The 56,605-nt window shown below is 31.9% G+C and overlaps 2 protein-coding genes across 2 annotated transcripts; one reads left to right on the plus strand and one right to left on the minus strand.

Moving 5' to 3' along the window:
• Nucleotides 1–1,484: 1,484 nt before the first annotated feature.
• Nucleotides 1,485–12,051, minus strand: LOC143067504 (EF-hand calcium-binding domain-containing protein 11-like). The gene is made up of 6 exons (XM_076240822.1): nucleotides 11,884–12,051; nucleotides 9,855–9,950; nucleotides 6,915–6,969; nucleotides 3,256–3,357; nucleotides 2,653–2,743; nucleotides 1,485–1,916 (listed from the first exon to the last, which is right to left on the minus strand). The coding sequence occupies exons 1-6, from the start codon at nucleotides 11,974–11,976 to the stop codon at nucleotides 1,832–1,834; spliced, it is 522 nt and encodes a 173-aa protein (XP_076096937.1). The 5' UTR covers nucleotides 11,977–12,051; the 3' UTR covers nucleotides 1,485–1,831.
• A 39-nt stretch (nucleotides 12,052–12,090) lies between these two features.
• On the plus strand, nucleotides 12,091–42,169 carry LOC143067503 (F-box only protein 11-like). Its single transcript, XM_076240821.1, has 19 exons — nucleotides 12,091–12,299; nucleotides 17,099–17,290; nucleotides 18,748–18,895; nucleotides 21,714–21,846; nucleotides 26,176–26,256; nucleotides 26,570–26,705; nucleotides 27,585–27,691; nucleotides 27,988–28,099; nucleotides 29,781–29,887; nucleotides 30,528–30,665; nucleotides 31,174–31,391; nucleotides 32,493–32,578; nucleotides 33,090–33,184; nucleotides 34,421–34,543; nucleotides 35,298–35,383; nucleotides 35,988–36,208; nucleotides 36,773–36,991; nucleotides 38,039–38,147; nucleotides 38,593–42,169. The coding sequence occupies exons 1-19, from the start codon at nucleotides 12,203–12,205 to the stop codon at nucleotides 38,819–38,821; spliced, it is 2,637 nt and encodes an 878-aa protein (XP_076096936.1). The 5' UTR covers nucleotides 12,091–12,202; the 3' UTR covers nucleotides 38,822–42,169.
• The last annotated feature ends 14,436 nt before the right edge of the window (nucleotides 42,170–56,605 follow it).

Consider the following 56,605-nt stretch of genomic DNA (forward strand, 5'->3'; position numbering starts at 1 on the left):
ACATACGCTAAATGGAGACTGCAGGGTCTTCATTTCTATTAACATTGACTGCAAAATCACCTAGAACGGCTGTGCAATAACTTCTGATACTTTTTCATTAATATTTACAATTTTATTGCTCATGCTTCGTTTTTCCCGATTTTTTATTTTCCATGCAAAGTTTTTGTGATTTTTATTTCACATGTTTCTGTGTTCATAGCCCCCCTTTACCAGCCTCTTATAAGCATATCATATATCCAAATAAGTTGACCTATTGCACATATAGTATACGAGAACAGACTAAACCATGCAAATTTAATATTGACTAATGAACCATGAAAATGAGATCAGTTAGAGATGAACCCTGCAAGAAAGGCATGTACACCTTACAATCATTTCATACACTAAGTATAGTTGATCGATTGCTTATTATGTGAGAATAACACCAAAATCCAAAAAAATCACCTTTCATCAATGAACCATGAAAATGAGGTCAAGGTCGCAAGACAGACATGTACATATAACAATTATTCCATACACTTAATATAGTTGACCTATTGGTTCTTGTATTAAAATAAATGCCAAAACATAAGACTTTACACTGACCTATGAACTGTGAAAAAGAGGTCAAGGGCAATTGGATACCTACAATACAAGACATGTATCCCTTACAATCATTCCAGAAACCAAATATGGATCATGTAACTTTGACCTTGATCCATGATCCATTACATGATGTCGAGGTCAGCTAAACCTGTCTGATTAAACTTTGCAAAGAACCCATATACCAAATACAGTTATCCAATTACTCATAAGTGAGATATTTGCAGGACAAACGAACTAATTTTTTTTCAAGTAGGCGATGAACCATGACAAGAATACATACACTGAAATAACACCTGTTTTACAAACCATGATTTATTTTAATGTTGATAGCCCTAAAGAAGAGTATCACATTAACTCAACATTATCAATGATCCATGAAAATGCAGTCAAGGTCAGATGAACCAAGCTAGACTGACATGAACACCTTACAATCATTTCATACACCACATATAGTTGACCTACTGCTTATAGTATTTGAGAAACTGACCTAATCACATAACTTTAATCTTGATCAATGATCCATCATATGAGTCGAAGTCAGATGAACCCTGTCTAATGGACATGAAGATGTTGCAAGAAATTATGTATAACAAAAATAGTTATCCAACTACTAATTATAAATTTATGAGGAATTCACATGACAACCACTGAATCATAAAAATTAACTCAAGGACATTAGACATATCAGTACCAGTATGAACAAGGAAACATGTTAGAATAAGGTTTAAGCATAAAGCTATGTACCATAGAGGTCTTCTGTTTTTTAAAATATATAGCTTTATACAAATAGTAAATGTCAGATTGAATTCCCTATGCCTTGCATGCAGCAGGCGAGACAAAAAATGCAGAAGTTTATATGTCCTTTTACAATCATATCAATCTTAGGAATAAATCAAACGACTGTTTTGTGAAATATATTCTAATACCATTAAATTTATTCTTACAAAAATATCACAGACAACATGAGATAATAGTCAACAATGTTAGCAATTAGTCAAGTATATTATTTAACAATATAAATATCACGGATACTCCATTATCTTCAAAAGATGAGACACATGTGTTGATAATGTGTGGAGTATCGATCCCACATTGAGTCTACGTTTACCTCTGGTTGGAACATTACACAAGCCATACACAGAAACTTTAAATTCACTTTTTGCTGTGACATAATCTTAACATCACAAGCATGTTCATCAATGCTGTAAAAATGATGAGTTTGTTTGCATTTACATATTCTCCTAAGTTAAATATGTTCTGCTAGGTTGTACTTCATCATGAACTCAAAGTCTTTATAACTAACACGGCCATCGCCATCTCTATCTAGCTCCCTGTATAGTAGAAAACATGAACAGGACACTTTAGAAAATGCAAAAGTAAATAAATTGGTTAGTTATTCTACACAAACTTCCAATTCTATTTTTTGTATCCATGGATCTGATTGTAATACTACTTGCATCAAATTCTTTATCGACCTGTTTGTAACTAATAAAAAGGAACCATTTTGAATTCTGTTTGGTTTTTTTTTGGTATGCCATTTCTTCAATAAAAAAAATAGTCACATTTTTCAATAGAAAAACTGCTTTTTTGTAAATTTTATTCCATTCTGAAGTGTATACCAACCCTATTAACTCTTGGTGATCATCCTGGAAGCTTTCAATGATAAACACTTTAGTGTCAAAGACAAGAAAAATTGATGGCTTAAATAGAATGTTTTTGTTTATTTTTGAGATGTATCTGTACATTTGTACTATATTTACTAAGCTTTAAATACAATATAGTTTACTCATAATTCTATGTACATTTGCATATATATACAAGTGTCGTCATTTGATTTTAATGAATGGTATGCTCTTAGTGGCTGTTGTGTTCATTAAGTTTACCTACCTTTATAGGTTATAAGGTGACATATACAGGGTCTATGAAGATCTTTTCAATAATTAACAAAACAATCTAGCAAAAAGTGTTTTGAGTTAATTTATCAATAAGATACAAAATCAATTGATGAAATTTGAAATTTGAATTTTTAATAATATTTTTTTTTAATTTATAGAATGTAAAGTTTACCTGAATGACAAATCAACAGCATGCATAGGTAGATGTGGTGCTACATGTCCTACTGCTTTCTTAAAGTCTTCTACTGTCAAAAATCCTCTACCTAAATATAAATATACATGTTCAATAATTTGCTCCTTCACCAATGCCCTTACTATAGGCAACATTATAATTTACTGCCTATAATGCAAGATAATATAACTGGGTTATCTCCCATGAAAAAATGCTCTGTAATCTAAGCTATACATTTTTATAAGTGATTTATTTAAACAAAGAAGTGTTTTTCCCATGTACATTTCAGTAGAAACTGAGATGCTTATAGACATAAGTAAAATATGTCTTTTTATCAAAATTTTATTTAAAAATTCAACGAGATATCTTTTCTGTATCCCTTAAAGCTTGCATTGCATGATAAGAAAGTAGTGGTCTTTTATATTATTGAAAATAGTAATATATGGCTAATTGCTTGAGGAATCATATTATATAGCAATATAATTACAAGTTCATTTTCATTGTTTACATTACTCAGAATTCTAATTTTCTTAAAATGTAATTTGCATTCAGTAAAATATAAGTTTACAATAAAATATATTTTAATCATGCTTATTATCTTACACTGTGAGTCAAATGCCATAAAAGTATGCCTAATATCTTGGTCTTCATCTGATTTTATCAACTTTTCTGACATTGCATTCATAAATTTAGCCAATTTCATGCCTAAAGGAAACAAAAACAACAAAAGTAATTAATTTACTAAGTTCAAAGTAGAACAGATTGATATTTTACAGTCTTTTTGTATGCGCTACAAACAGGTAACAAAATTGAAAACAAGATGGTTAGGACCTCAGAAAACATAAGAACTACATCTATGATTAAGATTTTGTTGTGTTACAGGATGTTTATATAGTCATGAAATTACTTTTTGACACACACATGATAAAAAATACACGATTGCTGCATCATAGTGAAATGTGTCTCACAGAACACAGGTACTTGTCTCTGAATGTATTTTTTTTTTAAATATCCATTAATATAACTTGTTATATTAAAGTTTAAATGCAAAAAAAAAAACCAAACAAGTGCTTGTGTTTCAGCCTTTCAACTTATTGACAAACAATATCACATACTAAGCATGCAAGTTTCAAGACATGTAGTTGCTTACTTTTGTGTCCTCTGATCTCAAGTGGATTGTTTTCTCATTACAATCATACCACATTATCTTATTGTCTCCCTTACTTACAGTAACTTGTGGATGTCTGACTAAGGTGTGGATTGTTTTCTCATTACAATCATACCTCATTATCTTATTGTCTCCCTTACTTACAGTAAGTTGTGGATGTCTGACTGAGGTGTGGATTGTTTTCTCATTACAATCATACCTCATTATCTTATTGTCTCCCTTACTTACAGTAACTTGTGGATGTCTGACTAAGGTGTGGATTGTTTTCTCATTACAATCATACCTCATTATCTTATTGTCTCCCTTACTTACAGTAACTTGTGGATGTCTGAATGAGGTGTGGATTGTTTTCTCATTACAATCATACCTCATTATCTTATTGTCTCCCTTACTTACAGTAACTTGTGGATGTCTGACTAAAGTGTGGATTGTTTTCTCATTACAATCATACCACATTATCTTATTGTCTCCCTTACTTACAGTAACTTGTGGATGTCTGACTAAGGTGAGGATTGTTTTCTCATTACAATCATACCTCATTATCTTATTGTCTCCCTTACTTACAGTAAGTTGTGGATGTCTGACTAAGGTGTGTTGTTACCTAGGTATTGCTAGCAAAAATGTGATTAAAAGGACACTTTGAGGGGAATTATGGATTGGAAGGTCATTGCTATTTGGTATACAACTGTATTAGCATTGTCACATTTAATTTTAATGGAGATTATTTGACATTGCCCCCTAAGTCTGATGATGTTCTAACAACTTTAAAACTTTTGCAACATTTACATGATTAGGTTTGTTTAAGATGAATCACTAATGTTAAGTCAATGATATATGGTATGTACATGTAAGTGTATTACTATTAGCATTTGGAGGTGTCATATTACACCTGAATTCAATTAAAACAAGCAAATTGTTTATAGGTTTCCAGTAACAGGAAAATATAGCACATGCATTGATGATAAAGCGTAGCGAGGCGAATAAAATTTTGGAACCTTTTTGGGCTAAAAAACATAAAATAAGTGTAACATGCAATTCTTAAACGGTTCCTGTCGTGGGGCATGTTTATTTTGTAGTTGCTGTAAAGCGTATTGGTAAGGGTTGGACATTTTCGATCCTGTAATCTCCCTATTAATTGTCTTTCATAAAATGATAGTATGGATCCAAAGCTATGTACTGATAAATTTGATGTGGAACTTGTCAGTAAAAAATAGACAAGGAAAATTCTCGCCGGTTTGTACATGTTGTAAGTTAAGTTATCATAACCTCACATATATCTTGTTAAAAACAAGATATACGCCTGTTTATTCGACGGAATTTACAATACGATCGACAAGAGTTAAGAAAGACAAACAAGCAATTTTTTTACCAATGTTTGGTTGATTTGTTTCACCCAACAAAATTGGGGAGTGAGGGGTTCCAAATCAACCATAGTCTACGAATGAGTCTTATGACAAAGAATTTATGAATGACGGTCGACAAATGGAGACAGAAAGGCCACACTTAGCAGTCGGGTTGCAGTCTGGTCTTGAAAAAAGTATTCAATATATCAGTTTGGCGAACAGACATTCCGGTCAGACAGGCAAACCCTGGCCACAAAAAAAATACGCCCGTTTTTATTTATCATGTTCATTTAATGCGAAATAGTTCTGTTGTAATTTTTTGTTTCTAATAGCAAAAAAGTGGACAAGATTATTGTTTTCAATCCAGGTCCGGCCAGAACTTGTTTAAGGCAAAAATCAAATCATTTTTTTCTCTCAAATATCTAAAACTGCCTCCTCCAATCAAATGGTTTGTACCTTAGACTTTAAATCTACTAGTATCTAGAGCTTATACAGACTTGGGATCATTATTCAGCTATGTTATTTTAAAATAGGCTGGGCGTTTGGGGTTAAACATGTTTTTCGTAGGTTAATAATATTGCTGTGGAACCTTATTTTTCATGAGTGTAATAGTCTATAGAGTATTACTTTCTGTTTGGTGGAATAGTGGAATAGAAGTCAATACGTTCTTGCTCAATCCTTTGTCGCTTTGAAAGTGTTATGATTGTCATCCCCAGCCTAAGCAATGTATTACTGTTATTTGAATTCAAAATAACTGAGTGACGTTTGTTCGACACACTGGTCAACTCCACCATAGTGAAATCACATGACTTTGACAATCAGTAAATTCCAGCGAAAAATATCTTTTTAAGTAAAGAATTGTTGCAAAAAAAAACAAATAATAGATTAATAATTATAGTCCTTTTGATTTCTATAAATCTTCAGAAATTAATTCTTAAAAATTCATTGTTACTAATACATATTTTTTTCTTCATGTGTGTAAATGTATGATATATACGAATTCTGACTATGAGTATCATAATTTTGAACTAATAATCAAAAAAGTTACTCATTGGCTCTCTATGTTACTTCTAATTTTTTTAATATAAAATACTCAATGGAGTAAGTATGAGTAGTGTAATAGCCTTCCATTCATAACAAAAACATAAGACATGTGCTTTAAACCTGCTTTATTGTACCATGTGACTTTACTCATTTAAATAACTCTGGTCATGTGATTACTGAGCTTTTTGTATGCAATGAGAAATACAAAAGCATGCAAACAGAAAACTCAGTAATCACATGACCAAAGTTATTTAAATGAGTAAAGTCACATGGTACAATAAAACAGGTTTAAAGCACATGTCTAATGTTTTTGTTTTGAATGGAAGGCTGTTACAATAGTCATACATACTCCAATGAGTATTTAATATTAAAAAAAATAGAAATAACATAGAGTCCTAATGAGTATTTTTTTTTATTATTGGTTCAAAATTATGATATTCATAGTCAGAGTTCGTATATATCATACATTAACACACATGAAGAAAAAAAAAATATTTTTCTTTAAAATGAATTTTTAAGAATTATTTTCTGAAGATTTATAGAAGTCAAACGGACTATATCACAAAAGATTAAATTGAAAACAGACACAGAATTTATTAGTGTTAGTGTTGCTCACGGCTGTATTTGAAGGGGATGATTCTTTCTGATATAGCTTAAACTCTACTTTATCAATCTTTACACTTGGTATGTGGTATGCAAACACTTACATCTTGAACCATAGATGTCTTCTCCAAACTTTAGAATAAGCTGATCTGTTTCTAACTGAAATATAATGTGGAAATAAACAACAAGTATTAAAGACACTTTCCAAATCAATCTGTATGTATAACCAATAAGCATTCTATGGTAAGAACAATAACTTAAGATTAAATTTTAAAATCTTCATAAATATATGTAATATAAACCAAGCAGTCTGAATAGCTCATCCGGACCTCTAATCAATGCACTCAGGTCAAGATTAGTTTATGCTGAATAAGGATTTTAAAGGAAAATTAAATTGAAAGTTATTAATAATATCAAGATTTACCACTAGTTCAATGAAGACATCTATGTCATTTAAAGATCACAAGGATGTACATTTTGTCATGCTACATGTAATAACTCATCACTGCTGGTAAACTATAAAGTCATTCTGTTCTGTAGTACTGGAGAAATCTTTTATGATTTTTTGTTAGGTTCATTCATAATAGAAAAAAAAGAGATTCAGCAGTCAAGAAGTTGGTGTCTGACAGATCTGTTATAACTGTGGAGCTGATGACTAAATATGAAGTCATTCTAATTACCTGAGGATAATGGGATGGATTAACACACAAACAAGATGAAAGTATTTTCAATACAGCGTCACTCCTAGAGTGAGGTATAAAATGGTAATCTATACACAGGCAAAGTTTACATGAAATTAACCCTAAACATGCTTGATATGCGGGAAACTCATTTGAACCTTAAAACAAAACAAAAAATTTTAATCCAAATTTTAAAAAATTTAAATGAATTTGAATAACTTTATTATGAAAAAAAGTTATTGCGAGTTTCAAATATGTTTGAGATGAAATTTTGTGAGTGAAATTTGCCTGTGATTTATGCCACTTAATCAACATACAGAGTGGAATCATTTGTAAATAGTCTTCTGATCATTATTCTGATAAAGCTTGGAAATGGTTGGGCCTTGTTACGCAGTGGCGGATTCAGAGGGGGGCGTAGAGGGCATTCAATGAACATGATGAATAAAAACGGGAATATTTTATTTTGTGGCAAGAGTTTGCATGTCTGGCCGGCATATCTGTTTCGCCGAACTGATATATTGAATACTTTTTTCAAGACCAGACTGCAATTAACCTGCCTGCTGGGTGTGGCTTTTATGTCTCAATTTGTCGGCCGTCAATCATAACTTCGTTGTCATTTCAGACTTATTATTAGCCTTTGGTTGATTTGAAAAGCCTCACTACCTTTAATTTTGTTGGGTGAAATATATCAATCAAACATTTGGATAAAAATTGCTTGTTTGTCTTTTTTAACTCGTGACTGTCGTATTTTGAATTTAATCAAATAGCCCGGCGTATATCTTGTTTACAACACAAAATTTGTTAGGTTATGAAAAACTTATTACTTGCAACAAACCGGTGAGAATTTACATGTCTATTTTTTTACTGATAAGTCCCATGCACATCAAATTTATCAGAACATAGCTTTGGATCCATACAACAAGTATCATTTAATGATAGAAAATAATAAGGAGAATACAGCATCAAAAATATCCAACCCTTACACTTTACAGCAACTACAAAATATACATGCCTCGCTCCGCTCGGCGAAAGTTAAAAACTTCGCCCCCCCTTTCCCAAATCCTGGATCCGCCCCTGTTACTAAAGTTATTATTTCATAGAATTTCAAAGTTGATCAATAGAAATCAAGAATTAATTTTTGTTTACATGTATATTTCATTCTACATTCCTGCCGAGTTGAGTATATTTCGGTTCTAAGGAGATGTTAAAAATGTTATTTCTTATAGCGCTTGTTTGTTAACATTGCCACTATCTGCATGTACATGTATATAAGCTAAAAAAAAATCATTTAAACTGAAAATTTAAGTTAAAATGAACTGGCTGATATTCTACACTTCTGACAAAGCCATTCACTAGTATGATGACCAAAATTATATTTTTCAAAAGTTTAGATATGACAGATATATGATCATATATTACAGAAATTATTAGCTAATTGGTTTGTAATAATTAAAGAGAGCAAAAATACTTTGTATGCTTCAAGCACCTTGTCTATTCATTCCAATCCAAAGTTAACTTTTGAATCTTTAATCACAAGGCGATAAAAGTAACATAAAAGAAAATGGAAGGGAAAAAAAGATTATATTATATAGAAGAAGAAGAAGAAGAAGATGCTTTATTTCCATAAAATGGGCTCACAAGGAGCATAATATAATATCATTATAGATATATAATACTATTCTTTTACAAATATAATAAACAATACAGTACACATAGTTACAAACACAAATAAGAAACAACAGTTTTCATATAATTTTTAGTAGTATATATAAAACCTTCGTCTCAGACACACCTCTAGAAAGTAACAAAAAAGTAAAAATACTGTGAGTAGGCTAAATATATCTAGCTGAACTGCAGGAGGCACCAAGGGACGGTGCTATATGGCATGGTGGGTGCATATTAAAATGTGTATCAGGACATTAATGATATGGTAAGATATTGTAAGAAGTTGCACATAACTGGTATGTCATCCTCTTGCCTGGTGCAGAGGAGTCAGTACTATTTAAAGTGACACAACTGCAAGAGGCACCAAGAGACAATGCTAATTGACATGCCAAAGTGCACATATTACGAAAAAGATAAAATATTACCAGTTTAATCAAAAATATCACAAACAGAAAGGTAATAGAACTTATACGATGTGTCCTGTACCCCACGATGCCAACCTCGTGCCTAGTGCAGAAAGCCTGATTTAAATATTTATCTTTCAAGTTATATTTTGTCTTCATCAACTAACTCACAGACAGATATCAAGATTCTCTACATTAAGAGGCCATATCAGTTTTTGGCTAGGAATCAAATGCGTAAAGTTTGGGCATAGTGAGTTAATAGTGGAATTTATGTATGAGTAGGTTGACATTTAACCTTTGATGGTTTATATCCAAATATTTCAGCCACTGCCATTTTGACATCCTCTCGAGTAAGAAATCCCTTGTTTCCATCATCAGATTCATGAAAAACCTACAAAGAACATCAACAATTCTTTAACAATGCTCATTAAATTTAGTATGTAAAGAAAAAGTTGCTTTCCTCCAAAGGAAGTGGAAATAAACCAAAAGAAACAATGTGATACAATAATAATGAACTTCCTGAAGGCTTTATCATATATTGTGGAACTTGAAAATTATGTATTGCCTAACTTTTTTTAGTAATCTGCCTAGTCTTTCCTATTTTATTTCAGAATATTTAATCATAAAAAGTTCAGCCGTTCTAACAGGGGGTGGGTGGTACATGTATTTAGTCATAAAACTATACTATTCAAATATCAAAAGGAGGGGTCATATTCTCTCGTTTAATCTGTTGGATAATACAGAATAGGGGTGTTGTCCAATTTAAATAAGAAAGTACTAGTATACATAATTCCCTTGTGAAAATTAGAAAGACTAGGCAGACAACTAAAAAAAGAGTGATATACTGTGGATTCACTTATTTTCGTGGGTACCAATTTTCGTGGATTAAGGAAAACTGACATGTTCGTGGATATTTAATTTTGTGGTTATGCCAAAGTTTGCATACAAGCCTATAGAAAATTTGTCATTCGTTGAACATTTGATTTCGTGGTTCACCTTTACCCACGAAATCCACGAAAATTGATAACCAACGAATAATGATGAATCCACAGTAAATTTTTTTGCCCCCCCCCCTTTTTATGGGAAAAATTTTGTTGATTATATAGGGAATCACTGAAGCATGACTGGAGCGGGCACCCCCTTAGGTCAGTCAGCTGCCCCCCCCCCCCCTTTTATAAAAAGTTCTGGATCTGCCACTGGAAGAGAGAGAGTTAGCCAAGTTCTGTCTTTGATAGAAATAGATATTTTCTGTACAGGTATATCAGTGTTGTAGCTTTACTTTTTGCTGAGTTTTTGGTCTCTTGTGGACAGTTGTCTCATTGGCAATCATACCATATCTTATTTTTTATATTTACATTAAAAAAACTTGTGCTTTGCAGTCACTAAAGTCAAGTGTACCCTAGAATAGAGTTGTAACGATCACAAGTGGTAACTATCAACAGTGGTTATTGATATCTTGAAATTGATAGTAAATAGCAAATACAAGTTATTTTTTGTATATTCATGTTCTTGCAATACAGAAAAAAAAAGTGAAAATAATTGAAATTGACAGAAAAAAAACAAAAAAGGATTTTGGTAAAAAAGCGGGAGGACCAAAAATAATTATCCTGGCCACAAGTACCTGTTAAACGCAAACACCTTATCGCCATTTGTCCGCCATTACTGGATATCATACAGGTTCCCGTAAAATTTTGACGTCATAAAACAAAATATCTGACGCCACAATGGAAAAGTGATTGTTATATGCGTCAAAAGTTCAAGCGGCGGGGTCAGCCGGGATTAGCGATAAGGTGTATTGTAGTCATAAGGTGTATTGTAGTCGTAGGGAACCATTAGGCCTTCAAAAATATAGTCAAACCAAAACCCATTCTTAATAAAGTTAAGACAGCTTTAACATTTTAAAAGGCCTGAACATGACAAATAAACAAATATACAGTCAATACTAGCACCACCAAAAAGAGAAACCTACGAAGCAACATCGCAAATTATAGGGGAATATATTACAAAATCAGGGAGATTCCAAGAACTTGCAATCCCTGATTCCCGATCCTGCGCCTAAACAAGTATACCAAAGTACCGCGAGATATTACCTCGAGCAACGGTGTACCATAAGAGGAGGAAGATAGCACACAGAGAACAGTAGTGTCAATTATTGACCTTAGGATCAGGATCAGGAAACCAACATGCTTGTAGACAATGGTTAGTTTTCTAGCATTGATATTTTGCTCTGTCTTATGCCTGTATTTCAATTAATTATTTAGACTGCAACTTTTTAAAAGTGTTTGTTTTACAAATTTACACATTTTTAAGTCATTAGACATTACTGAAGACAAAAGTTGTTTATCTTGCTTCGTCAGCGATCTTGGGAAATTATGATACCCATATTCCTTCAGATTAAAATCAAGACTACAGGACATTTTTTGGTAAATATTGTAGCAGTGCTGTCATGTTCAGTCGTGCCAAGCAAAAGTGCACCTGGGGTTGTTTACCCGGAAGTAGAACAATTATTGGCGAGAAATTGTCACGTGATGCGACAAAATTAACAGCCACTCAAATGGGAATAATTTTCAAGATGGCTACCTAATGTAACCCGGAGTGTTTATTCATGAAAAAATCAGGGAAAGGCATGTTATTTCTGTAAATATGTCTAGTCAAAACTCACGAACGACTAGATATAGTACTAGGAATACAAAAAATCGTTCCAACGTGAAACAGTCATCAACAAGAAGGAATAACGAAGGTGAGTTTGCGAGGGGTCATTGTCTGTTTTATAAAAAATGTATTTTTAGTCGTTCTTTGCAGTCAGCAAGTCTGCATAATAAATTAACTTTATTTCAAATTATATTATAGTTCAAATAAAATGAGAGATTTTGTGAGGTGCTTGCATAAAATAGCTACACACATAAAGCTATCTACAACTATCAATTATATGTTTTTTGTCATGTATAGTTGTGATTATGTTGATTATCTATTTTCATAAAACTTTTGGTCTTTATAGTTTGATAACTTTTTTATGTTCATGTTCAATATTACCAAATGGTACATGTCAAATTTGAAACCCAATTAATAAATTGATAGACATTGAAGCTGAAATCTTACTGTTTACATATGATTAAGGGTGATGTGATTTTAATGTAGGGCATGTACATCAATTTGACAGCAAGCCAAGAACTCAAAATAGTAAAGAGGATGTCTAGAAATAGTATATAGCATATGTAATTCAAAAATTGATAGGCGTTCATACACCATTTCTTTCAGTAAATAAAGAGCATGATTTTACTAATATACAAAAGTTACAACTCTACCAGCAAGGGTTATAAGCAATATGTATGTACTTCGAGATTCCGCCAGTGTAGACGCACCCCTTGATTGACTGCAAGGGTACAGTGGATCCATGTTCACTCCCTAAGGATTAATGGAGATGTGTCATTTACAATATTAACCCACCACCAGAACAATCCCCACCCCCATCACCGCTCAAGAGAGCGTGTAGGACACCGGGAAGTCTTTTATTATTGTGGAGGAAGCCGAAGTACTCAGAGGGAACCACTGGGCTTCCCAGCGGGAACAGACAACCCGAAGAGATTTCAGAGGATTGATCTCCAGGTCAAGCTGGGAACAACTTTGACCTACCAAGGCCCCCGAAGTGACACATGGCAAGAAACACTGTACCATTCTCATCACAATCATTGTGATCAATCCTTTTATATTGCATCCTCAGTACCAAGAGAACATCATAACAGTTCTATTTTTTTAATGTCTGTAGCAGGGCTTCCAAAACGGTCATATATTCCGGTCATTTGTATAATGTCCGGTAAAAGTCCGACTGGGCAAAGCATGAAACGGTCATATACTTTTTAGTTTTCAAGGCTTTTTCGGTCATTTTAACATAATTCACGATCTTTTTGACCCAACCTTTTGCCTTTAACATCAACACATTTCCGGTCATAAAAGTGACATGATGATTAATTACTATCAAAACAACCTCCACTTCAATACTTTCTAATTTTAATCAAGGCTAATTAGTAGTTGGACAGCTGAAATCTACCTATTCAGGTGACAGGTGAACTATTTTCAGTACCGGACATCGTATAAATTGATCAGTCTATTCACAATTATTTTCTTACATTTCAGCGGTTTGTATCTAATTGATTTAGTCCAAAAGATTAAAATTATAAGAAATTAGTTTATCAACATGATTTGATGAAAAATGAAAAAAGTTTTAAATGAAAAACCGTCAGAACTACGTTGTATGAACTAGAACACGTGTGCGCATGTGCACAGGTGGGAAATTTAATTATGCATCCTACATTTCTTCAAAAATGCTAAAATTATCATTGATACCTGTATATAACGTTCATTTCAAGTATTTTGTTGAAATAATAACGTGGAAAGAGCTTCTTCACTCAGTTGTGCTTTGTAAACGTACACGGATTTTCCGTATCCGTTTATGGTCCATGTTTTACAATTGTCAAGTCAACATCCGGTTAGAAAAATGTGATTTTAAAACGAAAGTAAAGTTTAAATGTCATTTTGCACAAATAAAGAGTCTAAGGCAGATATGAGCACGCTGATGTGCACACTTTGAATGATGCACTGCCAATTTAACAGTTTACATCCGAACATCAAATTCATATCAAAGTAAAGTTTAAAATCGTTATTTTAATGTAATGTCAATCATTGGAATGGCCATCTGATTACCATAATTGCCTTTTGTGACTAAGTCTTAAGGGATTAAAATCGGGATCAGATATAAAATGTCCTGCTGGCTCAAATATTTTTTGGAAGCCCTGGTCTGTAGCAGAGTTTTTATACGACCGCAAAATTTGAAAAAATTTTTCGTCGTATATTGCTATCACGTTGGCGTCGTCGTCTGCGCACTCTAACTTTAGTAAAAGTGAATGGAAATCTATGAAATTTTAACAAAAGTTTATGACCACAAAAGGAAGGTTGGTATTGATTTTGGGAGTTTTGGTCCCAACATTTTAGGAATTGGGGGCCAAAAAGGGCCCAAATAAGCATTTTCTTGGTTTTCGCACTATAACTTTAGTTTAAGTTAATAGAAATCTATGAAATTTTGACACAAGGTTTATGACCACAAAAGAACGGTTGGGATTGATTTTGGGAGTTTTGGTTTCAACAGTTTAGGAATTAGGGGCCAAAAAAGGGCCCAAATAAGCATTATTCTTGGTTTTCGCACAATAACTTTAGTTTAAGTAAATAGAAATCAATGAAATTTAAACACAATGTTAATGACTACAAAAGGAAGGTTGGTATTGATTTTGGGAGTTTAGGTCCCAACAGTTTAGGAATTAGGGGCCAAAAAGGGACCCAAATAAGCATTTTTCTTGGTTTTCGCACCATAACGTTAGTATAAGAAAATAGAAATCTATGAAATTTAAACACAAGGTTTATGACCATAAAAGGAAGGTTGGTATTGATTTTTGGAGTTTTGGTCCCAACAGAATAAGGGGCCCAAAGGGTCCAAAATTAAACTTTGTTTGATTTCATCAAAATTGAATAATTGGGGTTCTTTGATATGCCGAATCTAACTGTCATGACTGTGTATGTAGATTCTTAACTTTTGGTCCCGTTTTCAAATTGGTCTACATTAAGGTCCAAAGGGTCCAAAATTAAACTTAGTTTGATTTTGACAAAAAATGAATCAGTTAGGTTCTTTGATATGCTGAATCTAAAAATGTACTTAGATTCTTGATTATTGGCCCAGTTTTCAAGTTGGTCCAAATCGGGGTCCAAAATTAAACTTTGTTTGATTTCATCAAAAATTGAATAAATGGGGTTCTTTGATATACCAAATCTAACTGTGTATGTAGATTCTTCATTTTTGGTCCTGTTTTCAAATTGGTCTACACTAAAGTCCAAAGGGTCCAAAATTAAACTTAGTCTGATTTTAACAAAAAATGAAATCTTGGGGTTCTTTGATATGCTGAATCCAAAAATGTACTTGGATTTTTGATTATGGGCCCAGTTTTCAAGTTGGTCCAAATCAGGATCTAAAGTTATTATATTAAGTATTGTGCAATAGCAAGTCTTTTCAATTGCACAGTATTGCACAATGGTAAGAAATATCTAATTGCACAATTTTGTGAAATAGCAAATTTTTTTTTAATTAGAGTTATCTTTCTTTGTCCAGAATAGTAAGCAAGAAATATCTAATTGCAAAATATTGTGCAATAGCAAGATTTTTTTTTAATTGGAGTTATCTTTCTTTGTCCAGAATCAACTTAAATCTTTGTTATATACAATATACAATGTATATTCACTTTTTACTACCAACTGATAAATTAAAATAATCTTTACCATTCAGTGATAACAAGCAGTTTTTTTACATCTTAATATTTTATGATGTATTTAAATGAGTAGTTATTGTTGCAAACTCCTTTAGAAATTTTAATTGAGATTAGTTTTGGAATAAGGGAAAGGGGGATGTGATTAAAAAAATTGGGTTCAATTTTTCTCATTTGAAATTTCATAAATAAAAAAGAAAATTTCTTCAAACATTTTTTTGAGAGGATTAATATTCAACAGCATAGTGAATTGCTCTAAGAGAAAACAAAAATTTTAAGTTCATTAGAACACATTCATTCTGTGTCAGAAACCTATGCTGTGTCAACTATTTAATCACAATCCAAATTTAGAGCTGAATCCAGCTTGAATGTTGTGTCCATACTTGCCCCAACCGTTCAGGGTTCAACCTCTGCGGTCGTATAAAGCTACGCCCTGCGGAGCATCTGGTTTGCAACTTCAACACATGTTCTGATTGTTAAGCTTTCTGGTTGTTAGTCTTAAGCTTAATTATGATGATGGTGAAAGATTTATTGCTATTTAGTCTCCAGCACTAATTCTGTTGTGCAGCTAAAAAGCTCTCGGCCTTGTAAGTTCTGACACTTTCACATCAAAACAACACCTAAATCCTGAAGTGGTCATGCTTGCATGAATATATGGCAATGAAAAGGCATTCATATGCTTATAGATTTTTCAGACCTTCATAAATTAGGGAAGAGTTGTATCATAATTATTTAATCATGTTATTGAATAGTCAGGAGTAACTGAGTTAATTTAATATTCAAAACAAACTTTTTTTTTAAAAACTATTTTCTTGTTATTTCAACATTTATTAGATGTAGTTGTTATTGTCATTAAATTGATTAATTGGCACCTGTCAGCTGTAGGGAATCTTGATATTAAATCTACTTGTCTGTTATCCGATAGATAAAAATATTTCCCCCATCATTGCATCATTCAATTTTTAACTAGAATTGATAGTATTGACCGGGGCAGTAAACTTTATGTGATCATACGTACATGGTTTTTTTAGCATTATATATGATATAATATTAGTATAAAATGACATATTCATTAGATTACTTAATTACAGTCTGATTAAAACCAGCCCCACTATCCACTTACAAACGCAAGTGGATAGTGGGGGTTGGTTTTAATAAGACTGACTTACTAATAAACTGAATTTCATTTCTTTGAAAAATATTTAGGGTATTTATGATTTCTTTTTTCCAGAAGGAGGCAGAGACAGATCTAACAGTAATAGCAGTGGCGAGGAAAATGACATTAAACCTGGAAGAATCAGATATAACCTCAGAAAAAGAAGTTTGGACTCATCAGAAAATGGTGAAGCAGGAGACCAGAAAGATGCACAGATGTCTAAACGAAGAAAATCATCTTCTCGTTCTGTAGCTCCATATTTGAAAGGTAGTTTATACAAAAGAATTTATATGCATTCATTCTGTGTATTATGAATATAAACTTGAAATTTGAAAATGCACTTACAGCAGACTTTTCTGTTAAAACATAGAATTTTGTAGTCACTATTTCAGATTCATATCACACCATACTCATCACCAACATTTGATAGACTTTTACAGATTATTGAAATTTTAGGATTGCAATATTGAATTTTCAATTACACATAATCTGCAGGTGTCTACATGTATGTGATCAACAATAATCCAGCAAACATTCTTCCATGTTCATTACATATCAGAGAAGTTGACTTGTTGAAGATGAATAAAATTAACATTCAGCTGAGCAACTATGTTTGATACCATGATATGTGTCTTAGTTTTATTCATTATCTATACTATTAAACGAGAAGACCTCATTTTTGGTGTCGCTTCTCTTCTTTCCACAATAAATTAATCAACACGTCTCTGTGTCCTATAGGTACAGTGCATAGTCGCATTTGTCATCCATTCATATGATTATTCAGATTGAGTTATTTTGGGAGAAAAACGAGAAAAAAGGCATCCGGATATTGTCCCGTCATTGGACGAAATTTTAAGTCTGATTAGACTTCCGGTTTGCGTTTTTCTGTATACTGTATTTTAAGAATTCTATCTGCTATCATTTTCAAGTTTACTATCCACGGCGGTCACATAGTTTATTAAATAGAGAGGGTCTGTATACTATATCAATGACCACCATGGATCGATTAGTAAACTTAAAATTGAAAGTAAATACACTATATTTATATAGTAATGAATGTCATTATAAATATAAGCGCTAAAATTATTCATGTGAACTTTTGATACCTTTTCTGAAATTCTCCAGTTTTAAATCTTTTACAAAATTCATTGATTACAAAAAAAGAAGATGTGGTATGATAGCCATGTTGAGACAACTCTCCACAAGAGACCACAATGATACAGAAATTAACAACTATAGTTCACCGTACGACCTTCAATTCCCCACTAAATGTATTATGTTCGTATTGAAATTGATAGAAAACCAAAATTGGGAATTTTGGAAATAAAGGAGGAGGGATAAAAAAAAAAACACATTTTCCTGTCCCCAATAACCTTTGACTTATGATACTTTTGCTGAAATTCTCCAGTCATTCAATATTTTACATAATTCTTCCAACAACACTTTACATACTATAAACTACGCTCTGAATGCCCGCGATTTCGCGGGTGTGTTCTAGTATCATTTTTAAATTTGCACAATTGCAAAAAAGATTTCATTATAAAATATAAATGTATGCTGGGTATTATATATTTGGCATATTAATTTGAGTTACATCTATTTTTATACAAATTATCAATCTCATAAATACTTTGTACATTAGTGAATGTTAGGCAAGTAGAGATTAGATTCATTAAAATATTAGCCTCTAATTATTTATTAATCTTTATATTTTCCATGTTCAGGAAATGCAGTTGGAGCTCGATACATTCAAGAGGAATTACCCGATGAAGTTCTTTTGAAGATTTTGAGTTATCTGTTAGAGTTTGACCTTTGTCGAGTAGCTTGTGTTTGTAAGAGATTTAGAACTATTGCTAATGATACAGAATTATGGTAAGAAACGGTGATGACATTCGTTAAAACATTAACATTTTTAAAGTCATAAGTCAAACATGTCATTAATGAAATAGGGTTTTAACTTGCCGAATTCCTCTGAAACTCGCTAATTCTCACCAAGTCTTGATTTAAGTTTCATTCATTGTACATTTTCTTGTACATTTTTAGCTCACCTGGCCTAAAAGGCCAAGTGAGCTTTTCTCATCACTTGGCGTCCGTCGTCGTCCGTCGTCGTCGTTAACTTTTACAAAAATCTTCTCCTCTGAAACTACTGGGCCAAATTAAACCAAACTTGGCCACAATCATCATTGGGGTATCTAGTTTAAAAATTGTGTCCGGTGACCCGGCCAACCATCCAAGATGGCCGCCATGGCTAAAAATAGAACATAGGGGTAAAATGCAGTTTTTGGCTTATAACTCAAAAACCAAAGCATTTAGAGCAAATCTGACGGGGGTAGAATTGTTAAACAGGTGAAGATCTATCTGCCCTGAAATTTTCAGATGAATCGGATAACCCGTTGTTGGGTTGCTGCCCCTGAATTAGTAATTTTAAGGAAATTTTGCTGTTTTTGGTTATTATCTTGAATATTATTATAGATAGAGATAAACAGTAAACAGCAATAATGTTCAGTAAAGTAAGATTTACAAATAAGTCAACATGACCGAAATGGCCAGTTGACCCCTTTAGGAGTTATTGCCCTTAATAGTCAATTTTTAACCATTTTTCGTAAATCTTAGTAATATTTTACAAAAATCTTCTCCTCTGAAACTACTGGGCCAAATTAATCCAAACTTGGCCACAATCATCTTTTGGGTTAGTAGTTTGAAAAATGTGTCCAGTGACCTGGCCATCAAACCAAGATGGCCGCCATGGCTAAAAATAGAACATGGGGTAAAATGCAGTTTTTGGCTTATAACTCAAAACCCAAAGCATTTAGAGAAAATCTGACATGGGGTAAAATTGTTTATCAGTTCAAGATCTATCTGCCCTGAAATTTTCAGATGAATCGGACAACCCGTTGTTGGGTTGCTGGCCCTGAATTAGTAATTTTAAGGAAATTTTGCTCTTTTTGGTTATTATCTTGAAATTATTATAGATATAGATAAACTATAAACAGCAATAATGTTCAGCAAAGTAAGATTTACAAATAAGTCAACATGACTGAAATGGTCAGTTGACCCCTTTAGGAGTTATTGCCCTTTATAGTCAATTTTTAACAATTTTCATAAAATTTATAAATTTTTACTAACATTTTCCACGGAAACTAATGGGCCAAGTTCATTATAGATAGAGATAATTTTAAGCAGCAAGAATGTTCAGTAAAGTAAGATGTACAAACACATCACCATCACCAAAACACAATTTTGTCATGAATCCATCTGCTTCCTTTGATATTCACATAGACCAAGGTGAGCGACACAGGCTCTTTAGAGCCTCTAGTTTATGTTATGTTACATATATCATGTATATTATGAATCAATATTTTTTGTTTGAATGCTCTTAATATAATCCCATACAGTGTTCCAGCTTGAATCTCAGGGCAGAAGGGTGCTACTTGTCTGAAAGGGCACTTTAGCGCAATAACCCAAATTGTAAGGGCACTGTTTGGCAGTGTATTAATAACCTTGAATATATGTATTATATATTGCTAGGCTCAGCTGCAGAACATTACTTGTATTTTAACCTTATTCAGAAATTAATGTGTTCCAAGTGTTGGTTCCAGTAAGATTTTTTTATTATCAAATTATCATACCATGACACAAAGCATATCATTTTAATTGATGTAAATTTATGCAAACTGTCCATTTTGATCAGGAAAAAAATCCTTAAAAAAATCTTTTTTTTTATTTTATAATTTATATAACTTAATTATACAAGTCTATAATAATAAACAAGTAGTTCTGAAAGATGGAGCTAAACAAAATTGAATTTGTTATGTAATTAAATTATTTACATTAAAACTACTTGTTTAGACATATAGTATTTGTGTTATTGAAAGTTACCTAACTTGTAAATTGTTACAAAAAAGTATTAAGAAGTGCACACCAAAGTGCTCCTAAGTAGGGAGTTTTATAAATATAACAGGATTATATTATAATGATGCAATAATACATTGCATATATTACAGAAGGTATAAACTCCATTATGATTAAAAAATAAAAGCATTTGTTAAGTGCTCCTATGTAAGGAGGATTATAATACAAGAAATAAAACAGGAAGTGGTGCAATCTTGTTATGTTCAAATACAAATTTCTTTGGTTCTTCTTTTAATTTCATACTCGTGGTTATAAAAACAAAACGTTTTTACCAATCTACCAATTTACTCAAAACTTAGTCTGCCTTTAAATTGTTTTAAATTTTCTTTAAAAATATTTTTTTTTTATGTGTACATATGCTATGATACGTAAACATTACAAATGGCTAACATGTCAGCATTTTCATTCTGTATTAAATATCTAGTATTTGTTCAATTATCTTAAATCCACTAATTAGCAGTGAACAATCATTAGCAGAGGTGATAAAACTGCCAAAGGCATTAGGTATTTAACTTAATCCTATTGTCAGTTAATTAGTGTTACACAATCACTCAGGTAACAATTTTACCGGAAACGCCAGAAGGCATGAAATTTGTAAAATGTATCTTTTGAAAAGGCAGAGGGGGCATTCTTTGGCTTTGGAGGGCAGAAGGGCGGGGGTAAGGGCACCAAGGGCGGGGCGCCCTTCTATTTAGGGCAGGCGGGAACACTGCCATATTTGTTCTCCTTTTATTCTTATTGAGGTATCTGCATGTACATAGATCCCATCTTATTGCAGGAAGAAATTGTATCAAGAAGTATTTGAGTATGACTTCCCTCTGCTTCACCCAGAACCAAGGGTATTTAAGTTTCTACACCCACAAGTTTACTGTGACTATGATAATCCATGGAAAGAAAGCTTCAGACAGTTGGTAAGTCCGCAATATAATCATGATAATAATGAGCGTCGAGTGACCGGTGAAAAATAATGTTATTCCAATTCTTGAACCAATGCATACAAACATCATAAACTTAGTCTTCTGTACAAGATTTTATCATTTTTTTCGCATAAATTTCGTATAATCGTCAATTTTTTTTCAATCGGTCAGTGTTGTGAAAATATGGCAGGTAATTAAAGTTTGTGTTTTGAAGCCGAAATTTAACGATTGTCACCTGTTTGTCAACAATCAACAAAAAAAGCGTGGATATTGAGCACGTGTTTAACATGTACAATCAGATAATAGTTTATTTTGGACATCCATGTGTATTGCGACCACCAGATTTTTAGGAGATGGATCACACTGAGGCCACTTTGCATATGGAAAATATGTTGGGGAATTGCTTTCTGGAAGGAAGCAATTAAAATAAAGTATATTTCTTCTAAATATGAACAAATTAAAGAATTTTCTTCAGAAAAAAGTATATGTACATAAGTTTTATAATGAAAACTATCCATTGAGTTATAAAAAAACATATGAATTATTTTTTTTAATTTGAGGTTTCTTATGACTAAGTGAATACAGGAACTATATACTATTTGTAACCCTTGCTCCAGATATGGGTATACATGTACAGGTTAACTCCTGTTTCCATTTATATGTATCCATAAAAGATTTTTGTGTTTTTATACGACCGCAAAAATTGAAAATTTTTTCGTCGTATATTGCTATCACGTTGGCGTCGTCGTCGTCCGAATACTTTTAGTTTTCGCACTCTAACTTTAGTTAAAGTGAATAGAAATCTATGAAATTTTAACACAAGGTTTATGACCACAAAAGTAAGGTTGGGATTGATTTTGGGAGTTTTGATCCCAACATTTTAGGAATTAGGGGCCAAAAAGGACCCAAATAAGCATTTTCTTGGTTTTCGCACAATAACTTTAGATTAAGTAAATAGAAATCAATGAAATTTAAACACAAGGTTTATGACCACAAAAGGAAGGTTGGTATTGATTTTGGGAGTTGAGGTCCCAACAGTTTAGGAATTAGGGGCCAAAAAGGGGCCCAAATAAGCATTTTTCTTGGTTTTCGCACCATAACTTTAGTATAAGTAAATGGAAATCTATGAAATTTAAACACAAGGTTTATGACCATAAAAGGAAGGTTGGTATTGATTTTGGGAGTTTTGGTCCCAACAGTTTAGGAATAAGGGGACCAAAGGGTCCAAAATTAAACTTTGTTTGATTTCATCAAAAATTGAATAATTGGGGTTCTTTGATATGCCGAATCTTACTGTGTATGTAGATTCTTAATTTTTGGTCCCGTTTTCAAATTGGTCTACATTAAGGTCCAAAGGGTCCAAAATTAAACTTAGTTTGATTTTGACAAAAATTGAATCCTTGGGGTTCTTTGATATGCTGAATCTAAAAATGTACTTAGATTTTTGATTATTGGTCCAGTTTTCAAGTTGGTCCAAATCGGGGTCCAAAATTAAACTTTGTTTGATTTCATCAGAAATTGAATAATTGGGGTTCTTTGATATGCCAAATCTAAGGCCACGGTTTTTTAATTTGTTGGTTTACGGATTTTCTCCATGAAAAAGTCGGGTCGGTCAGTCGGAAAAAAAAAGAAAAAAAAAAGATCTTTCAAGACATAAAACTGATATGCAAAATAAATATATATATATTTCACCTTTCTTATAATATGTTTGTCATACTATTTTGTCATCATTCTTAAATTTTAGTTCGATGAAATAGTATTTCTCAGCTGTAATAAACATCGCATGACATTGTCTAATAATTTCCCGTAAAAAAGGGGTGCATGGACATAGACGAAATTAAATCGTCATTTCACAAACAAGAAAAAGATTCATGTCGGTAGCTCTTAATTAAAACTTGGTGAATAGTAATTAGCACGAAAACTGATAAAGATAAAAATGTAAAAACGTTGTACGAAAATAAGTTTCAACACGAGTGTCAAAAACGTAATAGACTCGTCCACTGGAAAAACGAGAATATCGGGTTAAATAATAGTTGTCATGCATTCCCGTTTTTTTATCCAAATGGAACATATTTTTTTATTATCTATGAAAACAAGAAAATTTCAAATGATTTGTTAAAATTCAGAACTTTTACTCGGTGTCTTGAACTTCCACCTGTCCACATTTGGACAAGTCTATTTCTATGAGAACAGGCATCTTACGGACTGGTGACAAATAAAGGAAACGAACTTATTGTGTAACTAGTTTTAAACACAGATTTCGTTCCGCAAAATTATTTGCGCAAACAATATTTCAAGGTCATTAATAATTGATTTGTCTATTTTTAGAAATGTAAACTGAAAGTTTCATTTTTTCACAACAGAAAGTGTCATCACTTCTGTATTAAGTGATTTATGCATTTCCTTTCATAAAAAAAGGACATTTTAATTATTTTTCAGGGATAATGCATTTGTTAGGGTCGGCGGGAATAAAAAAGCATGAAAAGTCAATTTTATTTTTATTCTGGAAATCAACAAAATCGGGTCGGCGGATCCGTAAACCAACAAATTAAAAAATCCTGGCCTAACTGTGTATGTAGATTCTTAATTTTTGGTCCTGTTTTCAAATTGGTATACATTAAAGTCCAAAGGGTCCAAAATTAAACTTAGTTTGATTTTAACAAAAATTGAATTCTTGGGGTTCTTTGATATGCTGAATCCAAACATGTACCTAGATTTTTAATTATGGGCCCAGTTTTCAAGTTGGTCCAAATCAGGATCCAAAATTATTATATTAAGTATTGTGCAATAACAAGAAATCTTCAATTGCACAGTATTGTGCAATAGCAAGAAATTTTCAATTGCACAGTATTGCGCAATAGCAAGAAATCTTCAATTGCACAGTATTGTGCAATAGCAAGTATTTTCAATTGCACAGTATTGCGCAATAGCAAGAAATATCTAATCGCACAATTTCAATTGGAGTTATCTTTCTTTGTCCAGAATGGTAGTTGAATCAACTTAAATCATTGCTTTATACAATTTACAATGTATATTCACTTTTACTACCAACTGATAAATTAAAACAATCTTGACCATTCAGTGATAACAAGCACTTTTTTTACATTTTAATATTTTATGATGTATTTAAATGAGTAATTATTGTTGCAAACTCCATTAGAAATTTGAATTGAGATCGGTTTTGGAATAAAGGAAAAGGGGATGTGAAAAAAAAATTGGCGGGGGGGGGGTCAATTTTTCTCATTTGAAATTTCATAAATAAAAAGAAAATTTCTTCAAACATTTTTTTGAGAGGATTAATATTCAACAGCATAGTGCTCAAAGGCAAAACAAAAATTTTAAGTTATTAGACCTCATTCATTCTGTGTCAGAAACCTATGCTGTGTCAACTATTTAATCACAATCCAAATTTAGAGCTGAATCCTGCTTGAATGTTGTGTCCGTACTTGCCCCAACCGTTCAGGGTTCAACCTCTGCGGTCGTATAAAGCTGCGCCCTGCGGAGCATCTGGTTTTTCTCAGTATCTACAATTCACAGTTTCTTGATATATGGCACAAAACCTCATCTAGAAATTCTAGTTATGCTTTACCCTGTAACGTGTTTCCACTTCATTCAATGTTTTATTTGTTTATCTCAAACATATCTTAAAGTCATAAGAAACGAGTGACTGGTGAAAAATTATGTTCATCCGATTCTTGAACCAATGCATGTATATATCATAAACTTAGTCCTCTGTGCACGATTTTATAATTTTTTACGCAAATATATCGTATAATCGTCAATTTTTTTTCTATCTGTCTGTTATGAGTTAACAAATATGGCTACTCATTAAATGCCGTGTTTTGAAGCCGAAGTTTACCGATTGTCACCTTATAGTAAATAATCAACAAAAAGCATGGGTATTTAGCACGTGTTTAACATATACAATCAGGTAATAGTTTGTTTTAATGAAAGATTCATGCGTATTGCTATCACCGGATTTTTACGAAGAGGGTCACGTTTAGGTCATTATCCATACGGAAAATATGTCGGCGAATTGCTTCCTGGCAGCAAGCAATTAAAATAAGTAAACTTCTTCTAAATGTGGACAAATTAAAGAATTTTCCTCAGAAAAAAGTATATGTACATAAGTTGTATAATGAAAACTATCCATTTAATTTTAAAAAACATATTGCATATTTTTTTTTAATTTGAGGTTTCATATGACTTTAAATAGAAAAGTATCTCAATTATTTTCCTTGATTAGTTCAATGTAGAGATTTGTGTTTGATGTAAATGATACATAAGATTACAAAATTAACTAATCTGGGTTTTTTTCTTCAGTGTAAAGGTATACATGTGAGACCTGGGTTCAGAGATCTGTATCACAGAAAGTACAGAAAGTTAAAAGGCAGAGATATGAAGGTAAGTGTCAAAAACTAGTTCAGATTTTATAATCCAATATATTTCTTGTGATAAATTTATAAAGGAATAATGGAAACTCAAATTAGACTTCCAACAATCATTATTTTAGATGCACAGAAATGTCTTTTTTTTTAAGTTATCCTCCACATAGCTTTACATGCTACTTTGATGTTAAACACTGACAGTTCATTGTTTTCAACTCCCAGTCATTACACATATGTAGAATGTGTTTAAAATAAAACACAGATACTGAGCTCCAAAGTAAAGTCATTATATATATGAATTTTTTATAAAACTTTTTTTTCAATTTTAGTGCTTTGAAACAATTGAATTTGCATATGACTGGGTTGTAACAGAAGAGTTGGAAAACCAGATAATCTTCGTCCATTCAGGAATATATCATAGAGAATATCTCTTTATTGACACCAATGTGGCTATAATAGGTGCTGGTAAGTATACTAAACATGTAAAACATTTGTTATCTCTTTATTGACACCAATGTGGCTATAATAGGTGCTGGTAAGTATACTCAACATGTAAAACCTTTGTTATCTCTTTATTGACACCAATGTGGCTATAATAGGTGCTGGTAAGTATACTAAACATGTAAAACCTTTGTTATCTCTTTATTGACACCAATGTGGCTATAATAGGTGCTGGTAAGTATACTCAACATGTAAAACATTTGTTATCTCTTTATTGACACCAATGTGGCTATAATAGGTGCTGGTAAGTATACTAAACATGTAAAACCTTTGTTATCTCTTTATTGACACCAATGTGGCTATAATAGGTGCTGGTAAGTATACTCAACATGTAAAACATTTGTTATCTCTTTATTGACACCAATGTGGCTATAATAGGTGCTGGTAAGTATACTAAACATGTAAAACCTTTGTTATCTCTTTATTGACACCAATGTGGCTATAATAGGTGCTGGTAAGTATACTCAACATGTAAAACATTTGTTATCTCTTTATTGACACCAATGTGGCTATAATAGGTGCTGGTAAGTATACTAAACATGTAAAACATTTGTTATTTTTGTCTTCAAAGGAAAAACTCAGGTGTGCTGTTTCCAGTGGCTGCATGAACAATTTGTCACAAATAGGGTTTATGTCAATTCAAATGGAACCACTAATGGTTTGTCAATCATAAAATTATTCAAAAGTTTATTTATTATTTACATTGTTCATGGTCTTTATTTTGGGCATTTTTCAAAGTTTTTGTCAAAATGTCCAGCTTAGCCAAATAACCAGATTGTTGTGACAAACTTAGTGATTACATATTGATTTGTAGTATGTTACAATGTTCTGTTTTATTTTTAGCTTCTGGTAATGTGATTGATCATGTGATCATTGAAAGAGAAAGTGAATCTACAGTAATGTTTGTAGAAGGTGCTAAAGATGCTTACTTAGGCTATGTTACATTAAGAGTAAGTATTTAATGTTAATTCTAAAAAAAAATTGTGCAATTATGATTTTTCAAGAAAAGGAAAAAATACAAGATTAATCATTTTTACAATGATAAAAACATAACAACAATTTCAGAATTAACTGAGTGAGATCATTATAACACTATTTTATAGAAAATATAGGAACGCTAATGGTATGTGATAAAGATTATTAGATGCATATTCATGGCTGGTTTATATACAAATTATCTTCCATCAGTTAAAAAAGAAAAATAAGACAACTAACTGAAACTACTATTTTGTATTATTTGTTTCAGTTTTCACCTGATATTACATCATCTGTACCACATCACAAACATTATGCTTTAGAAGTAACAGACCATTGTTCTCCAGTTATAGACAGCTGTAGGATTAAAAGTACTTCTGTTGGTAGGTTGTTATAAACTAATGTAGGTTATTATATCAACCATATTTACTGATCATGTGAATACAGCATGTGATATTGTTATCATGAGGTCATACTCTGTTTGTTCTTTATTGCTGCGTGCCTGACATGAGATTATGGGTTAGATCAAAACTAAAGCTTTAAATCAAATTTTGCTTGATGGCACTTAACATGTAGGATTAGATTTGGTTGCCACAAAGTCAGAATAGTGTTTGTGATAAGGATGACATGTTTTCCAACAAAGCTTCCTTACGAGCTGGCATATGGAAATTGCTTAGAATGACAATCTTCTATAAGGTCTGTTTCATATTCATATCATAATAAGTATTAATAACATGTTTTGTGCAGCTTCCTCTTATAAGGCTTAAATTAAGATATTGTTTGTTTGCCCTTTACCAACCAACCCTATAAATTCGTTCCACCTGAAAATCTTTTATTTGTATTTACCAGCAAGATTTTATTTTATTTTTTCGTTCCTACCAAAAATCTTATATTTGTATTTCGTGCTCAAAACTTTTTTACCGGAATCCTCGGGTTTTATCTTTCCCGTATAAGGTCTAGTCTGTTTGGTTTTGACATGAACACTTACCTTTAGAGTTTCAAAGCATTTGTTTGAAATCAATGTTGAAAGCTTTGATATGACTTTACTATGTGTCTGTATACTTGAAGAGCAGGGTTCATTCAAAAAAAGTTCGTCCAATACAAAATTATCAACGTGTGTACAAAATATTTTGTAAACGGACGTTGTACGTGTATCCTATGTAGGAATGGCCTTTGGTGATCCGTAGATCAGGATGATTATGTTAACGATGCCTTCGACCAGCATTGATATATTATTTATATCTGACATGAACCAAAGGTCTGTAAAGTGGAGAATATTTGGCAGTAAAATCGCCAAGTTTTTCCATACAGATCATTTATAAATGCGATGTAAAATACGTGACAGTTGAGTGTCAAGTCCTGTAGCACTTTTATTGGAAACACAGGCACACACAAAAATTTAAACACTCTAGGGACTTTTTCTACTAGTAATGTATGTCTGCCTCGACATATCTTACCAGGACAAAGTTATCTCTTACAGAAAACCTTTAGGTCGAGGTAAGTGTACAAGGTACGAAGTACAGAATATTAGTGCAAGTTAAAACTCTAAAAAGTTTCAGGCAAATTAACATTGAAAATATGCCGCACAGCCCTATATTTTGATATTTGAAAACAAAATAAACTCTCTGATGGCCATTTCTTCTCTTCCTAAATCTATTGGTAATGGTCCACTAAGTACTTCTATAAATGCCTCCAGAGATGAGTGAGATGGTAATTTTTTTTTCAAAACTTCCTGGGACTATTATACTAATAGTCCCAGAAACTTATTAGCAAAAAAATACTTAAACAAAAGCAATACAAACAAAAATGACATCATGCTGATTTTGTATCTATAAAATAAAATATTATACCTACCTGCTTACCCATTACAAAAAATGTACCGAGTCATGTTATTTTTTGGGAAAGAAAAAGAAAATATTTTACCTACCTACCTACCCTGTTTGAAAAGATAGGGTCGGAAAAGAGCAAACAAACAATATTTTAATTTAGGCCTAATTTAAAACTGAACTGTTTCAGGAATAGATTTTTATAAAGATTGATTATTATATGTTTTCATCATTTTAGTGGGTGCTGCTGTATGTGTATCTGGAACAGGTGCTGACCCCTTTATAAAACATTGTAAGATAAAAGACTGTGAAAATGTGGGACTTTATGTGACAGATTACGCACAGGCAAGTTATTATAGAATATTATAGATATGATGATGGGAGTTTTTAACGACCTTGACTGGCTATACAACCCTTGCCGGGTTGGTTATAAATATATGAATTATTTATGGTGCTATGAAATAATTATCAGATGATAGATGTAGGATATATCAATGAAACAGCAACCTTATTGGGGTATTAGCATATACTTGTAGATGCTTCATAACCTTGATTACATTAAAATCTGAATGAACTTATTTGAGCTAAAAATATGTGTGTTTAGGGTTTCTCTACTGGCCCTTATTTTTTAGTGCCTACCATAATGCTTAATACTCATTTCTTCAAACATTTTTTACCACAGACACATCCGTTGTTTTACCAACAAACATATCTCATCTTAACATTGTCAGTTATGATCATTGTAAAATTGCAAAAGGCAGCAGTTCTGTTAAAGAAGTGGATATGAAATCACAACAGTGCATGATGAAAACATGATAATTTCCATATTGTGACTTTAAAAACAAACAAAAAAAACCCACATATTTTCAAAGGAGACTTTAATTTATGAAATTAAGCTTTACACATGTATACAGGGAAACATACAGCAAGTTAAACTTTTCATACATGTGATATTTTCTGTCTAATGATGATTGGTGTTTTATAGGGTACATACGAGGACAATGAAATCAGTGGGAATGCCTTGGCCGGTATATGGGTAAAGAACCATGCTAACCCTATTATGAGACGCAATCACATCCATCATGGTAGAGATGTAGGAATATTTACCTTTGACAATGGCTTGGTGAGTAATCGGGTCACAAGTATTTAATTTAAACATCACTTGAATTTCATTTCAAATTTGTATTCATTAATAAATAATGCAACTTGACCTAGATCCATGTTTTCTACACAGTTTGACTAAAATTTACATGTTAATGGAGATCATGTCAAATTATGTGAGTAGAAGACATCTTGATTCTAGAATATAATTTTAAGTAAATGTTTATAACGATAAAAACTAGACATCAAAGTATTCAGCTGACTGATTTGATCCTTTGCAAATGTAGGAGAAGACCACATTGCGTTTTTTTATAAAGAGAATTTTGGAATAAATAGATTTAAAATCTGCTTTTTTATACAATTGATTTTAATTTGCAATTTGTAATCTTAATTTCTCCTGTTTCGTAAATTTCTACCTACTTTTGATATATTTCTCTATCTTGCATGAAAACTACACTTTGATAACTCTTTTACCATAGTTTATCAAGGTATTAAGTATTAAGTTTGATAATTTTCTGTCTACTTTTCAGGGATATTTTGAATCAAATGATATCCACAATAACAGAATAGCAGGATTTGAAGTAAAAGCTGGTGCTAATCCTACTGTTGTTAGGTGTGAGATACACCACGGTCAGACAGGGGGTGTTTATGTCCATGAAAATGGACGTGGGCAGTTCATAGAAAACAAAATCCACTCTAATAACTTTGCTGGTGTGTGGATAACATCAAACAGTGATCCCACTATCAGGTAGGTGGAGTAGCTAATTAAGTAATCATATGAGTATTGTATACTATGATTTGTTCTTACAATTACCATTATAGTTAAACATATCTGAAATAATTATAACTTGATATTACTATTTAATTTAAATTCAGAAATAAGAATTAAAAAAACCAATGCATACCAGTTTGACCCCCCAGATATACATGTTTTTACATATAAAATTGCTCTGTAGGTTAAAAGTTAGTTTTTGGAATATAAATAGTGGGTTGCCATAAACTGTTGTGATATATAATGATTTTCAATTAGCTATGAGTCAAATCCCACAAAATTTTGATTCAACTTATTGTTAAAAGCCTTGTGTATAAAAGGTGCCTTAACACAGTGTTCTAGGATTCCCATTACCCGTTACCCGGGGTAAGTGGATTAGGACAACGGGTAAGTCCTTTTTTAGCCTTTGTCTCCCGGTGGTAAGTCAATTTTCAAGTTCGGGGAAGCCGAAAAACTCTTGAAATTTCCCGGTCCTCTTCAATTTTCCCATATCTGCTTTTTATTTTTATTAAATCACGAGAAAAAACTTTGATAAAAGATCGAAGATTTTGTCGATGTCTATCGGCGCTTTTATTCAAGCACTCGTTTACTAGGTGTAATCAAGCGCAAAAGAGACCACATTCTTCTTCTATCATTCTAAAAGTCGGTCACGGTGTCGATAAAATCGGAAAATCCGGATTGATAACTGGTGCTTAAATCGGGACATAAACAATTTTTTTTCTTGTCATCGGAGGAAAATAAACTTACAGTTGCATTTATTATAGCTCTTAATAAATGACATAGTAATAACTATAACATATTTGTCAAATTTAGTAAGAAATCGTTTTTTTTGCGCCGTCCGCATTGGTTGGCGGATTTAACTTTTAGATGTGGGTAAGTAATTTTTTTATTGATCTTACCCGTGGTAAGTCAAGGTGCCAAAAAAATCCTAGAACACTGCTTAACAGATACCAAAATTTCAGATACAGTCATTCTAGCTGTATAATAATGTAGGTATGAAAAGATTACTAGGTTCAGAGGGTTGATTCCTTAGAAACAGTGTTATTATTTGAAATGAATTTTTTAATTGTTTTGTAGGAAAAATGATATTTATAATGGCCATCAAGGAGGAGTGTATATATTTGGAGAAGGAAGAGGGCTGATAGAACACAATAACATTTATGGTAAGGAATTGGGGAAACCACCTATATAATGAGGGTTAGAGATGAGGTTCACATAAAGATGGGAAAAAAAAAAATATTTCTGACAGATTTAGAATAGAGTGAAAATTAAGTTTGGTGACAGTTGGGTGGTCATAAACATGTTTTACCCCTCAACATTCTCCTTGTGCCTTTGATAACCTATTAATATCTGTCTGTAGGGCTAGACTACTTCAAAAGGAGGGTAGTATACCTAACCTTATCATGACTTGACAGTTGAGCTAACAAGCAAGGTAACCTAAGATTCGACCTTTACCTACACACTCCATGCATTCTGCTGTAGTTTTCTAGTCAAGTAAGCTTTAGAAATACTTAGAAAAAGATAGTTTTTTAATACTACACATGCTGTTATATGTGTCAAATTGCAGTTTTAATTTTGCTACAAAGCTGGCAAGATATGCCTTATTGCGAACAGTTTTATAAGCTTCTTGCCTTGAGCTCTACTTTTTATTTGAACAAATTTATTTGTTTACAGGTAATGCATTAGCAGGGATCCAGATCAGAACAAACAGTCATCCTATTGTCAGACATAATAAAATACATCATGGTCAACATGGCGGTATATATGTTGTAAGTATTTTGATAAATTATAGTCAGGCATATTGAATATTTAGTACACAGAAAGAACTTGCATGATTACATTGATTAGATGGTCGATTAAAGTTTGACAACATACCAACCAAAATCCTGTTTAAAACAATTATTATACATGTATGAAATATTCTAGTAAAAATGGGAATATATACATTTGTTTAATGTAGGGTTTAGAAGTTGGACCCAAGAAATAGAATTGTAATACATTTAAACTTCAATGAACAAATAAATACATTTTACTCAGGTTAGTTAGTGGAGGAAATTTTCACCATACACCAAGCTACTGTTAAACCCTTCCTTATTGCTACAAGTTACAATCATTAATTTAAAAGTGATAAGTTTAAAACATTTTTCTGATAACTAGTCTAGATCTCATAGTTAATCTTAAAATGAATTGGTATCCAAGACCCATATACATGTTAAAAGATTTAAATGAGATTATAAAGAATTGAGGAGGCTGCGGGGTATAAAAATTTCAGAAAAAAATTAAACATTTATTTTTCATTACAAATTTTATTTGTTACTTTAAGTAAATGTTACTTTATCATATTGTACAAAAATTATTCAAAAAAATCAATTTGTGTTGGCCACAGATGAATTTTAAAATGTAGATATCATTGAAAAAGCTCCAAATTATCTCCCTTTGGTGCAAAAAATGCCATTTTTTGGCATTAGAATTGAAATATCTTTTTTAAACTCATCGGTGACCTATAATTTTTATTATTATTTTCAAATAAGCTGTACTTAAACTAACTATTGTAAAATTTGAGCGATTTCTGTAATTAAGTTCTACTTTTATTTCGATATTACCTCTATTTCTCCTATTAGTTCAACAGAAAAAGGTACTTTTACAAAAATTTATGCTTTTTTCAAAGGCAGATTGTGAGCGTAAATGAACGGTGACCCCATTATTTTATTTTATTTTTCTATTCATTATAAGATAAGGTTCTTTTATAGAAAAATATAGCGAAATCCTATATTAAATAAAAAAATTCGATTTAGACCCGCGAGCCCCCTTAAGTAATGAAAAACAAAAAACTTTAAAAGCGTTCAAAACATTTTAATTTTTTCTATTGATATATTCATAAATTTCAGCAGAAGATAAACTATTAATAAAAAGTTACAGATTAGAATAAGATCAGTTTTAATTATTCAATTTATATGTGTATACCAGGTTTTAATAAAAAATAATGAATTTATATTTTTGAATAGCATGAAAAGGGACAAGGTCTAATTGAAGAGAATGAAGTATATGCCAATACTTTAGCAGGAGTATGGATTACAACAGGCAGTACTCCAGTACTACGCAGAAATAGAATACATAGTGGAAAACAGGTAATTATGGATTAAATATAACAGCTTATTCATTAAAATAATGTTTATTTTGATGTTGGTAATCATTCTCCCACTTCTTAGTCTTTCTAAACAAGTGAAAAGGACCTTTGTTTTACTTAATAGTTCCTACATTTTAACTAAAAAACCCAATATATAGATCAACAGTTTGTTTTCAACAGTAGTCAAGTGTCCATACAAAATGTTGAGACCTAAATATTCCCAATCTTGAAAAGTTTGAAAAACAAATGTATCATCTGTCAACAGGACCAATTTCTTTGAAGGACCAAACATTTAGATATAATGTTTACAGCTCCTTCTTTAGGTATTAGAAGTTATAGAAAATAGCCTGAAGACTCAGACTTTCATTTTGTTCTCAATCAAAAGAATTAAAATCGAGTATCTGCTTAAATTTTGCACCCTGTTTTGTAGGAAAAAATCCAAAGGTCTGTACATCTGACAAATATTATTAAACCTAACCTATGTTCATCCTTAAAGTTATATTTCAAGGGAATTTTAGGGCCAATATGGACCCTTCATAGATCACTCCTTTGTGAATGCCTCAAACCTTAACTTATTCAACTCAACAAATTTGTTCCACAATGAAAAGCTTCCAATTATTTTTAATTCATTGATTAGCCATATAACTTGTTCATTTCTTGGTTTTTAGATAGGACACTGACATTTATTTTTAAGTTATTTTTTAAGGTATCTAACTTTTAATTGAAAATTCCTGAATTTATGACAATTTTTTCAGGTTGGAGTATATTTTTATGACAATGGACATGGAGTGCTGGAGAACAATGATATCTTCAATCATTTATATTCAGGTGTTCAGATAAGGTAAGCCGACCGTGCTAGACCCTCATTTGAAATCCTGTCACATGTTTATAAGTCAGGAACCTTGTCAATGGTTTTATTATTGCTTATGATAATGTTTTGTCCCTGAGGGAATTAGACGGTGATTGGATTTCTGTTTAATTTATTTACAAATTTTCTAAACTAAGGGCTCTTATGTACTTGACTTAATTTGTAGAATCTTGTCCATTATTAAAACCATAAGATTTACCTAGATGTTTTGATTTCCAGAGGTGAAGTGGAAGATTCCTATTCAATTCAAAAATTGAAAACAAAAATTGATAAACCCATGACAACAAAAAATGACAAAGAACAGTACACAAAACACAACACAACACAGGAAACTTAAAACTGAACACCACAAACCCCACCAAAGTCATGGTTGCTCCACATGCCACACCCATTTCTAATAAATTTCTTAACCTAGATAAACGGTAGGTATAGTTTTCTAAAGGTATTAACATTCATGTGCATACTGAAACTGTAATTATACTTTCAACACCCAATACAACACACAGAAAACTTTTGATGAAATTGTATTTGTTAAAAGATTTAACGCAAATCACAATAATGATTTATTTCTATTTAGAACAGGAAGTAACCCTATTATTAGGAAAAACAAGATCTGGGGAGGACAGAATGGTGGTATTCTTGTCTACAATAGTGGACTAGGTCTGATAGAAAATAATGAAATCTTTGACAATGCAATGGCTGGAGTCTGGATCAAAACAGACAGCAATCCAATTTTACGTCAAAATAAAATATATGATGGCAGAGACGGTGGAATCTGTATTTTTAATGGAGGAAAAGGTATGTTATCATTATTTTGTAACGTAGATGAAATAAATATAGCACAAGGCAGTTACACCTGAAAAAGGGGTATATTAAACTTTAAAGCTATTTAAGAAAGAATATTAACACAAAAAAAAAGATGCATGGAAGTATTTTAGTAGACAATCATATTCAGTATTTCAAGACTTTTAAAGTAAGCTTATCTGTCAGTTGGTATCATATTGATTTCAATGATAAATTGGTTATCAAGAATTTAAAAGTTTTGATTGCCATGCCTTTCCAGTAAGCATTCTGCCAATCATTATTGTATGACAATCCACAGGGCCCTACAAACTTCTGGAGGATATCAAGCTAATTGGTAATAACTTTTACCTGACATGATTATATATTTCATCATAGGTCATCATATGGCATTCACAGATTGGCAAGTAATCAAACCAAAGGCATAATATGTTTATTATACCAGCAATTTTGTCATAATAATATTACATTTATACACAATTTATGCATGATAGTTAGTTTAAAGTTTAACAAATTGTAGCCATTTTGGTAGTATAAAGTAAATCTTTTTTGTATTTATAGGGATTTTAGAAGAAAATGATATTTTTCGAAATGCACAAGCAGGAGTATTAATCAGTACAAACAGTCATCCATCGTTACGAAGAAATCGAATATTTGATGGAAATGCTGCTGGTATAGAAATAACAAACAATGCTACAGCAACGTTAGAAGGAAATAAAATATTTAACAATAAATTTGGTGGACTCTGTCTAGCTAGTGGTGTCCATCCAAAACAAAAAGGTAACATAATTTGAATAAAAGGATATTGGATTAATTCTATGACATAAAAAAGAAGATGAGGTAGTTTGATAAACTTAAGATCAAATTATGCAGAAGAAAGCAACTATAATGCAACATACATTTTTGAACAATAACCCAAACCAATATTATTTAATGCACACTTTTTAACATATGATAATGATGCACATCTTTGCTAGCCAAGGGTTACAATCCACTTCCCTTCTCTCCACCCTTGGCAGATAAAGCCAACATTTGTTATAACAATGTTGTGCCATCTATCATTAGATTAATGTCATGCCCATGTCGAAAACATTATTCTTGACCAATGGTAGCACTTGCACTCTTCAATTTGGAGGTTAAAACCCGGTAGCGTCTTGATTCTACACACTTGGTAAAACAGGAAATGAAAATATACATTCATGCATTTGTGCAATAAACATCCAAAGGAACTTCTATTAGTCGATTAAAAACATTCAAATTGTCACTAAATATAGTCGTATGTTTAGGGATGTAAAGATTTGTTGCACAATAAGCATGTGACAATTGTTTACATACACTTTCTACATGATCATGTTATAAATGCTTTTTGATTGGATGAAGTGAGTCTCGACTGCAACCAATGAAAATCATTACCTTGTGTCTCTGAAATTCTATCTCAATACGTCAAAGGGTTGAGAGGAGGGAAGTGGATCGTAACCCTTGGCTTGTGAAGATGAATGATGAAGTGAGTTGTGTCTGAAGATATGGGATAGTATGATCATATTGTTCATTGTAATAAAGAGTATTTGTGCCTAGAAACAGGATAAATATTTATAACTTTTAGCAGTTTTAATTCTGTTTCACAAAAAACAAAAAATATCACCTAGAAGAATGTGGTGTTCATTGACAAAGATCATCAAATCTGTAAAAAAAAGTAAAAATTACAAACTTGGGAATATGTAAAAATTAACTATGAAAAAAATATTATAATAGTTGTCACAAGCAAGGATTGACTACATTGGATTTAATAGAACATAATAATTGAGAAATATATTGATCTGTTTGTAGATAACATTATCACAGGCAATCACAACATGGTACACAGGGCTGTATCAACTGGACAGTGCTTATATAAAATATCCAGTTACACAAGTTTTCCAATGCATGACTTCTATAGGTAAATATCACCAGTATATTTAATTTTCCACTTAATTTTCCAAGGCAGAACAGCTATAAGAAAATTTGATCAGTACAATACTGAGATATGCCTGAGTGAAAAATAATAGACAAAGATAAGTTCAAATAAGTGTGAAAAAAATACAAAGAAAAATAATTGAAGAAGATATATTGGAAACACTTGAATTTACAACTTTCTTTCAATTTACTGTCATACATAACATACAGAAATTGAACAATAAATGAAAGTGATGTTATTTGCAAGTACACTAAATGCTTATTACATATATATTAAAACGCATTAGTTGGAAGAAAATGATGGTTTTTTTCCCCTCAGAAATACTGAACTGCTATTATTTGAAATTTGAATCATTCATTATTGTGCATAAGAATTTTTGACATCATAGCATATATTAAGGTTATAAATCTGGTTACACTATTTTCAGATGTCGGACTTGCAATACAACAGAGAGGAACGCAATATGTGTGAACTGTATAAAAACTTGTCATGCCAGTCATGATGTAGAGTTTATTCGGCATGATCGATTTTTTTGTGACTGTGGAGCAGGGACTCTGAACAATCAATGTCAGTTACAAGGTGAACCAACGCAAGATACAGACACATTATATGACTCTGCTGCACCTATGGAAACCCACACGTTACGAGTGAATTGATGTGTCTTCATTTCCTGTAATAACTCGCCTACATTTTGTTTTATTTAGCAACAAATATGGGAAGAAAACATCACTTGTGAAGATTTTATTTATGAAACATTTTTTTTTTTTTTTTTATTCAAAGTGACATGAGCAAGGATAAATGTTGCTCAGCCAGGATATCCACAAGATGCTAAATATAATATATCTGGTGCCAAATTTGGAAATGCAATATTTAATTTTCATCGAAATGGAGAAAAAACTTGTGCATGCTTTATATATTGCAAAAAGATATTTTAACATTTTATCTTTTACACAGAAATGCAAAGTAATTTTATTTTCTATGGAAATTTATGGTAATATGGGCTATTGTCCTAATATAAAGTGTACTGTGATGAAAGTAACTTCACTAAACAGATAATAAACTTCATTTGAAAGTGTATATGTATGTGTAATGCATTAGCACTAGTGTGTCTCTCTGAAAAGTAAAGGAGTCTGTATTACAGAGTTGTGGGTAATGCTAATTCCGTAAAAAAAATAACACTGCTGAATTACCAAAAAAGTGCTTTTTGTGATGATTCTATTTTTGTGATTTTTGTAAAACTATTCCACACTTTGTAGATTTTGATATAAAAAGTATATTCTTTTTGTGGTTCACAATAGTAGCTGTTATACATAGTAGTTTAATTTTCTCAACAATTTCTTTTGAGGGGGAAAAGTTAATTAACATTTTAAACCAATATTTTTGTTATATATGATAGAGTCCTCGTAGTTTGGGGTTTTGGTTAATTGATGGGTACACCAGCCATTTAACCAGGTTTAAACTTATGTCTTAATAGAAAAGAATATTCAATTAAAAAGGTGTTTCTTTAAATTTTAGCTTTTAAAGCATAATAAATTATCTATGGGACTAGAAACTAGCATTTTAATGATTTAGAAAAAAAAAATGCCTATTTTATAGAAGTAGATTTTACTTTGTATGGAAAACACTGACAACAGCATTGAAAAGAAATGTTAATTTTATAAATGTATATGTAAGATGCAAATGTAAAGGTATAAATGTATGGGTGATGATGTTGTATTTAGGTCAGTATGTTTAAGCACCAAAGTTTATATGCACTGCTGTTATGATAGATCTGTACTAATACTGTGTTCATTGTTGGGTATACTGTAACGGAGTTTAATTGTTTGTTGTGTATATGTTCATTATTGCCATCATTTTTTTTTCTTTGTATGTTATTTTTCACATGTTTACTAAGATACTATATGATTTCAACATTTATACATTTTCCCGAACTTTCCGACATCACAATGTATAAGTTATTTAGTCACAGTAAGAGTCAATTGTTCAATGATGTCATTACCCCTATTGACATCAGTTTAACTGATGTGACTCGTTACTTAAAAGGAAAATAAAAACTGGTCTTTTGCTCATCAGCAATATTTGTTTTTAAATTTACTTTTGTTGTCTATAAAAAGGAAAATTGATAAAAGAAGGTTGAGAACAGGTTTCTCTGATATTAGCTATATTTTCATTAAAATGTTTATTCTTAATCTGATGGTCCATGGCTAAAATTGAAAATAGGAAATTTCAGAATAATTAACACTGAATTTCTATGTACTGTTAGGCCATTCAGTGTTTTTTTCTGTACATTTTCAAGTTTCTGATGTTAACATTTGCAAATGTGTTCCCAATTAAACATTTTTTAATTATTTGTTTTTCTGATAGGAAAAACTTGTGCAAAAATGTACACCTTTGTATATTTTATTTTTATGTGTTTCAACTGATATACTGAATTCTAGGCAAAATGTCTGTATTAATTTTATACAGTATAAACAGCTAGACACATTATAGTATAAAGTATAATTAAATGTTTAAACTTTTGTTTTGTTGTTTCCACACTATTTTTAACTTTGAATTCAACTGTTGCATGAATAATGACATAAAAAGACCAATATTGTGAAATAGTATGATTTTTTTGTGTAAGAATTACCCTATATAGACTTTTGTTGATCATTATCCTTATCACTGCCATTTTATGATAACATTGACATTTACAGGTCAAATTTTATTTTCACAACACTTGTGTTGTGTCAGTTGAAAACATTATGTTACTATGGTTACAGAGAGATTGTTGGTTGTTTTATCTTGTTGAGTGTGTTACTTGTCTTATATTTTAAGTGTATATCACACGTTGTGTATAATCATTTATAATTTTCTGTTCCTTTATTGTGGCTTTATGGTAAATTGATGCTTTGAAACTTTCAGGAATTAAATTGTATTTTTACTAAATATAATAAATGTATCAGGACTGTTCCTAAAAACCAATTTTTTAATTAAAAAAAAACCAAAATAGATAATATTCCTGCTTAAATTCTATATTGTCCTGCATGGTAACAGCCATGTGAACATTCTTGTTTACTATTGCCATAAAGTATCTAATATTGAAGCAGAAAATGTTTATTGTTTTGTTATGTATTTTGTTTAGATTCTATTCTTAACTTTCCTGTGATTTTTGTGTTAAATCCTGGTGATGTCATTCTGAAAATACAAAAATTCAACTCAGGAATATTCTCATTTTTTTTCTTCATTTTATAGAATTGTTTCAGATAAAGCATATGAAATATCATAGGAAAGTTTAATTTTGTTGTAAATTATTGGCTGTTTTGTACAGAACTCATTATTTCATATAAGATAAATTTATTTATACAATATAAATCCTAGATCTAAATAAATAAGAATAGTTCAAACCATTATATACAACACTTTTCAAGGTTCTGGTAAACTTTGCATGAGAGATGACAACTTAATTTTTCTAGCATGAATGTTTAATGTAAATGTTATCTCTGTAGTAGCTAATGACATTGTGGAACTAAGATAAGAAAAAAGGTCCAATTAAATTTTGAGTCTAATGACAATGTATCAAGCAACAGTTACCAATGATTCTGTTGTGAGTGTCAAAGTAAATGATTCCGTCCAAAAATAATAATTTAAAACTTTCTTGAATACATTCAAGAAAAGTCAGGTGAAATACTACTTGATCAAGAGTTTACTATTGAATAATGAAAAAAGCCAATACACATAAATGTTCTGAAACAAACATATCCAGTTCTGTGTTACTGTAACCAAACAACTCCACAAGGCATTAACTATGAAGACTTTTGGATTCTGTGTTTACATTCTTGTTTTTTCTTGATAAATGGGACTTATTTTGTATGTTTTGTTTATTTTTGGATTTGATAGAGTTCATATACATAATTAGAGTATTTATTAGAGTATGACTGTGTTTAAGAGAGTGATATATCATAATAAAAACACCAATATATGATCAGATCATCAGAAAAAAATAAATATGTTCAAAATACAAAGACTTTGTCTATTTTTGCCTTACCTATTTGTCGCTAAAGGTGTGTTGTTTAATATGTCTTTTGTCCTTCACAAATAAACATTCATATAATTTTGAATGAAGATGCTTTCTGTTGAGACTGCAACTTTTGTAGCAGAAAGATAAACATAAGGATAGTTATCTGGTGGTGGTGCCGTTGGCTAACTTCTGTTAAGGAAGCTTTATACTTTGGAAGGTGGAAGACATTGATGCTTCATACTTTGTATAAAGATGCCTCATCTTATGAAGTTTCATCTCTCCATTGTCTGTCCTTGACCTCATTTTCAATGTGAAGTGACTTCTTAAAAAAAAAAAAAATTATGTTACTGTATAGCGAGTTATTTTCGTGGATGTAAAATTTCGCGATTTACCTTGAATAATCAATACCTTTGCATGTACACTTTTAAATTGGCGGAATTTATTTGGGCAATTTTGTTACATCCGTGAAAATAAGCAAAATTTTACACCCCGCAAAAATAACCCGCTATATTGTAATTTCTCTGATCATGAGTAATAGAATAACTATCCTCAGTATGTGCGTACCTTGCAAAGTCCTCATGCCCGTAAGACAGTGTTCATCTGACCTCTACCATACTTCATGGATCAGTGAACAAGGTAATGTTTTGGTGGTCAACTCCATATATCAGATACTACAAGCCACTCATATTTATGGTTCAGTAGTTAAAGTTAAGTTTGTGTGCTTTGGTTTGTTTTTCATATACTATATGTAATAGGTTTACTATATTTGGTGTATGGAATGACTGGCAAGAATCATCTGACCTCATTAGTATGGTTCATTAATCATTGTTTTAAATGTTTGATTAAGTTTGTTTCTTATGTACTACAAGCAATAGACAACTTTCGAGTTCGATGTATTTCCCTCAAAAACTTTCATTTTTAGTGAACATCATTCGTGCGTTTCGGGTCATTGTCACTTCCATTTCAATGTTGAGCGTGTGGTTGGAAAACTATAATGCTATATTGCACAAATTCTGCAAATAGATTTGTCAAAATTGTCTTATGAAAGGAGTGACTGGTGAAATATAATGTTTAACCAATGCATGTATATATCATAAAATTAGTCTTCTGTGCACAATTTTATAATTTTTTATACGACTGCAAAAATTGAAAATTTTTTGGTTGTATATTGGCATCACGTTGGCGGCGTCATCGGCGTCCGAAGACTTTTGGTTTTTGCACTATAACTTTAGTATAAATGAATAGAAATCTAAGAAATTTAAACACAAGGTTTATGACCATAAAAGAAAGGTTGGAATTGATTTTGGAAGTTTCGGTCCCAACAGCTTGGGAATTAGGGACCAAAAAGGGCCCAAATAAGCATTTTCTTGGTTTTTGCACTATAACTTTAGTTTAAGTAAATAGAAATCTATGAAATTTTGAGACAAGGTTTATGACCACTAAAGGAAGGTTTGAATTGATTTTGAGAGTTTTGGTCCCAACAGTTTAGGAATTAGGGGCCAAAAAAGGGCCCAAATAAGCATTATTTTTGGTTTTCGCATCATAACTTTAGTATAAGTAAATAGAAATCAATGAAATTAAAACACAAGGTTTATGAATACAAAAGGAAGGTTGGGATTGATTTTGGGAGTTGAGGTCCCAACAGTTTAGAAATAAGGGGCCAAAAAGGGGCCCAAATAAGCATTTTTCTTGGTTTTCGCACCATAACTTAAGTATTAGTAAATAGAAAACTATGAAATAACTCTGACAGGGGCGTAGCTAGAAAGAAACGATGTGCAAGCATGTACCGCCGAGCGGAGCGAGGCGAAAAATTTTTGGGACCCTTTTATGCAGAAAAATGTTTTTTTTTCGGTTTTCGGTCATAGGACTGTTAAAAGAGGAGCTATATGTAGATAGGACTTATAAACAAATTATGAATGTAAAACTATTAATAAATCTTCTGAATAGGGTAATACATAAACAACACATATTTGTGATACAGAATTTACTCAAAATTGTCCAACATCTGCTCTTCGTGTCTAGGCAGAAACACACTTCTGTATTACTTTAATTGTCAATATTCACACTGAAATCGCGATGAATATGCAGTAATGCTAGTAACTGTCGTTCATTGTTGATCGTACATTTGTTTTCAACATACTTAGTACACTGATAGATCTCCATGGTAGCACTCGCGAGATGTTATGAACTAGCGTACGTGTTCGGCATCGAGCGACCTCCCAATTTAATTCGTCAAAATCACATGCCAGGTCAGTTTCGTATGTCTCAGATAATGTTGAGATTTTTTCGTTTGTTATATTTCTTACAACACGATGGAGCAGATACAGCGCAAAAGTGCGATTTTCTGATAATACTAGACGCGACTCCACTCTCCAGTTCCCTTATCATATCATATGGTCTATGAACGCAAAAAATAATGAGACTTTCCAATACTGTTTTGGCGTGTTTGCAGGGTGATATTGGCTCTGGTAGTCTGTCGACCACATCGCCTCGGCATATTTTCAACGATATCGAGGGGTGCTGATAATTCTAATGCCGATTGGTACATCTCATTCCAAACTGATGAACCGTGCACTGTAATATGTGCTCCAAAAACTACAGGTCTTAGACTGAGTATTACAAATTCAAATCTAGTAAAAGATACAAGTTACTGTCCGATTTTGTCATAATCTCCAATGAAACTTTTATTTTGAAACCAAATAACGTTATTTAATGAAATAAAATTTCATCAATTAAAAAAGTGACAACATAGGTGTTTCCTTTAACATTTAATCTATAAATTTTTATTTTGCCATATTTTTTTTTTTGCATGCCGAATCGATGTGCACGCAACTGCGTGTTAGCGTATAGGCAGCTACGCGCCTGTCTGATGATGGAGAAGATAGTGTACAAGAAAAATGGGATAACATCAAAGATATTTATGTAAAGACGGCAGAAAAGACAGTTGGTCATAAGACAAAAAAGAACAAAGATTGGTTAACATCGGAAACATGGCAAAAAATTGAAGAAAGAAAGATTATAAAACTAAAATCAGTAAATGCAAAATCCAAAAGGTTACAAGATCAACTGCAAGTAACATACAGAGCAAAGGACAAAGAGGTCAAAAGAAGTGCGAGAAAAAATAAAAGACAATATTTGGAGGACCTTGCAAAAGAAGCAGAAAAGGCAGCCATTCTTGGAGAGTTAAGTACAGTTTACAAAATCACCAAACAACTCTGTGGAACATCAAATGCACAGACAGCACATGTAAACGACAAAAATGGCAAAGCATTGAAAACAGAAAGGGAACAAGCAGAAAGGTGGGTCCAACATTTCAAAGAGGTATTAAACTGCCCTGAGCCTGATTTCATAGCTACCCCTGAACCATCAGAAGACGATTTAAACATCAACACAGAACCACCAACTATAGATGAAGTAAGAAATGCCATTAAATCATTGAAGACGGGGAAGGCACCAGGCATTGATTCCATTCACGCAGAGATGTTAAAGGCAGACTTAGAAACATCATCCAAAGTACTCCACAATCTTTTCCTTGTCATCTGGGAAGAAGGGAACATTCCATCAGACTGGAGCAAAGGCCTGATTGTAAAATTACCAAAGAAAGGCAATCTACGCAACTGTGACAACTGGAGAGGGATTACATTACTTTCTGTCCCTAGTAAGGTCTTTTGCAAAATTCTTCTAAAAAGAATTGATAAAATTGTAGATGAAAAGCTTAGAGAAGAACAAGCAGGCTTTAGAAGAGGCAGAGGATGCATTGACCAAATTTTCACTCTGAGGAACATCATCGAGCAATGCATTGAATGGAACACACCACTTTTCATTAATTTCATTGACTTCAAAAAGGCCTTTGACAGTATCCATAGAGAAACTCTTTGGAAAATTGTAAGATCATATGGAATTCCACCTAAGATATTGATGCTAATAAAAGCCTTCTACAACAGCTTTGAATGCAGTGTCATCCTTGATAGCTCTATCTCAGACTCATTTGAAGTAAAATCTGGTGTAAGACAAGGATGTATTATGTCACCAATCCTATTTTTATTGGCCATTGACTGGATACAAAGAAATACAACATCAGACAAGAAAAGGGGTATCCAGTGGACCATGTTTAACCAGCTAGAAGACCTTGATTTTGCTGATGACATTGCCATATTATCAACAACAAGTGAACACCTCCAAGAGAAGACCAACATACTTACCAACTATGCAAAACAAACTGGTCTGAATGTCAATACCAAGAAGACCAAGGTAATGTCAATAAACAATAGAAATACAACACCAATAACAATCAATGATCTGCCAGTGGACAGTGTTGACGATTTCACCTACCTTGGAAGCATCATAAGCAAAGATAATGGAACAGGGAAGGATATAAAGGCAAGACTATCTAAGGCACGCGCAACATTTGCTAGACTTCATACAATCTGGAAGTCTAACCAGTACAGTTTAAGGACCAAACTGCGAATTTACAACAGCAATGTAAAATCTGTCCTACTGTATGGTTCGGAAACATGGCGTGTTTTAGTGAGTGACCTTCAAAAAGTAGATGCTTTCCATACTAGCTGCCTTAGAAAAATCAACAAAATATTCTGGCCAAATAAGATCAGCAACAAGAGCCTTTTGAAGAAATGCAATGCTAAGAGCATAACAGAAGAAATTAAACAACGAAGATTTAGATGGTTAGGTCATGTACTGAGAATGCCACAACACCGCACACCTAAAACAGCTTTATATTGGACACCACCAGGAAAAAGAAAACCAGGGAGGCCTAGAATCACCTGGCGAAGAACTGTAACAGCAGAATTAGAAGCAATGGGATACACCTGGGGCCAAGCCCAGTACATGGCTAAGGACAGAGAGAAGTGGAGGCAGTTTGTTGTGGCCTTATGTCCCACTTGGGATGAAGAGGATAAGTAAGTAGTAAGTAAGTATGTATATATCATAAAATTAGTCTTCTGTGCACAATTTTATAATTTTTTATACGACTGCAAAAATTGAAAATTTTTTGGTTGTATATTGGCATCACGTTGGCGGCGTCATCGGCGTCCGAAGACTTTTGGTTTTTGCACTATAACTTTAGTATAAATGAATAGAAATCTAAGAAATTTAAACACAAGGTTTATGACCATAAAAGAAAGGTTGGAATTGATTTTGGAAGTTTCGGTCCCAACAGTTTGGGAATTAGGGACCAAAAAGGGCCCAAATAAGCATTTTCTTGGTTTTTGCACTATAACTTTAGTTTAAGTAAATAGAAATCTATGAAATTTTGAGACAAGGTTTATGACCACTAAAGGAAGGTTTGAATTGATTTTGAGAGTTTTGGTCCCAACAGTTTAGGAATTAGGGGCCAAAAAAGGGCCCAAATAAGCATTATTTTTGGTTTTCGCATCATAACTTTAGTATAAGTATATAGAAATAAATGAAATTAAAACACAAGGTTTATGAATACAAAAGGAAGGTTGGGATTGATTTTGGGAGTTGAGGTCCCAACAGTTTAGAAATAAGGGGCCAAAAAGGGGCCCAAATAAGCATTTTTCTTGGTTTTCGCACCATAACTTAAGTATTAGTAAATAGAAAACTATGAAATTTAAACACAAGGTTTATGTCCATAAAAGGAAGGTTGGGATTGATTTTGGGAGTTTTGGTCCCAACAATTTAGGAATAAGGGGCCCAAAGGGTCCAAAATTAAACTTTGTTTAAATTCATAAAAAATTAAATAATTGGGGTTCTTTGATATGCCGAATCTAACTGTGTATGTAGATTCTTAATTTTTGGTCTCATTTTCAAATTGGTCTACATTAAGGTCCAAAGGGTCCAAAATTAAACTAAGTTTGATTTTAACAAAAAATGAATTCTTGGGGTTCTTTGATATGCTGAATCTTAACATGTACTTAGATTTTTATACGACCGCAAAAATTTTAATTTTTTGGTCGTATATTGCTATCACGTTGGCGTCGTCGTCGTCGTCGTCGTCGTCGTCCGAATACTTTTAGTTTTCGCACTCTTAACTTTAGTAAAAGTGAATAGAAATCAATGAAATTTTAACACAAGGTTTGTGACTACAAAAGGAAGGTTGGGATTGATTTTGGGAGTTTTGGTCCCAACATTTTAGGAATTAGGGGCCAAAAAGGGCCCAAATAAGCATTTTCTTAGTTTTCGCACTATAACTTTAGTTTAAGTGAATAGAAATCTATGAAATTTTGACACAGGGTTTATGACCACAAAAGGACAGTTGGGATTGATTTTGGGAGGTTTGTTTCCAACAGTTTAGGAATTAAGGGCCAAAAAAGGGCCCAAATAAGCATTATTCTTGGTTTTCGCACAATAACTTTAGTATAAGTAAATAGAAATCAATGAAATTTAAACACAAGGTTTATGACCACAAAAGGAAGGTTGGGATTGATTTTTTGGAGTTGAGGTCACAACAGTTTATGAATTAGGGGCCAAAAAGGGGCCCAAATAAGCATTATTTTTGGTTTTTGCACCATAACTTTAGTATAAGTAAATAGAAATCTATGAAATTTAAACACAAGGTTTATGACCATAAAAGGAAGGTTGGGTTTGATTTTGGGAGTTTTGGTCCTAACAGTTTAGGAATAAGGGGCCCAAAGGGTCCAAAATTGAACTTTGTGTGATTTCATCAAAAATTGAATAATTGGGGTTCTTTGATATGCCGAATCTAACTATGTATGTAGATTCTTAATTTTTGGTCCCGTTTTCAAATTGGTCTACATTAAGGTCCAAAGGGTCCAAAATTAAACTTAGTTTGATTTTAACAAAAATTGAATCCTTGGGGTTCTTTGATATGCTGAATTTAAAAATGTACTTAGATTTTTAATTATTGGCCTAGTTTTCAAGTTGGTCCAAATGGGGGTCCAAAATTAAACTTTGTTTGATTTCATCAAAAATTGAATAAATGGGTTCTTTGATATGCCAAATCTAACTGTGTATGTAGATTCTTAATTTTTGGTCCAGTTTTCAAATTGGTCTACATTAAGGTCCAAAGGGTCCAAAATTAAACTAAGTTTGATTTTAACAAAAATTAAATTCTTGGGCTTATTTGATATGCTTTATCTAAACATGTACTTTGATTTTTGATTATGGGCCCAGTTTTCAAGTTGGTCCAAATCAGGATTCCATATCAAGTATTGTGCAATAGCAAAAAATTTTCAATTGCACAGTATTGCACAATAGCAAGAAATATCTAATTGCACAATATTGTGCAATAGATATTAATTTTCAATTGGAGTTATCTTTCTTTGTATAGAATAGTAGTTGATAATATATGTTGGAAATTTGCCAGACATGACTATGATGTCATTTTCTATTTTTATTTGCCAATAACTTTATGTAAATAACTTCATTGGAAATTTGCCAATATAAAATGTTGCTGATGAAGCTTTTTTCCCTTATCTTATCTAAAATGTTTTTAGATAATGTATGTTGGACATTTGCCAGACATGACTATGATGTCATTTTCTATTTTTATTTGCCAATAACTTTATGTAAATAACTTCATTGGAAATTTGCCAATATAAAATGTTTCTGATGAAGTTTTTTTTATTGTTTTATACAATAAACAATTTATATTCACTTTTACTACCAACCAATCTTTACCATTCAGTGATAACAAGCACTTTATTTTACATTTTAATATTTTATGATGTATTTAAAAGAGTAGTTATTGTTGCAAACTCCATTAAAAATTTGAATTGATATCAGTTTTGGAAAAAGGGAAACGGGGATGTAAAAAAAAAATGGGGGGGGGGTTAAATTTTTCTCATTTCAGATTTCATAAATAAAAAGAAAATTTCTTCAAACATTTTTTTGAGAGGATTAATATTCAACAGCATAGTGAATTGCTCAAAGGCAAAAAAAATTTTTTAAGTTCATTAGACCACATTCATTCTGTATCAGAAACCTATGCTGTGTCAACTATTTAATTTTAGATTTAAATAAGTTTGAAGAAGAAATCTTTAATTGATTTGTAAAATCTTGACATTTGTTTTGTGTAAAAAAAACCATGTAATGTCAAAAATTTGATCACAATCCAAATTCAGAGCTGTATCACGCTTGAATGTTTTGTCCATACTTGCCCCAACTGTTCAGGGTTCGACCTCTGCGGTCGTATAAAGCTGCGCCCTGCGGAGCACCTGGTTGGAGTTGAGGTCACAACAGTTTATGAATTAGGGGCCAAAAAGGGGCCCAAATAAGCATTATTCTTGGTTTTTGCACCATAACTTTAGTATAAGTAAATAGAAATCTATGAAATTTAAACACAAGGTTTATGACCATAAAAGGAAGGTTGGGTTTGATTTTGGGAGTTTTGGTCCCAACAGTTTAGGAATAAGGGGCCCAAAGGGTCCAAAATTGAACTTTGTGTGATTTCATCAAAAATTGAATAATTGGGGTTCTTTGATATGCCGAATCTAACTATGTATGTAGATTCTTAATTTTTGGTCCCGTTTTCAAATTGGTCTACATTAAGGTCCAAAGGGTCCAAAATTAAACTTTGGTTGATTTTAACAAAAATTGAATCCTTGGGGTTCTTTGATATGCTGAATTTAAAAATGTACTTAGATTTTTAATTATTGGCCTAGTTTTCAAGTTGGTCCAAATGGGGGTCCAAAATTAAACTTTGTTTGATTTCATCAAAAATTGAATAAATGGGTTCTTTGATATGCCAAATCTAACTGTGTATGTAGATTCTTAATTTTTGGTCCAGTTTTCAAATTGGTCTACATTAAGGTCCAAAGGGTCCAAAATTAAACTAAGTTTGATTTTAACAAAAATTAAATTCTTGGGCTTATTTGATATGCTTTATCTAAACATGTACTTTGATTTTTGATTATGGGCCCAGTTTTCAAGTTGGTCCAAATCAGGATTCCATATCAAGTATTGTGCAATAGCAAGAAATTTTCAATTGCACAGTATTGCACAATAGCAAGAAATATCTAATTGCACAATATTGTGCAATAGCAATTAATTTTCAATTGGAGTTATCTTTCTTTGTATAGAATAGTAGTTGATAATATATGTTGGAAATTTGCCAGACATGACTATGATGTCATTTTCTATTTTTATTTCTATTTTTATTTGTCAATAACTTTATGTAAATAACTTCATTGGAAATTTGCCAATATAAAATGTTGCTGATGAAGCTTTTTTTCCTTATCTTATCTAAAATGTTTTTAGATAAGGTATGTTGGACATTTGCCAGACATGACTATGATGTCATTTTCTATTTTTATTTGCCAATAACTTTATGTAAATAACTTCATTGGAAATTTGCCAATATAAAATGTTGCTGATGAAGTTTTTTTTTATTGTTTTATACAATAAACAATGTATATTCACTTTTACTACCAACCAATCTTTACCATTCAGTGATAACAAGCACTTTACTTTACATTTTAATATTTTATGATGTATTTAAAAGAGTAGTTATTGTTGCAAACTCCATTAGAAATTTGAATTGATATCAGTTTTGGAAAAAGGGAAACGGGGATGTGAAAAAAAAATGGGGGGGGGGGGGGGGGGGGGGGGTAAATTTTTCTCATTTCAGATTTCATAAATAAAAAGAAATTTCTTCAAACATTTTTTTGAGAGGATTAATATTCAACAGCATAGTGAATTGCTTAAAGGCAAAAAAATTTTTTTAAGTTCATTAGACCACATTCATTCTGTGTCAGAAACCTATGCTGTGTCAACTATTTAATTTTAGATTTAAATAAGTTTGAAGAAGAAATCTTTAATTGATTTGTAAAATCTTGACATTTGTTTTGTGTAGAAAAACCCATGTAATGTCAAAAATTTGATCACAATCCAAATTCAGAGCTGTATCACGCTTGAATGTTTTGTCCATACTTGCCTCAACTGTTCAGGGTTCGACCTCTGCGGTCGTATAAAGCTGCGCCCTGCGGAGCACCTGGTTTATTATTGGCCCAGTTTTCAAGTTGGTCCAAATTGGGGTCGAAAATTAAACTTTGTTTGATTTCAACAAAAATTGAATCCTTTGGGTTCTTTGATATGCTGAATCTAAACATGTACTTATAATTTTTATTATGGGCCCAGTTTTCAAGTTGGTCCAAATCGTGGTCCGAAATTAAACTTTGTTTGATATCAACAAAAATTGAATCCTTGGGGTTCTTTGATATGCTGAATCTAAACCTGTATTTAAATTTTTGATTATAGGCCCAGTTTTCAAGTTGGTCCAAATTACGGTCCAAAATTAAACTTTGTTTGATTTCAACAAAAATTGTATATATGTGGTTCATTGATATAGGCTTAATCTAACCATGTATTTAAATTTTTGATGTTTGGGCCCGGTTATCAGATTGGTCCACATTAAAATTTAAAGTTGAATGTTGTGTCCATACTTGCCCCAATGGTCAGGGTTCGAACTCTGCAGTCGTATAAAGCTGCACCCTGCAGAGCATCTGGTTACGCAAATATTTCGTATAATTGTCATTTTTTTTTCTCTCTGTTTGTTATGATTTAACAAATATGGCAGCTCATTAAATGCAGTGTTTTGACTCCAAAGTTTACGGATTGTCACCTTATAGTAAACAATCAACAAAAAGGCATGGATATTGAGAACGTGTTTAACATGTACAATCAGATAATAGTTTATTTCTGTGACAGATCCATGTGTATTGCAATCACCGGATTTTTACCAGAAGGTTCACGGTAAGGTCACTTTGCATACGAAAAATATGTTGACGAATTGCTTCCTGGAAGCAAGCAATTAAAAAAAGTAAACTTGCTCTAAATGTGGACAAATTAAAGAATTTTCTTCAGAAAAAATATATGTACATAAGTTTAATAATGAAAACAATCCATTTTGTTATAAAAAAAAAAACCATATGCATCCTTTTTTTTAATTTGAGGTTTCATTTGACTTTAAGTACCTAAAGAACAAATAAAATTTCTGGTTTATCCTGCACATTGACGATCACTAAGGCGCTTGATGAACGTTTAAAAGTGCAAGAATACAGGCGATCCCCTCTATCTGGTAAAGGACGTCATAAAGGCGCGCATAATAGACGAGTTTTTTCCGGTCACAGACAAACTTGAAACGATATTGAATGCATAGATTGATTGTGGGGTGTACTTGTCTGTCTGGGATGGTTCATCTGATTTTGACCTCATTTTCATGGTTCATGGGTCAATGTTAAGTTTTCATGGTTAATGATGTTTCTTGAAAACTAGCAATAGGTCAACTAAATTTTGAGTATGGAATGATAGTAAGGTGTACATATGTTTCTGATTTGGTTTAGGCAGCAACCATTTGATTTTCTGGGGGGGGGGGGGGGGGCTATGGTTTTTTTTGGAAAAAAAAGTTTGTTTCCAGTTTTTGGAGAAAAAAATAATTTGTTTTTGATTCTGAGAAAAAAAAATTGTTTGTTTCACCCTCAGCTGCCACTATATGTAATGCTAAAATTGAAAGAAAAAAATTGTTTTCGAATTTGTCCAGAAAAAAAACCATAGCCCCCCCCCCCCCCCCCCAGAAAATCAAATGGTTGCTGCCTTATCAGACCTTGACCTTATTTTAAATTTATGTGAAACTTGTAGTAAAATTTTTATTTAGGACTATCAACATATTAGTAAAACGGATGAGAAAAGCTCACTCACTTGGCTCATTTGTAAGGTGAGCTTGAGAAAATAAGCAAAAACCAAAGGAGAATAGAAATCACACAAGTCAAAGGGAGGCTATCAAATTATGGCAAAATATGACTAAAAGAGGACAACAATCTACAAAGCACTACACTTAAAGCTAAAAACTGCACAATTCAAACCTTGTCCAAGTCTTTGGGGTAATCTTAGGTGCTTTAGACAGATCCTGTTAGATATGTGAAACCCTTCTGAAACAACTACTGATAATAAATAAAACATGTTCTCCCAGACTTGTGTTTATATGAAATGTGAAGGATAATTTCACCAAGAACTAATTACAGAATCGAAATGGCATGTATGCCAATTATACCATGAGGTTTTGGAATATGGATATTGCCATAAGATTAGAATTCTGGGCAAAAACCAATTTTGTGACAACAGTAATTCATTGAAATCTTAAACAACTAAAGAAAGAAAGTTGAAGTTAAATAAGAAGTTACATTATGTAGGCAAACTTCTGCAATGGTACTGTAGATTCATTTATTTTCGTAGATATCAATCTTCGTGAATTACTGAAAACTTGCATATTTGTGGATATTTGATTTCGTGGTTTTGACGGTCTCAGTATACATAGCCTTTTGAAATTTTGGTATTCCTTGAACATTTGTATTCGTGGGTCGCCTGTCCCTACGAAATCCACAATTTTTTTTTTTTTTTTTTTTTTTTTTGTAATGTGTTTATTGGCAAAAAACTACATATATAATAATAATAGTAAGTAAGCAAAATCGAGACAAGTACATAAAGTTGATATTTTGAATCATTCTATAAACATATAATATTAATAATAATTTAAAAAAAGAACAGAAAATCTGAATCTCAGGTAGCATGGATTGGGTAGATATTTTTATTACATGAAAGTTAACTTATAAAATCATTATATTAGTTGGAGCCAGGGGTTCCAGCAGGCGTACGCTCTTTGCAATGGTTTATTTTTATAAAATATTATTTTTTCAATAAACAAATTTTCTAAGGCTACAATATTTACTTGTCCACATTGCATTTTTTTTTTTGTATATATAATATTTAGTTAATAGTATTATGAGATTTCTTTATGTAGTTTTTTTCTGTTTTTTCTAATATCCCAAATAAGACAATATCTAAATTAAGTGGTAGTTCAATTTGGACTTATATTGAATATATATTTATTAAGTTCTTCCCAAACATCAATAAAATAAGACACCAGGTGCTCCGCAGGGCGCAGCTTTATACGACCGCAGAGGTCGAACCCTGAACAGTTGGGCAAGTATGGACAAAGCATTCAAGCGTGATACAGCTCTGAATTTGGATTGTGATCAAATTTTTGACATTACATGGGTTTTTTTTACACAAAACAAATGTCAAGATTTTACAAATCAATTAAAGATTTCTTCTTCAAACTTTTTAAATCTAAAATTAAATAGTTGACACAGCATAGGTTTCTGACACAGAATGAATGTGGTCTAATGAACTTAAAAGGTTTTTTTTGCCTTTGAGCAATTCACTATGCTGTTGAATATTAATCCTCTCAAAAAAATGTTTGAAGAAATTTTCTTTTTATTTATGAAATCTGAAGAGAAAAATTTAAACCCCCCCCTTTTTTTTCACATCCCCGTTTCCCTTTTTCCAAAACTGATATCAATTCAAATTTCTAATGGAGTTTGCAACAATAACTACTCTTTTAAATACATCATAAAATATTAAAATGTAAAATAAAGTGCTTGTTATCACTGAATGGTAAAGATTGGTTGGTAGTAAAAGTGAATATACATTGTTTATTGTATAAAACAATAAAAAAAACTTCATCAGCAACATTTTATATTGGCAAATTTCCAATGAAGTTATTTACATAAAGTTATTGGCAAATAAAAATAGAAAATGACATCATAGTCATGTCTGGCAAATGTCCAACATACATTATCTAAAAACATTTTAGATAAGATAAGGAAAAAAAGCTTCATCAGCAACATTTTATATTGGCAAATTTCCAATGAAGTTATTTACATAAAGTTATTGGCAAATAAAAATAGAAAATGACATCATAGTCATGTCTGGCAAATTTCCAACATATATTATCAACTACTATTCTATACAAAGAAAGATAACTCCAATTGAAAATTAATTGCTATTGCACAATATTGTGTAATTAGATATTTCTTGCTATTGTGCAATACTGTGCAATTGAAAATTTCTTGCTATTGCACAATACTTGATATGGAATCCTGATTTGGACCAACTTGAAAACTGGGCCCATAATCAAAAATCAAAGTACATATTTAGATAAAGCATATCAAATAAGCCCAAGAATTTAATTTTTGTTAAAACCAAACTTAGTTTAATTTTGGACCCTTTGGACCTTAATGTAGACCAATTTGAAAACTGGACCAAAAATTAAGAATCTACACACAGTTAGATTTGGCATATCAAAGAACCCATTTATTCAATTTTTGATGAAATCAAACAAAGTTTAATTTTGGACCCCCATTTGGACCAACTTGAAAACTAGGCCAATAATTAAAAATCTAAGTACATTTTTAAATTCAGCATATCAAAGAACCCCAAGGATTCAATTTTTGTTAAAATCAAACTAAGTTTAATTTTGGACCCTTTGGACCTTAATGTAGACCAATTTGATAACGGGACCAAAAATTAAGAATCTACATACATAGTTAGATTCGGCATATAAAGAACCCCAATTATTCAATTTTTGATGAAATCACACAAAGTTCAATTTTGGACCCTTTGGGCCCCTTTTTCCTAAACTGTTAGGACCAAAACTCCCAAA

Source organism: Mytilus galloprovincialis, chromosome 3 (assembly GCF_965363235.1).
Source record: "Mytilus galloprovincialis chromosome 3, xbMytGall1.hap1.1, whole genome shotgun sequence".
Taxonomy (NCBI): domain Eukaryota; kingdom Metazoa; phylum Mollusca; class Bivalvia; order Mytilida; family Mytilidae; genus Mytilus; species Mytilus galloprovincialis.

Excerpts from the sequence above, each read along its gene's own strand:
- LOC143067504 (XM_076240822.1), bottom strand. The coding sequence starts at position 11,976 with ATGTCCTGTAGTCTTGATTTTAATCTGAAGGAATATGGGTATCATAAT. Across the intron at positions 9,951-11,883 it reads ATAAACAACTTTTGTCTTCA|GTTTTTCATGAATCTGATGA; the intron begins GTAATGTCTAAT and ends TGTTCTTTGTAG. Across the intron at positions 2,744-3,255 it reads TATGGCATTTGACTCACAGT|GTAGAGGATTTTTGACAGTA; the intron begins GTAAGATAATAA and ends ATTTATATTTAG.
- LOC143067503 (XM_076240821.1), top strand. The coding sequence starts at position 12,203 with ATGTCTAGTCAAAACTCACGAACGACTAGATATAGTACTAGGAATACA. Across the intron at positions 17,291-18,747 it reads TGTAGCTCCATATTTGAAAG|GAAATGCAGTTGGAGCTCGA; the intron begins GTAGTTTATACA and ends TTCCATGTTCAG. Across the intron at positions 38,148-38,592 it reads CCAATGCATGACTTCTATAG|ATGTCGGACTTGCAATACAA; the intron begins GTAAATATCACC and ends CACTATTTTCAG.